Source organism: Nicotiana tabacum, chromosome 3 (genome assembly GCF_000715075.1).
Source record: "Nicotiana tabacum cultivar K326 chromosome 3, ASM71507v2, whole genome shotgun sequence".
Lineage (NCBI taxonomy): Eukaryota > Viridiplantae > Streptophyta > Magnoliopsida > Solanales > Solanaceae > Nicotiana > Nicotiana tabacum.
The window spans coordinates 12772836-12844924 of record NC_134082.1 but is presented as its reverse complement, the minus strand read 5'-3'; the positions used below and the strand labels follow the sequence as shown (position 1 = coordinate 12844924).

The window sequence follows — 72089 nt, the reverse complement described above, 5'->3', positions numbered from 1 at the left end:
GACCTACCTCGGGCACAAAGAGTTTCCCAAATTAGGACACGATTTACATTCCCGCACTATGTGTTTAAATATTGTAATACTTTTTATACTCCTCACTGACTCAATTACCTTTTGTTTTCATTTTGTTTTATTATTCCCCTCCCCAAAGGTTAGTTTGTGCACTCTGGCATCATCATCTTACTTCACAAGATCCAAGGGCCCTCCACCCACTCCTCCTCTCAGTCCTATTAAAGGCAAGAACAAAGGTAAAATGGAAGATTTAAACAACATCAGGAAGGAGAACACAGTTGAACGGGTAGATGCCACTGATAGCTAGGGTATTCGGGTTCCAAACGAGAATGTGTCACAACTTGAGCAAAAGCTGCTGAGATTCCAAGAAGAGCTCGATCAGGTTCGGAATCTGGCAAGCCTGTCATTTTCCCTCAGCACCCCAGTGTCAACTTTCCCAACACTCAAAACCCTACACCTCCTCAAAATATCCCAAAACAACAGAATCATCTCGCTCCTCATCATCACGTTGCTCCACTAAAGAACCAATGTAACACCTATCATGTCCCAAACAACACTCCACTACTCATCCCGGAACCTCAAAAATCCATTAACGACCATTTCCACACCCATACACCAGGCCACCATAACACTCCTATCTACGTGGAGACCATGCCACACTCCACCAACCTATCTCATGCATACATGAGTCTGATGAAAAGGATCTGCTTATCAGGAACTTGGCCGAGGAACTTAAGAAACTGACCAGGCAAATTCAAGGCGTTGAGGGAAGCAAAGGAATTAAGGGGCTGAACTATGAGGACCTTTGCATACAGCCTGATGTCGAACTACCTGAGGGGTACAAACCTCCTAAGTTCGAAATGTTTGATGGTATGGGTGATCCAAGGGTCCACCTGAGGACATATTGCGACAAACTGGTTAGAGTAGGGAAGGATGAAAGAATCCACATGAAGTTGTTCATGAGGAGTTTGAAAGGAGATGCATTATCTTGGTACATCAGCCAAGATCCCAAGAAGTGGTCAAGTTGGGTAGGCATGGAATCCGACTTTATAGATATATTCAGGTTAATACAGAGAATGCACTAGACGTGTTCTATATCCAGAATTTAAAGAAGAAGCCTACGGAAAAGTTTCGCGAATATGCTACTCATTGGAGGTCTGAAGCTGCTAAGGTCAGACCCGCCTTAAAAGAAGAGCAAATGGACAAGTTCTTTGTCCGAGCTCAGGACCCGCAATACTATGAACGATTGATGATGATTGAGAACCACAAGTTTTTTGACATTATCAAGTTGGGTGAAAGAATTGAAGAAGGTATTAAAAGCGGTATGGTTACAAACTTCGAGGACTTTCAAGCTATAAATAAGGCTTTACAGTCTGGTGGTGTGTCCAAGAAAAGGGACGTAGGGGCCGTGATGGTTGCACAAAGGACCAAATTTCCTCTTAAATACCAAACTTACCCAACACCTCCACTCACATACCAGCCAACCCCAAATTACCAAGCACCCTCACCTTCGTACCAAGCTCTGCCACCCACTTGTAAGTCATCTCCACCTCCTACATATCAACTTACTTCACCCAAATACTCCCAACTCGCTCATGTCTACCAAACTTATAATGCTCAACCATCCCACTATCAATCACCCCCTGTACGCCAAAACTTCCCTAGACCTCGACCTAATTTTGATCACAGACCTCCAAAATAATATATAGCCATCGCCAAACCCATCAACCAGTTGTATGAGAGGCTCAAAGCTGCTGGTTATGTCACCCCCATCCCTGTCGCAAACCCTGAGAATCTCTATCACTGGGTTAACCTGAACAAGTCCTGTGCATACCACTCCGGTATGAAAGGGCATACCATCGATGAATGCCGCTCCTTGAAGGACAATATACAGTCCTTGATCGATAACAAGATTATTGTGGCAAAGGAACCACTCCAAATTTCCGCAACAACCCTCTGCCAGATCATAAAGGTGGAGGTATCCACATGATTGAAATAGAAGATGACTGGGATCTCGAGGGATCAATTATGTTTATTACAGTAGGTGATGACCCAAAAAAACTAACAGTTACTCTAAATCCAATCATAGTCCAGATCCAACCGTCTGAGGACGTTGAGGTGAATATGTATGTACGACTTGAATTTGAAGCAACACCATCCGCAAAGACATCGACACCAATTGAGGTTGAATTCGCGTCTCTGGAAAATGCACCCGTACCATTTGAGGTTGCAGTTTTGCCACCCAAGGCATATGTTCAGTTCGGAGTAAGGATAGCCGTTCCGATCCCAGTGGTGATGTCAACCATGACACCATTCTATACAAATGATGTACCTTGGGACTATACAGCCGAGGCAAGAAGGAAATGCTAGGACAGGATTGAAGAAACTATCGCAACACAGAGTATGACAAGAACTGGTAGAGTCTATACCCCCAAACATCTAGCTGAATCAAGCAAGTAGGCCTTCAATCGGCCACCCCTCATTGAGACAGGTCTGGACGATCTTTGGAGGAAGATACAGGTCAAGGAATATTCGGTCATCGACTAGTTAAACAAGACGCTAACACAAATCTCCATTCTCTCTTTGCTGCAAAATTCTAAGGCACACAAGAATGCTCTGTTGAAGGTGCTAAATGAGGCATACGTACCAAGTAACATCACTGGTGGGGAAATGGATAACATGGTAGGACAAGTGCTGGAAAGCCATAAGATCACCTTTCATGAGGACAAGCTGCCACCTGAAAGGTTAGGGCACAACAAGGCATTGCACATCACTGTGCAATGCGAAGATTATTTCATCACCAGAATCTTGATCGAAGGAGGTTCCAGTCTCAACATTTGTACGCTGGTAACACTCAAGAAGTTGGGTAAAGGGTTGCACGAGATAAAAGATGGAGCAATCAATGTGAAAGCTTTCAATAGTTCTCAGAGGTCCACCATTGGTGAGATTATTCTATGCTTACAGATGGGACCAACCTGGTTCAAGGTCGATTTCCAGGTAATAGATATACCAACATCTTACAACTTATTGCTGGGACGACTATTGATTCATGCCGCTGGGGCCGTAGCATCAACGCTGCATCAGGCAGTAAAGTTTGAATGGAATCACTAGGAAATGATCATTCACGGCGACAGTAGCAACCCTATATACAGTCACCAGACCATTCTGGTAATCGAGGGAAGGACGTTAGGTGGAGAAACTTACCACCACATCGAACGGGTCAATACTGTCGACAAAAACAAATGGTAGGATAACAAAATCGAGAGTATACTGAATTGGAGTAGGTACGAACCTGACAAAGGGCTCGGCAAGAACCTTCAAGGAATCCTAAGCCCATAAAACTCAAGAAACATGGCACTACCTTTGGTTTGGGATATGAATACACCTGGGAAGAATTCAAAAACTGGTCGCCACCATGACGCGGTCCTTATTATCCACTAGAGCAACCAATACCGCATCTGGAGTAGACTTTCCAACAGGCTGACATTATTTATGGGTCACACGAAGAAGAATCACTTGCGGCGGTGAAGAACCTATTTCTGGAGGACAATAATATGGACTGTTGTGTTATTCTCGAGGAGGAGGGGGAGGAAGGCCCTTCCATATAGGCTGTGAGAAGAGGGGCACATCTCAATAATTGGACCATCAGGACAACCAAAGCCCGACGAGCCTCGGGGTAGCAATGCTAAAACAAGCATTATTCACTGTTTTTACTAAATGATTTTCTTTTCGCATTTTTCAACTCCCGCAATAAGATCTTCGATGTTCAAACTAGTATCCAGTTTATCAAAAGCTTTTTCGATTTTTCTTATGAATTAATATTTATGGCTATTGTTTTCTCTCATTACTTTACTTATACAATATTACTATTACTTGTCTTGACGAACTAATGACTGTGACATGCAATGAGACAACGCAACAAGCAGACATTGATTCAGAGGAAGATGACATATCTGACGAGATTGTCAAAAAAGTTGAGAACTTTGAGAACAAACCTAAGTCCAACCTGGATGAGACCGAAATTGTCAACTTGGGAGATGCAAAAAATGTCAAGGAAACACGAATCAGCATCCACCTATCGCCATCAGAGAAGAAAGAATACACAAAATTTCTAAAGGAGTATGATGACATATTCGCCTAGTCGTATGATAATATGACTGGTCTGAGTACGTCTATTGTGGCTCACAAACTGTCAATCGATCCAATGTGTCCACTGGTAAAGCAAAAGCTCAGAAAGTTCAAGCCTGATATGAGTTTGAAAATTAAGGAAGAAGTCAACAAGCAGATCAAAGCTAAGGTTCTCAGGGTAGTAGAATACCCGACATGGTTAGCCAACATTGTGCCAGTGCCAAAGAAGGATAGGAAGGTCAGAGTCTATGTCAACTACCAGGATGTCAACCGTTCTAGTCCGAAAGACGACTTCCCTTTGCCAAATATACACATCCTGATTGACAATTGCGCCAAGCATGAGCTCCAGTCATTCGTGGATTGCTTCGCTGGTTATCATCAAATCTGGATGGATGAGGAAGATGCCGAGAAAATGACTTTCATTACGTTGTGGGAGTGTATTATTACAAGATGATGCCATTCAGCCTGAAGAATGCAGGGGCCACCTACATAAGGGCTATGACTACCATTTTCCATGATACGATACACAAGGAGATAGAGGTATATATGGATGATGTTATTATCAAATCCAAGAAGGCCACTGACTACATGGACGATATAAGGAAGTTCTTCAATAGACTGCGAAGGTACAATCTGAAACTAAACCCCGCAAAGTGTGCATTTGGGGTTCCTGCTTGAAAATTGCTTGGGTTTATTGTAAGCCGACGAAGAATAGAACTAGATCCATCGAAAGTCAAAGCCATTCAAGAACTACCACCGCCAAAGAACAAGAAGGATGTGATGAGTTTCCTGGGAAGACTTAACTACATCAGCCGATTCATAGCACAGTCTACAGTTATCTGTGAGCCAATCTTTAAGATGTTAAAAAAGGATGCCGCTACCAAATGGACCGATGACTACCAAAAGGCCTTCAATAGAATCAAGGAGTACCTGTCAACACCACCGGTCTTAGTCCCGCCCGATCCAGGTAGACCCTTACTACTCTACCTTGCAGTGTTAGATGGAGCTTTCAGCTGCATTCTAGGACAACATGATGAAACGGGGAGGACGGAACAAGCCATTTATTATCTCAGTAAGAAGTTCACCCCGTACGAGGCTCGGTATTCTCTATTGGAATGCACCTGTTGTGCTTTGACTTGGGTAGCTCAGAAGCTGAGACATTACTTTTGTGCCTATACTACATATCTCATATCAAGGATGGATCCTTTGAAGTACATCTTTCAGAAGCCCATACCCACCGGCAAGCTAGCCAAGTGGCAAATCCTGTTGAGCGAGTTCGACATTGTTTACGTAACTCAGAAAGAGGTTAAGGGACAGGCACTAGCAAACCACTTTGCCGAAAACCCCATGGATAGAGGATACGAACCCCTGAAAACATATTTTCCTGATGAAGAGGTATCATTCATAGGAGAAGACATTGCAGAATCCTATGACGTTTGGAGAATGTTCTTTGATGGAGCAGAAAACTTCAAAGGAGTTGGCATAGGAGCAGTCCTAGTATCAGAAACCAGTTAGCATTACCCGGTGTCTGTCAAACTCAGATTTCCCCTGCACCAATAATATGGCCGAGTATAAAGCATGCATCTTAGGGCTCAAAATGGCCATTGACATGAAAGTTAAAGAGCTGCTAGTAATTGGGGATTCAGACTTACTTATACATCAGGTACGAGAAGAATGGGTGACCAAGAACTCCAAGATACTCCCGTATCTGCATCATGTACTGGAATTGAGAAAGAGGTTCACAAAGACGGAATTCCAACATGTTCCCAGAATCCAGAATGAGTTCGCTGATGTATTGGCTACCCTATCATCTGTGATACAACACCCAGACAAGAATTTCATTGATCTTATTCCAGTGAAAATCCATGATCAGCCAGCTTACTGTGTCCATGTTGAAGAGGAAGCAGATAGAAAGCCTTAGTTTCACGATATCAAGGATTATTTGGCAAAAGGAGAGTACCCAGAGCTTGCAAATCCTACTCAGAAACGCACACTTCGGAGATTGTCCAACAACTTCTTTCACAACAGAGGAATTCTGTATAGGAGGACTCCTGATTTGCGACTATTAAGATGTGTCAACGCAAAGGAAGCATCCACGCTACTAGAAGAAATTCATACTGGGACTGCGGTCTACATGAACGGTTTTGTCTTAGCAAAGAAGATACACCGGGCTAGTTACTTTTGGATAACTATGTAAACGGACTGCATCTAGTATGTCCGGAAATGCCACCGCTGTCAGATACATGCAAACATGATAAAGGTACCTCTAAGCGAGCTTAACACAACAAGCTCACCATGGCCGTTCGCCGCCTAGGGAATGGACGTTATTGGACCAATCGAGCCTGCTGCTTCCAATAGACACAAGTTTATTCTGGTAGCCATAGACTATTTCACCAAATGGGTCGAAGCAGCATCTTACAAAGCAGTAACTAAGAAAGTCATGGCAGATTTTGTCCGTGACCGCATTGTTTGTCGATTCGGAATTCCAGAGTCAATCATTACTAATAATGGCTCCAACCTCAACAGCGACTTAATGAAAGCTATGTGTGAAACTTTCAAGATCAGGCATAAGAATTCCACAACCTACAGGCCTCAGATGAACGGAGCTGTAGAAGCCACCAACAAGAATATCAAGAAGATATTGAGGAAAATGATAGAGAAGCATAAGTAGTGGCATGAGAAGTTATCATTTGCTCTACTGGGGTATCGCACCACAGTCCGCACATCAACTGGGGCAACCCCCTATATGATGGTTTACGCTACAGAGGCTGTCATTCCCGCTGAGGTAGAAATTCCTTCCCTAAGGATCATACAAAAAGCCGAGCTCGATGATGCATAGTGGATAAAAAGTCGTTATGAGCAACTAGGCCTTATAGACGAAAAGAGAATGAATGCAGTTTGCCATGGTCAACTCTATCAGAACAGAATGTCCAGAGCCTTCAACAAAAGAGTAAAGCCAAGACAGTTCGCACTAGGGCAGCTGGTGTTAAATAAAAAAAATTCCGCATCAAGATGAAGCCAAAGGGAAGTTCTCCCCCAACTGGCAGGGTCCATACATGGTTAATCGAGTTTTGACAGGAGGGGCCCTCATACTTGCAGAAATGGACAGATAAGTTTGGCCAAAGCCGATCAATTCAGATGTAGTCAAGCGCTACTATGTGTAATCTTTATGCTTTCCTTATATGATGTAAATTGAACTACGCCTGACCTGATTCCCGTTTAAAATGGGATACATAGGCAGCCCTATGGGTTCGGTCACAATTCAATAAGAATCTCATTTCCCCCCGCAATTGGAAACTGGGGCAGAATTTTGAAGACCCTCAAAATTTCGAAGTTATTTCAGCCAATCGTCGCACGAGCAATAGTCAGAAACGTCAACCTATCGAACTGGGGCAGAATTTTGAGGAGGACCCTCAAAATTCCGTAGCAAGAGAGGTTGCAATGTCCTGAACCACGTCACAGTCGTCGGCTTATCTAAAAGATATTTTAATTTATGTCATATTTTTACAAAATCATGCATGATTATTATTAAAACTGCTTTGTTTAGCAACGGTACCCCAATGATACAGACGGTATCACCAGATCACAGCCGAACAAGTCAAGCAAAAGCCAGCAGGGATGCGAACTAACCTTCCCCCTTACAAAACTCACGATTTTATTTGGATGCAGGCACTAGGGTTGCGAAATCATTAACCATACTATACGCCCATGGAACAAATATTGTTCAAGAATATGACCCTCCGAACCATTGCACTTGCCAACATTTGCTATCAGCACACACCAGTGATGTCCCGTATGTCACAATGATCCCAATAATCACGACACTGCAATCTGCTATCAACTAAGAAAACTCTATTATCATTTGTTATTTTATTTCTTGCATAAGGCTACCATTCTGCCTTCCGAGACTAAACGATGTCTCCATCTGCATCTACATAAGGCTACCATTCCGCCTTTCAAGACTAAACGTTGTCTCCATCTGCATCTACATAAGGATACCATTATGCCTTCCGAGACTAAACGTTGTCTCCATCTGCATCTGCATTGCATAAGGCTACCATTCTGCCTTCCGAGACTAAACGTTGTCTCCATCTGCATCTGTATTGTATAAGGCTACCATTCTGCCTTACGAGACTAAATGTTGTCTCCATCTGCATCTGCATTGCATAAGGCTGCCATTCTGCCTTTTGAGACTAAACGTTGTCTCTATCCGCATCTACATTACATAAGGCTACCATTCTACCTTCCGAGACTAAACGTTGTCTCCATCCGCATCTACATTGCATAAGGCTACCATTCTGCCTTCCAAGACTAAATGATGTCTCCATCCGCATTTGTATTACATAAGGATACCATTCTGCCTTCCGAGACTAAACGATGACTCCATCCACATCTGCATTGCATAAGGCTACCATTCTGCCTTCCGAGGTTAAGCCCTACCTCCATCTGTGTCTGCATTGCATAAGGCTACTATTCTACCTTCTGATCTGCATAAGGCTATCATTCTGCCTTCCGAGGTTAAGCTCTACCTCCATTTGCATTCGCATCTTTACATAAGGCCATCATTTTGCCTTTCGAGGCTAAGCTCTACCTCTAATTTTCTTCGAAACTAAGCACTATCCCAATCACTATTTATCTTGCTTCTCTTACAGGCTAAGCTTCTCTTACGGGCTAGCTCTGCATCATACTATTGTATCCTTCATAGGCTGAAATATCGCCAACTCATCCAAAGGCATCATTGTTCGTAGGCACCATCTTCATAGCCCAAGAATACCATGTCATGGCCTGAGGATCTCTTTCAATCTTTTGCATATCATTATTCAAAGGCGTCATGGTTCGGAGGCACCATCCTCATAGCCCGAGAACATCATTTCATGGCCTACCCCTTTATCATACGCTTCATGGCCCAGGACATCATGGTCAGAGGACGCCATTCCTAACCGTCCAAAGACAATATTCATGGTCCAACGGGAATTTGCATCATGTTTAGGCTTACGCACAGTATATGCTTGTATTGTTTCTATTTGCAGGTAAGCCGGTGAACAACGGCTATCCCACCAGGAGAAATCCCGCTCCACTTCCCCCAGCCAACAAACCTAACCATTCCCGTAAATCGTCCACTCACCCGGCCCTAGATATTGCATCCGTTCTTGAAATATCTTCATCGGTATACTCCGTCGATGGATCCTGAACTACATATGACCTGATTCCTGTAAAACCAGGGATATGTAGGCAGCTCAGAAGCCAGGGTGCGGCCGAACTTCTTCAAACCATTTCGTTCGGTCAAAATTTGTCATTATTTCTTTACCCGAAAACTCTTTCATTCTTCCCGGGTAAAGAGGGGCAGCTCTTGATACCCAATTTTTTCCTATATATTTTCAATATGCAAAATACCTTCAAAATAGCATATGTATGCATATATAAGCATGTCCAAGGGTTATATTATTTTTCCATAATTTTAAAGATTTTTTTTAATTGATTTATTTCTCCCTTTTTAGCCATAAAATCCCAATAATTATTTCAAAATTATTATTTTTGATAATTCATCTATTGAATTTTTATATTTATGCCAAAATGTGGCTAAATTAATTCTTACATATTTTTTACAATTTTCATTTAGTATTTTAAAGCTAATTGCACATAATTGCAACATTAGCCATTTTAAGGTTTAATTAGGTTTTATATTTATAAAATTGGGTCCTGTATTTTTAAATTATTAATTATGTATTATAAATAATTTTAGTACTTTAATTTATTTTTCAGAAATCATTTACTATTTGTTATAAATTAAAAAGGGAAAACTGGCTATTTAAATAACAACCCCTTTTGTATTTCAATTATAACCCAGATCGGACCCCAATTCCCTAGCCCAATTTTTAATTAAAACCGACCCTAACCTAGTTTTAACCCAAGCCCAAACCGGATCCCTACCTATCCCGTTCAATCTGGACCATTGATTATTTAGATCAACGGTCCCCATTCCACCTGCCATAATTAAACCCAAATGACCCCCTAACCTAATTCATTTTCCACCAACCCGCTGCCCTTAAATCCCCTTCCTCTTCAATTCTCTCTGCAACCTCACTCAAACCCTAGCCGTCGCCCACCAAACCAACCCTAATCCCCTTCGATCCTCGCTCAATCCATGGACTCCCATGGCTGTTTGAGGTATGTATCAGTCTCTTATATCTCCTGGTTAGCTGTTTTCGTGATTTTATGGTAAGATGTCGAAGAGATCTAGTCCAGGCCTTGCTCAACTTCTATCCATGGTCTTTTTTTGGCCATCTATGGCCGTTCGAATCAGATCCATGGCTTTTCCAGCTAGATCGGTAACTTTTCGAAGTTTTCTCACTTTTTTTGGATTCTCTGAAACCCTAGCTTTAAAAGCTTTCCGATTTTCTTTCAGATCTGTCTTAGATCTGTGCATGTTATGAACCTCTTGGTGTTTTCTCAAAAGTTTTTCCGATTTCTTTCAAAGTGACTCTTCGTCTTCAACGATTAGAGTTTTCTTAACCTCTTTTAAAAGACTTCTTCTCCGATTTTCAGTGATGTCTTATGATTTTACTATGTTTAAATGGCTTGTTTATGTTTTTCTTCTACCTGGTTCATCGTGTTGAAAACCCTAGGTATTTTTGGGGTTCTGAAATTGTCTTCGTTTATTTTGTATGTATGCTTGTTTCAATTGAAATGTTTATGGTTAGATCCTTTCCTTCGTTTGTCTTGACTGATTCTGAGTTCTTACCGTTTTAACCCAACTTTGTTAAAACCCTAATTTCTTAAAATTTTCCTCACTTGTTACTGTGAGCTTTTGAAGACTTCCTTTACTTATTTCCGTGTGTTGGTCTGGTCTCCTTTACCTGTTGCTATGTGTTAGACTGGTTTCTTCATTTTTGGTTCTATGTGACTACTTGACTTGTTGATTACCATGCTTCGAGTAGTCCTTAGCCTACTCATGTCACCTTGATATGTTTGTATTCATCTAGTTTGCTTCTTTTGTCAATATGTTTGACTCTGTATGTCAGAGATGCCTGTTCATTCTTTTCTATTTATATGTCGAAGTGCAGAATCATGATTCCCTCTTGATTGATCTTGATTTCCATAAGTTATGGTTTGATTGCAAGGTTTTATTATGAACCCTTAATTATACTCATTTATTTAAGTTGATTGATTCCCTTCCTTCATTTGCTGTGATGTTTCACCTCTGCTGAATCTTTTCCCCAAATTAAGTATATTATGTACCTAGACTCAATTGTATACTCTATATTTTTATTATCCCTTATATGGTCAAAAATCAATCTTTCTCAAATTGATTTTCTTTCCTTAATTATCCCTGTTAGTATCCGTTTGAGCAGTAATTCCTTGACTAAAGGAATACTTGTATTAATTGATTCTGATTGTGATTACTTCCATATTTGTGTTAAACCTTTACTTGTTACTTTATTTTTCTACTCGTTTTCAAAGCTATAAATACCCTACCCTCTCTTCTCTAAAGATACGAACACATAGTTCAGAACACACACATACACACTCAAACTCTCTCTTCTTTCTCTGTTACATGTGCTACTGCTTGTCTAGCCGGCTGAAAGCCTAGGCTAGACTGTGGAATTCTACTTGCTTTACTTTTCTGCACTTTGCTTCTTTGACTTGTATGTCCTAGTTTAATTTTAAAGCTTCAACAACAACATGCTTCTCTTATTGTTTTAGTTTCTCTCATTTTTGGTCTACTTCTGCTTGTGGTTCTATTGTGAAACCTGCAGTTAAGTTACATTACTAGCATGCTATAATGTCTCCCCTTCCCCTTTAGATCAATGCACTCCCCTATGTGTGTGTGTCAAGGCATGCTTTGGCAATCACTTATTATGTACTTACCATCTTGTGAATCCCAAAGTCCCTATCTCTTCAATGTGTTTATGTTCTTTCTGACTAGTTTGTGATTATACCAGTATCAGCTATTATTGCGCATGTCCAAACCAGTCTTAAGACCCTTGATGGGGTTATGTGTTTACAGTCAAATGTTTGTGTATCGTAAATCCCTTGACCTCCTTGTGTGACTACTAATTCTGTGTGTGATCCCCTCTTAAGGTGTTTGAGTTTTGTTTGCTACTACAACTGCATCTCTGATTACTGAATGCTTTCAAAATGGACTTGTCAGTCCAGTTTTTAAACAAACTCTTTTCAAACTATGTCAAGCACTCTCACATATATTCTTAGGCTACTAGGTTCTGCCCTTTTTGTGTGATCCTTGCTTTGGGACCCTTGAGCTCCCTCTGAACCTAGACACATAAGAGCTGGCCCTTCTACACTGAACTTATTCTTGCTTATGCAATCTGGGTTTAAGCACTGTCAGGGATCCCTTGAGGTCTTTAGAGAACTCTAACACACCCATATATGAGAAAGGCTATGGAACAATATTGGCATTTAAGGTGGTTTATTACATAACTTAGAGAGGAAGTCAGAATCAGGCTTCCCATAGTTGTAACTTCTTATTTTTGCATTTCTCATGTAATTCAATCACATGGTCTGTAATAATTTATACATAAGTAATGGGGGGCTAGTAAAAAGGGATAGGGTAAATATGCATGCCATAATTTGTTAAGGGTAGAAAATATGTTACTAGGTTTATGTCACTAATTGCGCAATAGAAACCATGCTTAGGGTTCATGCATGCATTAGAAATCATGCTCTTAGGTCCCATGTTTATTGTTTCAGCATGTGCACCTTTACAACATTATGTTTTAAAATTCGCTAATAATTAGCACTTTATTATTATCTACATTCCTGCCATGTGCACTTAAAAATCATGCTCTTAGGAAATTCTGTAATCTTGCCATACGCATTTAGAAATCGTGCTCTAGGAATTCTGCATTTTAGATACCATGTTTTAGGATCTTATTTGCACTTACACTTAGTGTAAATTGTTGGTTATAAAAAAAGTAAAAATAGTTTCACACTTGATTATCCTGTTTAAAATAACTAGTAACAACCTCTGCAATTGATTAAGAACAACATCTCCTAGGGTAAATAATTTTCAAACTGTCTTTTAATAATTCTGAATAACTACTGCATCTTGCTTTACGCCTAGGCGAGCCTTAGGTAATAACTTAAATAAAACTGGAACTGCCTTTGTTTAATTATCAACTGTTAAAATCAGTAGGCAAACTTGATTCGGACTTCTTTTCTGAGTCATGTAATAAATCTAGTTCTGATGTTACCACCCTGCTGTAGGATTTTAAACTCAGACCTTAACTGTGCATAAGTCATGCTGTCTACGTGCATTATTTGTGGAGGTCTAACTGATCCTTCTGCTTGTTTCTGTGTTTTTCCCTTTTAAATGCAGTCCTACTTGTTTTGTATGTCGCCTTAGTATTTTGCCTTTGAACCTAAGGGTCTGCCTAGAACCTTCTTCTTATAGGATAGGAGTTCTAAATTCCTCCGGGACTGATAGGAAGGGATGGGTAACAACATGCAATAGTGGTCAAGACCAACCCTCGCTTTAATTAACTTTACGGGGTGGGAAGGGGAAATATGGATATGATGATTAGTGCACTAATGCCACGCGTATCCCCTCTTTTGAGGAGTGTCATATCGGGAATTGCATTGATGTGATCTATAATACAAACAAACCTAGGACACCCCTTTACATTCATAAGCATATTTAGATTGTAACTCTTTTCAAAACCTTGCTTTCATTAATCGTTTTCAAACACTTGTATGTTTAAATTTAAATCCCCTGTTATTTGAGCCCTACTTATTTATTTGTTAATTGCACAAATTCACAAAAATTGTCTGGCCGGGAACCACACTAATGGATCCTGAGGGGTGCCTAACACCTTCCTCTTAGGATAATTTCAAGCTCTTGCCCTATCTCTGGTTATCAAACGTAGTTGTAGATGAACCTTATAGGTGCCCTGACGCACTTTAGAATCGTTAGGTGGAGACTCTTCAAAAATGAAAACCATGTTACCAAAAGGAATGAGTTGTCACATACCCAAAATATCATAAACCCGATTTCCGCGGAAGGGGAAAAAGTGGGCACGACAGTTCACACACTTGAATCACACAAAAATTACTTGCAAAATGCCTTGCTATTTTGCTGTTAACTCTCGTTTAACTTTAGCGTTTGTGCGCACCTGAAAAATGAGAACATCCTAAAATATATAGAGTTAGTAGTATAGGAAAAAACTAGAGTTCTAATGATATACTCTTCCTTAGTAGAAGAGTTCTAGAGGATAGAGATCTCTTCGAATAAGGAGTCCTGCTCCTTATCAAATATGCAACATTTTTGTTCAGGAGATATTAGATATAACAACTTAAGCTATCTCTTTCACGTACATGCCTTGTGCTTGAATCTGCCTGTTTCTGTGTATATTATGTATGGACCTGGTTCATGCTTGAGTTTCTTTGTCAATCATCAAAACAAACTTACTTAGGCCAACAAATTCTCCCTTTTTAATGATGATAAACTCTGTACTTTTCATAAGCATGAGACCTGTTTCAACTCAACTCAACATCAACACAATGTTAGAATACTTTCATGTTAAAGTGACAAATCATTAAGGACCAGGTTCATTATGTTATAAACATCACAGTCCAAAGTTAAAGCACAACATATCTTTCCCTTTTTGGCATCATTGAAAAGTTGTATAATTATGTTAGATAACCAAATTTTATTAGATCTTACTCATGGCCACTAGGGCTATTTCAAATGCAATCATGGATTCAATTTCTCTTTGTCAGTCTAAGGATATTAGTCATCTAAGAAACATCAACAAATAATTAAAGGAAAAGCAGTTGATTAGCATTGATAAGAGTCATCCACAAAGCATAGAAGGAAAAAACAGTACTGCACCATGAACAAAAAGAACAAAAAAATACCATTCGAGTCACTAGTTTTTCTAACTAGGCTAGTGTGATGACCCAAAAGGTCATCACTTGTTTTTAAAATGAATTCTGTGTTCCGAGGCCTTAAAAACCTCTTTCAGTATCACCTCGATTTGTGTGCGCAGTCCGGGCGCGTAGCCGGAAAGCTATTAAGTGAACATCTGTGAAAATATTGAAATTTTGACTTAAAATAAATTAAGTTGACTTCGATCAATATTTTGGGTAAACATATCTGGACCCGTGATTTGATGCTCCCGGAGGGTCCGTGGAAAAATATAGGACTTGGGCGTATGCCCGGAATAAAATTTCGAGGTCTTAAGCTTGAGAAATGAATTTTTTAAAGAAAATTGTTTTTTGGAAATTTCTATGAGTTTTGGAAATGAAATGCATTTAGAATTTGATGGTATCGGGTCCGTCTTCTGGTTCCGGAGCCCGGTACAAGACTTATATATGAAATAAGATGGGTCTGTGAAATTTGGTAAGAAACGGAAGTCGTTTGAGATGATTCGGACCCGTAGTTGTGAAAATTCATACTTTGAAATTTTGAAGATTTTTCTTAGATTTCTATGCTAAATTCATTGTGTAAGAGGTTATTTTGGCGATTTGATCACACGGATAAGTTCATATGATATTTTTGAGTTGGTACGTATGTTTGGTTTGGAGCCCCGAGGGCTCGGGTGAGTTTTGGATGGGTTTCGGGAAGTTTTGAACTCATAAAAAGTTATAGGTTTTTGGCTGTTCAGTGCCCAGGGATTTTGTTCTTCGCATTTGCGTGGTCCCACTCGTGAACACGTACGGCAAATATCCGAGGTGCCAGTTTTCTTCTTCGCGAACGCGAAGCTGAGGGGGGATTACCCTTCGCGAATGCGTCCAGGTACTCGCGAACGCGTAAGGCAATTGGCCTGGGGGAGGAGTTCTCATGTTGTTCTACGCGAACGCGGCCACTGGCTCGCGAACGCGAAGGCTCGAGGAGTCAAAGCTCCACGAACGCGAGCCTGGGATCGCGAATGCGAAGGTCACCTAAGCTAGACTCATCGCGAACGCGACATGCCTGTCCAGTGTTTTTAAAACAGAAGCCAAATCAAGATTTAATCAAAATTTCATAACTTCTTCTTCCAAACTCCAAATTGGCTGATTTTTGAATGGTGATTTCACCACCAATTCATAGGTATGTAATCTTTTTAATTTCCATTAACACCCATTAGATTTCTAGGCTTAAATAATGTTCTTAAGGGTAGAAAATTAGGGATTTGGGTAGAGTTAGGACTTTTTGTATAATTGTGATTTGGACCTCGTTTTAGGGTCGAATTTTGGAACTAATTATATATTCGGGCTCGTGGGCGAATGGGTGATCGGGTTTTGATCCGAACCTCGTATTTTGACCAAGCAGGCCGGGGGTCAATTTTTGACTTTTTGGGAAGAATGATGGGAAAGCTATAATTAAGCATTGGAATTGGATTGTTTAGCATTTATTGATGTTATTAAGTCGATTATGTCTAGATACAACTGATTTAGAGCCGAATTCAAAAGGAAAAGTGGCGTTTGAGGCTTGAGTTGACCGTGGATGTTCGAGGTAAGTGTTTGGTCTAACCTTAGCTTGAGGGATTAGGAGTTGTGTCCTATTTGCTACTTGTTTCTTGTTAAGTACGACGTATAGGCATGGTAACGAGTATCTATACGTTGGTATCAAGCATGACCGTGAGTCTTAAATTGTAACTTATTGTGTTCTTAAGTAATACTATGGATGCTTAAGTTGATGATTCTTTGTATTGAGCAAGGATTATGATTATTCTCGTGAAAATTACTTATGATTGAGTATTGGTGTTAGATGAGGTAGTTAGATGTTGGAACAAGTTTGGTTATAGTTGTTTCTCCCTTGTAGGGACGTATTTACTTATATTGTCGATTCCCTTACTGGGATAGTGATTGTTTCTTTATTGATCTCTTGCCGGGACTTTTGTTATGATTGGTGTTGAACTGAATATGTGGATCGGGTTGCACGCCGCAACAATAGTATATTTGGATCGAGTTGCACGCCGCAACAATATTATAGTTGGATTGGGTTGCATGCCGCAACAATGATAAATGATATGGATCGGGTTGCACGCCGCAATAGTGTTAATATGTTATTGGATCGGGTTGTGCACCACAACAATAGATAATACGAATTGCTCAGAGATTGGTGACGAGTTCCTTATTGTTTTGTCGTAAATTCTAGATTGTCCTTATGCTTTTCTCTGGGTTTACTGTTGGTATTGATAATCCCCCATAGCATGTACCCCCTCCCATCTTTACTTGTTTATTCCTGTTTTATTTTCCGCTACATATTATATAACTGCACAGGTTATTTGGTAGTCTGGTCCTAGCCTCGTTACTACTTCGCCTAGGTTAGGCTAGGCACTTACCAGCACATGGGGTCGGTTGTGTTGATGCTACACTCTGCACTATGTGTAGATTCCGGAGCATCTTTTGGACAGTAGCATTTAGGTGGATGCCTTTAGTCCAGCTAGAGATCTCGAGGTAGTCCTGCAGGCATCCGCAGGCCCGACGTTCTCTTCTATCTTATTATGTATTCTGTTTTTATTTGTTTCCGAGATAGATTGTACTTTTTTTCAGACACTTGTATGTAGTAATCATAGACAGTCTGTGATATTGTGACACCGGGTTCCGGGTAGAGACGTATGTTGGCATGGTCATGTTGGCTTGGGTTATTCTATCAGATTAAGTCTTCCGCTTGTTTTTATTTTACGTTAATGTTTTACTGTTGATTGCATGTTAGTTTAAATTGTTTAAAAGGCAAAATAAAAGAGTTAGGGATTCTATATTATGCGGCTTGCCTAGCTTTCACGAGTAGGCGCCATCATGACTCTCGAGGGTGGGAAATTCGGGTCGTGACAGCTAGGAATGGTTTAGGTTCTTGGTTTCTAGCCTGAAGCAGTTTCAACATGTCCTGAAGAATGCCTTCATTCTTCTCCTTTTTTCTTTGCTAGCTCATTCCTGAGAACATCCATCTCAGTTTCTACTTCAGCCAGCCTCTTATTCAGCCTCTCAATCTTAGAATTCTTAGCCCCATTCTCCTGCATCAAGGCTCTCACTTTGCTATTCACATGCACATTCATGGATGAACCAGGTTCTTTGGAAGCAGTATGGACCTCATAGTCATATGTAGTCAAAGTGTTAGCCCTAAAGTGATCTTTGCTTGTGCTAACATCCCATTTCTTAAGGGGTACCTTGAAGTGAGCAAGCACAATAGTGAAAATGAATCCATATGGTATGGCGTGAGTATTGGTGCAAGTTAGAACCCTATCAAGGAGATGGATGATAAATCCCGGTCAATTGAGCTGCCTCCCACTATCCAGGCACTTCATAAGGACCAGGTCTATGAAGGTGGCAATGTGCCTTCTTTTCTGCCTGGGCAACACAACTTTATTGAAAAATTCAAAAAACAACTTGTGGGCAGGCCTTATCTCACTTTTGTACACAACCTTGGGCTGTAGCTCTAACTCATTGTCAAAAATATTTCTTGTAATGGCAAAGGAGGTCGGTAGATTTTCTAGGCTTGGCCATTTCAGCTTTTTGTAATCATTGTATCATTCAGCAGGTACCCCTGAATCTCTCCCATATCCTTGTCGTCAAAGCGCACAGTCATCCCTTTCACCACACTGGTGACTCTTCCATTCTTGATTTAACAATTTGCCATGAACTCCACAATCTCAGTTATGGCAAGTCTTCCTTCCATATGAAGGAACATGTCCTTCCAACCTTGACATTCTAGCTTCTCCAGCAGCATCATCATTCATTCCTCCTTCAAGTCCCTGAGGAGTCTACTTTTCAAAATAGTTATTTTACCAATGTTGTCCTGCTCTTTATCGGTTTTCTCTTCTTCTTCACTTTCCTCTTCCTACACTACTTGTATTTTCCTAGATTTTCAAACCTAGTTTTTTTTGCCAAGGTAGAAGGCCCTGCATCAACAATTTTTGAAGGAAACTTATTTTTGAAAGTCTTTTTCTTTTCCTTAGAGTCATAACCTCCACCTCCTCTGCCTTGTCTTCGTCATGAAGAACCAGGTCAAGGTAGAAGGCCCTGCATCAACAATCTTTGAAGGAGACTTATTTTTGAAAGTCTTTTTATTTTCCTTAGAGTCACAACCTCCACCTCCTCTGCCTTGTCTTCGTCATGAAGAACCAGGTCAATATCCTCAATTTCAATTGCCTTAACAGGCTCACTCACTTTCTTATTCCCTTTGTAACAACTTTTTTTTACTCTCTTCTAAGGCTCTTTCCAGTTCAGCCTCAATCCACTTTTTCTGACTCCTTGTTGCTCTTCCTCTTGTATGAGGAGTCTCTACAGGGATAGAAGAGATAGTCTTTCTCTTCTTGTTTGCCCTAGCAGTTCCAAGGATTTTAACTCCTGAACTTTTCTTCTTTTTCGGATTGTAGCTTTCAGACACTCGTTTCAATAAGCCGTCGAGGGTTCCTACACAGATGGAACAGGTTCTTGGAACCTCTTCCTCAGCCTAACCAACCCATCAGCTGCACTTGTATTACCAGACCACTACCCCTTCTCTCCAACTTTCTTCCTCCTCAATATCTTCCTTACTCTATAACACTATAGCCCCTATTTCCTCAGTCGACCCAGCAAGAATATGTGAAGATTCAACCACTCCTTATTTTCCCTTTCCCCTCACATCACCTTGAGCACCCTCACTCTCTTTTTCTTTTTTCTTTTTATTTCTACCACCAATTTTTTCAGATTCAGTGGTCTCTACCCCAACAATAGTTCCAACTAAAACAAATTTGTTCTCCAAATTCCCAGCAACTCCAAAAATTATCTCAGACGCAATATTAGGACCATATGTTACCTGCTCTATTTCAGATAAAACAATTTCTTCCTCCTCAGTTGCAGACTTACATGATTCTTCAGATTTTTGGGGTTCTTCTGCCTGGCTTGCTTATTTATTTTCTTGATTCGTTCTCCTTCAGCGACTACTTTACGAGCAATCATCTTGAACCTTCCTTTCTTAGAGGTGGGTGTGGTAGAAGGTGTGATAGATGGTGTAGGTGATGATTCTTTGGGGTGGTGAAGAAGGAATTTCAGAAGGGCTTGTGTCACGACCCAAACCGATGGGCCGCAACAGGCACCCGGTACCTTACACAACCGAGTACCTACATAACGTATCTTTCGTATCATAATATCATAGGTAAGTGAGCCAGAGAGGCTGTCATGAGATAAGTATAATAAAACATGAGGAAATACTCGACATTGGATGACTCAACACGTAATCCAAACTTATACATATGACGTACAGGCCTATAAGGCCAGCATGATCCTTTATATACTCAAAACATAGGCCAACAAGGTCATACAAGTATCCGTATACATGATATATGTCTACAAGCCTCTAAGAATACGTAATATCATAAAGGTCGAGTCAGTGCCCCTCAATAAAAATCAATACATGTACTAATCATACTGACCAAATAGGCAACTCCGGAGCAAATGGAGCGCACAAACACCTTTCACTGAGTTGATAGCTTACTTGGAGGGCTCATAACCTGTCTATCGGGATCTGCGGTCATGAAACGCAGCGTCCCCAAGCAAAGGGACGTCAGTACAAATAATGTACCGAATATGTAAGGAATGAAAATTAGTAAATAATAGACATGAGAGAAACATGGAGTAAAAGACTCAACATGTATATCTGGATAATTTTGTAAATCATGAAATACTTATAGTGTCGTACATATACGTATGAATATCATGTCGTGCATAGGTACATGTGTTCATAACATCATCATGCCTCTGAGGGCATCCCATCATATCATCTCGGCCATTGTGAGCAAAATCATCAACGTATATCCCATATATATATATATATATATATATATATATATAGAGAGAGAGAGAGAGAGATAGATATATGTGTATATAATATCATCTGGTATAGATAGATAGATAGATATATATACGTGTATATAATATCATCTGGTTATAGGTCAATGTGCATGTATAAATGCATGAAATGCATATGAAAATACGTTAATAAAATCTCTCGGTACGTCATAAGACCATTATGCCTCTTATTAATATCATGAAGTAAACTTTACCAACTTATTACCCTAAATGTTCATGTTTAGTTAATTACTCGACATAAACAAATTTTGTTTACAAAATATATACATTTCACCTTAAAAGACTCTCAATTCATTAATTGTATCTTCAATCAAGGGATTTAGTTACACCATTTTCCTTTTTTATCTCCTCTCTCCCATCTTCTCTCCAGATGCAATTGAATGTGCACCAAACTGTTTAATACTGACACTTTGATTTATGCTTCGGAAACTTGAACATCCCTCATTGTTTTGTATTGCTACGAGAGAGTTCACCATAAGAAGCAACACTTTCTTTTTTTTTAAATAAGCAAAAGGGAATTCAAAGAAAAGAAAAATCATGTCACAATCCAACAATTGGCCCAACTGACAGAAAATCAGTTAACCATAAAATAGAAAAAAAATAGTCGGCATTGATATTAATCTATGCTTCCCTTGACACATCCATTGAATATCAGTAAAGCAATGCTCGCAACGCCTCGGAAAGCAATTCTCTAATCACTTTTTGCACAGAAAATTCATAAAGGAGACTCCAGTTAATAAATATTTTTTTCCGCCTTAATATACGGTAATCTTCCTATACGAAAATCAATAATTACCATCTTCTCAATGTCTAACATCTGTAATAGGAATAAAATATCGAATCAAATTATAATACCAATCACCAAATATCCACCAGTCTTAATTTCACACTTACATTTAGTCTGTTCTTCTATAAATAAACAAGCCAAAAATCTGTACCAATACATCCTTTTAAAGTTCACAAAAGAAGTTTCAATTTTATAAGAAAATAGATGAAAATGGCTTCAGATTCAGCCACTTCTCTGTTCTTGACCCTATTCCTTATTACACAAATATAATTTTTATACAAATGTTATACAATATGTGTTTTGTATACTTTGTATCTCATTTATACATTATAAAAGTAAATTTCATACAACTAATTATATATTATACAACGTATCTACAACTTATCTATATTATTTATACCCAGTTATATACAACTACAATATCTTACCACTTAGATACAATTTATACAAATTTTATACAATATGTCTTTTGTATATTTTGTACCTGATTTATACATAGTAAAAACAAATTTCATACAACTAATTATATATTATACAACTTATCTATAATTTTCACACATTATTTCTACTCAGTTATATACAACTACAATATCATACAACTTAAATATAATTTTTATACAATATTTTTCAACTTTCATACAATATTTCAATTAAAAATATATATATAAACAACATAATATAATTTTTCTACAATTTTCATTTTTCTACAACTTTACTACAATTTCTGCAGTATAATGTATGTCATTCCTTCTTCTTCTTCTTCGAGTTTCAATCTAAAATTCAGCCAAAATCAAGTCTAATCTTCACCAAAACACCCTTAAAATTGAGATATAAACTCCAAACAATATTCCCAATTGTTTGCAACAGCACCCAATCCAAACAAATAATGGTTTTTGAAAATCCAAATTCGAATTCAAAGTTTCAAAGTTTTTTAATGGCTGTCAATGGTGGAATTGCTGCTCTCTTTTCCTTTGCTTTACATTACTGGAATTAGGGATTGAGAGATAGAGAGAGACGTAGAGAGAATTCTCAATTGTTTGCAACAACACCCAATTCAAACAAATAATATTTTTTGAAAACCCAAATTCGAATTCAAAACTTCTTTGCTGCTCTCTTTTTCTTTGCTCTACATTACTGGAATTAGGGATTGAGAGAAATAGAGAGAGACAGAGAGAGCGCATGAGGGGGAGAGAATAAGGACGGGAAATAATTGATTCCTAATATAAAAAGAGACTCATTTAATTCCTAAAGTGTATATAATTGGTCAATTTGTATATATGAGGTAATTAAATTGAAACTTGAGTAGGGAGAGTAATAAAGTTTCCAATAGTGTATAGGTATGTAACATCCCTTTATTTAAATACTTTCTCTAAAATATTGCTAGAAACACTATTAGAAACAAATATAAGAAAAAACAAGTGACAGATGGTCAATTAAATAAAGTAATATTGCGGACACATTTGTCATTTTCCAAATCTTGTCAAGTTTGGGAAATTTTTTAAAACATTGTGTTTGTGGTTATTTCAACCGAAATCTCCTATTTGCTTGCTCCTTTCACACTTGCATCTCCTCAACAATGACCATAATGTAATAGCACAACCTTATGTATTGATGCTAGCTAATATATGTATCTGTTTTGGAACCAAAAAAAGTAGTAATAAGATGCAACACTGTAACAGCCACAATTAGTTGACATTTGCCACTAGATAAGAAGACAAGATTTGTTGGCATAGCCAATTTCATCCACAGCCTACTCACTCGGGTTCAAGCAATGTGGTGGCTAGTATGTACATATTACATATACAATCAACAGTAGATGTGATATAATCACACAATAGTCTATATGGCAATAACATCTCTTAGACCAAATCTCAATATAAGCAAATACACACACCATGATGATCGCGTCTCCTTCGCGTTTATAAGTTCACACTTTAAGCATAACCTTGGGATAGGGTTCTCTTCTGTTGAAAACATCATTTAGAACTGTTTTTGAGATTAAAGAAGCTTTCAGCAAATTCAAGGCCTGCAGAAGTTAATACCATCAACGACGATTCGATAAAATTATTAAATAAACCACGCATGTTAGGTCCATTGTACATTTGAATCTTTTTGGCAGTCTCCATAATGTATAAATGAATTTATGGTTTTCAACCTGCGTTCTTCTGCTTCTGCTCAAGTTATCATTACTTTCTACGTTATAGTCAGTTCAATTCTATCATTTGCTTGCAACTTTTATGATGTGCAGAAGCCTCTTAACTCTCTGCCGACTGATTTAACAAGTTTAGAAGATGCCAATTTTCCATAGAGGCCCTTCTTTTCTAGCTTCTCTTTCTTTCTTCTGTTTTCCAATTTGGGGGTTGCATTGGTGGATGAAGGGTGGCTTCCAAGGGTACCCCGCTTCAGATTCATTCTTATTCAGAGGACTATGAGAATCAAGCTTTTCTTTTCCCCTCCAGTAAGTGCATAGAGGGGAGTGGGCATTCAGCTATTGAGAGGACTCCTATTGTCTTTCTTTTGTTATAGTGGAGTCTCTGACCCCATTTTGTTGCACTACTGGAGATGACCCCCGGCCAACTACTTTCTCAAGCGAAAATGGAAACAAGCCTACTAAGTGATTCCATTTATCACTTACGTTATTTCTAAAGTCAGAAATAAATTTTTAGAATTTAAGCACGAAATGATTGTTAATCTCAAAATGTATTATGTTCACCCACCATAATAAGAGCAAACCCAAAAAGAATTCCAAATGTCTAGCAACAGATAATGAAAGGGATCAAGTAGAAGGCATACCTCATACTCTCCAATGAATACAGTGCGCTCCTCCAAGTCACTGGTTGACACCTTCATTTGATTAAGAAGAGTTATGATTGAGGTAGAGGAAAACTGAGTCACTAGAAGATTATCCAATATCATAAATGTTGCAGGTCCTTTCAAGTATCCTTCACCCTTTATAGTTTCTCCTGATGGAGATTTCGGGTCCAAAATGATCGCCAAACGTCTAGCTTCTTCCTCAGACTCTATTGATTCCAAAGTGACAGCTAAATTGCTTGCTTTTTCCTCATATTCTATCGATGATTCCTCGATTTTTTTAGCGTTCCTTACTAATTCTAAACCTCCATAGCGATCATATCTGTATTTTGGGCATTCCTCTTCCACCCGAAGAATATGACTGTCAAAACCAGAGTATGGGAACAATTTCGGAGAGAGTAGCCTAGTTTTGCACTCTTCTGATTTCATATAGTTTTCTGAACTCAAATTTTCAGCACCCTTGTACAAATTATCGATGCACCCAAGTCTTGAGTTGCCACCTAGAAGCTTTACCACAGCCCCTAAAGGGAAGGCAAGGAAACTGAAAAGGAAGTCTACAAGCTTGACCCCAGCTTCCGCATACAGAACTTTTTGCTTACTTTTGCTTACTATAAGCTTCAGGCTCACACTATTTGAGTTTTGAGACACGGCCTTCTTGTCTAACTTGGCAGTTAGGGAATCTTCAAACTTTGATGTATCTTTCACCCAATTCCCCTGGCTATTCAATACCATATTTGTCAAAGGTGTCTTGGAGAGCAATGAAACTTTCAGCAGTTGAAGCACCTACATTAGGTTATGCATCAAGTGATGAGGTAGGGAAGTTAACTAAACCAGAATAAAACAAGAAACAATGTGAATTCAAACAAAAAGAAGAGGCAAGTAAAAACGCCAAAGTTTTATTGTGGTAATGGATGATACAAATGGATACCTCAGATAACCAAGAAATTAGCAAATGAAAGCGTCTTAATTATAACCTTTCAATCTTGCCTATGTTCTTCTAATTGTTTTTTTAAGGGAAAAGGGTCCAAATATTGTTTACATTTAACCTCCGTTATACTTTCAGGACATATATACCCTCACCGTTAGTAAAGTATAAATCTACCCTAATATTTAAGGGAGGTCCACATGGCCTCACATTTCAATTAGGTGGACGCCATGTGAAATGACACCTCACTACCCTAACCCCATTTTACCGCCTCCCCCAATACTTTCTCTTCCCCTTCAATTTCTTATGCCGCCACCACTTGTCCCACTCAATTTAATCAACATAGGCCCTCTTTGTTTTCCAGGTTACTGCAACTTCATTACTTGGAAGCAATGATAAAATATACACTGTAACCTTACTTCTTTAATGGATCTATGATAAGGGTGGCAAGTGTGCCGGTCCGGGCCCAAGCCAGTGGGCTAAGTGTGCCGGGACCGGTAGGACCGCTAGAAGTGGGCTTGGGCCGGTTCTTGCCTAGGAACCGTTAGAACCGGGACCGGACCGGGACCTTGGCAGGCCCAACGGTAATTTTAAAATTTAGCTATTTCAAAAAGGAGCTGTTGGACTTTAAAACATAGTCGTTGGCTATTTAGAAAATAGCCATTTAGCCCCCCCAACTTTGTTTTAACCCTAAACTTTTTATAATTACACTTTTCCCCTATTTTCAACTATAGATACCCATCATTCTTTAATTTTTCTTACAAAATCAATATCATTCTATCACAATATCTCTCTAATTTTCTTCTATACTTGCTACTATTGCTTACTTTATTCCAAAAAACAGTAAAAAAAATATTGAGGTTGTTACAATTTGTGAAAAAATTGTGAAGTTGGTGAATTGAAGTCTTCAACGATAATCAATTTTCAACAAGTTGTTCGTCAATTTGGTAAACTCGTTCCAACTCTTAAGTCTTAATATTATAGTTTTGTTTGTTTTATTTATTTACTATCACTTGATTATTAAGATGTCTTCCTTAAGAAATATTTTTAGTAAAAATAAGAATAAGGGAAAATCCAAGACTGACGAATCTAGTGGTACTGTTGTTCCTCCTCCCCTGCCCCCGGCTCCAGAACCAAACCTCATATCTGTCATACACCTGCTATTCTTGATACCGATAATAGTTTATTACAATTTACCGAGAGTCAATTTTTTCATAATATTGCATCCGGTGAACAGTTAGACCATAAATTAATGAATGCTCTTTATTCTAATAATTATAATACTATTGATGAAAATGATGATGAGGAAATTGATCTTGATGAAACTCAACCGGATGATGATACACCCACTAGTCCAGCTCCTGATGTTAACCCAACTAGTGATACCGCTGCTAATCCAATTGAAGACCCATCTGATACTCCTGTTACTGCCCCTACTTTTTCTAGACAACCTACCAAACGACAGGAAACATCTCCTGTTTGGCCATTTTTTACTCAACTAGTTCCACAAAATAAGGCTAAATGTAAAACTTGTGGTATGGAGTTAGTTTTTAAATATTTTGGATTGCGGGGGAAATTTGACTAGACACATAAAAAAACACCCTAAAGATAAAGTCGGATATGAATGTCTGAAAGCTTTGGCCGAGGGGAAAAGTGTATCTAGTCCTAGTCAGGCTGACCGTAAAGAGCGATATTTATAAATATAAGCATGAATATGAACAATATTTGCACTATTATTTACCCATATAAATTATCGTGTGGCTATTACAACCGATATTGGTAGAAGTGGCAACGACTGTGATTACCTTACTGTTACCCGTCATTGGATTGATGAAGATTGGATAATACAAAAGGGCATAATTGCTTGTAGAATAATTGCTTCACGTCACACTGGGTAGTTTATTGCTAGCACAGTTACGGATATTTGCAGATATTTTTGCATTAGTGATAAAATAATGTCGTTTTAATAGATAATGCTACTAATAACACAAATGTTATAGACTTGCTTACCACTACGCTTAATCCTGCATTTAGTAACATTTTTCATGTTAGATGTATTTGTCATATTTACCATTAATTGTGGGTGATGGTATGAGAATTTTAAATATTCAAATTGAAAAGGTTAAAATGGCTCTTAACTGGCCTTTTCATTTAAACCGTAGAAGTCGACTTAGAGAATATTTTAAAAGATGTGATGAATGTGGCCTAAGAAAAAGAAAGGTTCCTAAACCTTGCCCAACTAGACGTTGCATATGAATATAGATATGAAAGTTTGGTTGTTGCATATGAATATAAAAACCCCGTAAACTCAACACTTAATGCACATGTAAGTGATGATGACGAGCACCTTACGAATGGGGATTGGGCTAATGTTAAAATGCTTGTTGATTTTTTAGAAAAAATTCATATTGCTACAAATGAATTTTCTGGGCAATATTATCCTACTATTTCTAACTGTTTAGTTTATTGCAAAACTTGCAAATTTGTTTGCTCATTTTTCAGATGGTGGGAAAATTTATAAACTTGCTATTGATTCTATGAGAAAAAAGTTTAAAAAATATTTTTCCCTATTCCCCCTATTTATGGTGTTGCTGCTTTATTAAATCCTTGTATGAAATTAGGAGGTCCTCAATTTTGGTATGAAACTGTTTATAATGGTTTAGCACTTGAAAATGATGAGTTGCCTAAACTTCCGGAAGCAATAACCTCAATAAAAATAAATGCTCAAACTATTTATAATGCTTATCAAGTTGCATTAAATCATGCTAGACCAAATGTTCCAACTCCTTCTTCTTCTGATTCTCAATCTTCTAACAGAACTGCGGGAGTAAGATGACTTAGTGCTTGGGCAGGGTTTAGGGGTTCTTTTGGTTCTAGTAGTAATGATTTTTCACAACTAAATGAGCTTGAAGTTTATTTGTCGCAGCAACTTGACGAAGTGAATCCTGACGGCTCCTTTAATATTTTGCAATGGTGGAAGGACAAAGAAAAATACTTTCTGGTTCTTTCAAGGATGGCCCGAGACATTTTAACTATTCAAGCTTCAACAGTGGCATCGGAGAGCGCTTTCAGTCAAGCAAGACTTCAAATAGGTGATTATAGAGCGTCTATGAGGGAGAGCTTGGAAAAATCAGTACTTTTCAGAGATTGGATCCGTTCAGAAAGAAGAAATTTTGGACTTGCTGAATCACAACCAGAGGAAGACGAATCATACGAAGAAATGCTGGCTGAACTTGCTAAGGATGCTGCTTCGCCCGACAATGGAAGCGGCGATGACCAAGCTACTTTTCCGCCACCACCAACGGAAATTCCTCCGAACGTTGAAGGATTATGAAGTTTTTAAGAGATAGCATGTAACTTGTATGACAAAAATTAGTATGTATTATGTAACTTGTATTTTAGCACATCTTGATTAGTTTCTTTTTCTTCTCAATGGTGGTATTAGCACCTTGTTGTGCTTATCCCATACGGGGAGGAAGACTAAGAAAAATATTGTCATGTTTTTTAATGTTATAATAAAATTACAAGGCATTGCTTTGAATATCTTTTTATAATATTTTTGTCTTTAAATTTGAATTAAAAAATTAGGTCACAATTCTATAATAAATTTACAAGGCATTGCCTTAGATATTTTTTTAACATCTTTTTGTCTCTAATTTCTATTTAATTTTTTTTTTAAATCACTATTTAGCCGTTGGTCTCACTTAGCCCGCGGGCCCGGCCCGTTTAGCATGGGACCATGAGTTCGTGGGCCCGGTCCTAGGCTGGCTCCTACAAAAAAAGCGTTTAGCCCGGGATTGCTAAGCCCTTTTATTTAAGGACCGGGACCGTGGCCCACGAGACCGGCCCACTTGCCACCCCTAATCTATAATTGTTGAAGTTGTGACAAAAAAGAAGTGCCCAATCATATTTATGTGCCTAAAACAAAAAACTTGGGTGATGCAGAAATTTGTATTTGTCATTCTGTTTATACCCTGCATTGACAGACATTTTTTAACCATAAGGAAGATAATGGAAATAATAGGGGTTTCTTTTCTCACAATTCTTTCTTTGTTTTGGGTGATTTCCTTACTATTTCAATCCCTCACACAACAGCAGAAGAAATACACACTAAAAAACTAAGAAAAATAATTGACTGATCTTTGTCACATGTTATCTATAACAGATTAGTATAAGTGGGCAACCAAACCATGATAACCCAAAGAAAGCTTTATTTCCTTTATTTTTTTTTCGGCTTAGGGACAAAAGAATCCCTTATCAATAATGTAAGTTAGCTCCAAAAAATTACGGCGAAGAAGTGTCAATGGTATTGGTATACTGCAGCATAAGTATAAGTTATCTCCAAGCAATTACTGCGAAGAAGTGTCAATGGTATTTGTATACTGCAGCATACGTATAAGTTAGCTCCAAGCAATTTAAAGTAAGGGGACAAGTGGTGGCGGTGTAAGAAATGGAAGGGGAAGAAATAGTAACACAGAAGGGGTAAAATGGGGTTAGGGTGCTGAGGTGGCATGCCACGTGGCGTCCACCTCATCGAAATGTCAGGCCATGTGGACCTCCATTAAAAATATGGGTACATTTGAATACTTTGCTAACGGTATGGGTATATATATCTCAAAAGTATGACAAAGGTTAAATGTAAACATTATCTGAAATTAGAGGGATAAATCTGGCCCTTTCCGCTTTCTTTAATGAGAAACTCTTAGTGATCAATATTATATATATTAATAGAGCAAAATGGTGCATTCAATGAGTACATGCATCACAAATCCTAACAGATCCCTACTCCAAGAGTTGGGGGAACAAGAAGAAACGCAATAGTTCTTCAATAGTTCATCAACTATTCAAGAACTGTGTGTTAGTTTCTCTCTAAACCTTAATTCTAAACAAGGGCTGAAGAAAAACCTATAGCAGCAGATGGTAAAATTTAACGTTTCAATAAAGTGATCTAAATTGTGCTTGCTTAAAATGAAAACCATAAGAAGAAAGCACGGACAATGTGTTAAAGGAAAGAGTTAAATGCAAACTAAGTTGACATTCCAATTTAAGCACTTCTGCCATGCAATTTTATTCTTCCTAGGCATTAATGACATGCTCAAATTGAGCAGTAATATGTCTTATATGAACAATAAGACAAAGTTCAGAGCATTTAGCCATTTAAGCCAACCAATTGGAGGAAAATATTTTTCCTCCTCCAATAAGTTCATCAGAAAAATATTTTCCAAAACATTTAAGCCAACTAAACATGGGAAAATTGAAAAACAGTTTCAGGAAATTGTTTTTGTTCATACCAAACACACCCAAATTAAAAGAGTTTAGCCATCGCTCCTCCCGTCGGTGCAACTCTTCTAGGCTGGACCTTACTGATTGTCTAACCTGCGACCATTCTAATACTTAAATTTTTATGTTTCTCTCAAGGCTGACTAATAGTACAGCCTGACCTTTCTAACCAAATGCGATGATAAACCAGATAATAGTTGGAAGGAGAATCAGTGATTTCAGAACTGCTCTTATGAAATTATCTTGTAGTACTAGTTAAGGACTTTAAAAATAACAACGGCATGCATAGTCCAACATATTAGGTAAAGACATTACCTCTTTAGTGCCAACTTCTACGGTCTTTGCCTCGATTTCGTTCTTGTCACTGACACCAAGCTTTTCAAACAAAGCAGTTAAGCTAGCAGTTGAGGCTGGCATTATCTGTAAATCATCAGTGATCATAAAGCTCGCTGCACCACTCTTCAGAAAAACTCCATCCCCACCTTCTCCCCCAGAACTTGTATCCTCTCCCTTCATGTTAACACTTCTTGGTGATCTCATTGGAGAACCACAACGGCAATGTGCATTCTCAAAGAGACTATAAAAGTCATCACAAGAGTATGAAGAACATGCAAACAACTTCCCTGCAATCTCTGAATGATCAACATTGAGCTTCAACTTTTCACATTGAACTTCTGATGCGTTTCGGGGCATGATCAACATGGATTTGCAATAGCTTGTACGCAAGAACCTAGGCTCAAGAGAATAAACACTGGCGTAGATGCGGCTAATGGACCCCAGTTGAACCATATCTTTATCAAGAAGTCTTAGGACTGCGCCTAAAGGGACTGTTAAGAATGAAAATAGTGTTTCAATGAACTCATGGTCCGACTCTGCAAAGATTACTCGGTTTCTAGTCTTGTCAATCATAACCTTAAGTTTGATAACCTGAAATTGAAGAATCCAAATAGTCATAACTTTAAGCATGCTTGCAGTAATTGCTATTTGCCACTTTCTCCAACCATTTTGTTCGGCATTATTTGACTAGACATGGAAGTCAGGAGTATAATTTTAACATATAAGTTAAATACACATAGAATATTTTTTTTGTTTTTTTTTTGATAAGTTAATGCATTTCATAGAAGGCATCAAGAAGATGCAAATTCAGAAATTACAGAGCAAAGGAATAGCGAAAAAAGAAGAAGACAATGTTAGCTCTATTACAAAAGGCCTAATCTAAAGTTAAGGAGCTAACAAAGTCCAAAAAAGATTCAGGTGAATTGACAGGGGAGAGATTACTCCAACTACAAAGACTTGTTAAACATCTAGCCTTAAGAACGTAATTTGGAGTAGTAATGCCTTCAAAGCATCTAGAGTTTCTTTCTGTCCAGACACACCAGAAAATGCAAGCAGGGATCATCTTCCAAACTTTCCTGATGGATTTCCCGACCTTCCATGAGCTCCAGCTAACCATGGCATCTTTAACACTCTCAGGCATAACCCATTTAAGACCAAAAGTTGAGATGAACATGTTCCATACATCTGCAACAACTGTACAGTGTAGAAAAAGATGTCTATTGGTCTCTAAGGCATGTTGACACATGTAGCATCTGTTGACTATGGGGATGCCTCTTCTGCTAAGATTGTCTTGAGTGAGCGATGCTTCATGGAGGGCTATCCAACTAAAGCAAATCACCTTTGGAGGTAGCTTAGTTTTCCAAATTAATTTCCATGGCCAATCGATTAACAATTCATTTTGAGTACATTGCATGTAGTAGCCTGCCTTCACAGAGTACTTGCCATTGGCTTTATTCCCCCAAATGAGTCTGTCCGATGCCTGTTCATTAATTAAGACTGTCCCTAGTCTTTCCAGTAGGTTGAGAAGATCCTGCATCTCCCAATCTTGTATGTTCCTCCTGAACAAAGGATTCCAGGAATAATCAGCTCTGTTTTGTGAAATGGTTGACTGTTTACTTGTGGATATTGAATAGAGGTTCGGAAAATCAGCTTGCAATGTTGAGTCCCCCAGCCATTTATCTTCCCAGAACCTTATTTTTGCTCCATTGCCTACCTTAAACTTGCATTGGTGATAAAACTCCACCCCTAGCTTGCTGATATACTTCCAAGGTCCTACTCCATATGGTGATCAAGCAACCTTGGTACTCCAATGATTTTTATTGCCATGTTTTGCAGTTACCACCTCCTTCCAAAGGGCGTGATCCTCTTGTGAATATCTTCACAGCCATTTCATAAGCATGCTCTTATTATGGACAATGAGATCTCTAATTCCCAGGCCACCTTGTGACTTTGGTAGAGTTACTTTTTTCCAATTAACCAAGTGGAATTTATGAGTTTTGCTGCCTCCTTCCCAAAGAAAATTCCTCCTGTATTTGTCTATCTGCTTCAGCACCTTTCCGGGGATGGGAAATAAAGACATAAGATAGGTGGGAAGGCTATCCAATACACTGTTGATGAGTGTGAGTCTCCCTCCCATAGAAAGGTATTGCATTTGCCAGTTAGCTAGTCTTCTTTCAATTTTTTCAGTGACTCCACTCCATATATCATATGACTTGAACTTTGCTCCCAGCGGAAGCCCCAGATACGTAGTTGGTAGTGGGCCAGTACTACAGCAAAGAATGTCAGCCAGGCCCTCCAGATTAAAAACATCATTGACAGGATAAATGACACTCTTCATCATATTAATGTGTAAACCTGAAAGAGCTTCAAAAATAAGCAAGGTCAGATTTAAATGCAGCACTTGAGATTCTTCAGCCCCACAAAAAATTAGGGTGTCACCTGCGTATAGCAGATGTGAGACAGTCACCCTATTGGCCTATTCCCAGACCTGTTACCAACTTCAAAGCCTTTGAACCATTGTAAATTCTTGGCTTTATTTAGCATGTTACTGAGACCTTCCATGGCAATGATGAAGAGAAAAGGTGATAGAGGATCCCCTTGCCTAAGACCCTTTTGAGGAGAGAAGAAGCCGGTTGGGCTTGAATTAACCAAGAGGGAGTACTTCACGGTGGTAGTGCAGAACTTAATCCATTTGTTTCCAAAACCCATTTTCCTCAGCATCATAAAGAGAAAATTCCAGTTTAGCTGGTCAAAGGCTTTCTCTATATCCAGTTTGCATAAGAGACCAGCTTCCCTTGATTTAAGTTTCCAATCCAGAATCTCATTAGCAACTAGAGATGCATCTGTAATCTGCCTTCCTTTAATGAAAGCATTTTGCTGCCCAGAAATAAGTTTCCAAATGACTTTCTTCAGTCTTCCAGCAAGCAGCTTTGCAACGATTTTATACACACTTCCTATTAGACTTATTGGTCTAAAATCTCTGAGTTCCATAGCCCCTTTCTTCTTTGGAATCAGAGCGATGAAGGATGCATTGCAATATCTCACCATCTGGCCATTATGATGGAAGTGATTCACGTTGCCAATAATGTCTGATTTGATGATCTCCCATGCACTTTGGAAGAAAGCCATTGTAAATCCATCTGGGCCAGGGGCCTTATCTGGGGCTCATGCTTTGATGGTTGCTAGAATTTCCTCTTCTGTGAAATCTTTTTCCAGCTCAATTCTCTCATCTTCTGTGATACTTGCTAGACCCTCAAAATTAGCAGTAGGCCTCCAAGGTTCATTCTCAGAATAGAGTGTTTGATAGAATCCCACAATTTCCTCCCTGATCTGATCCTTCTCCTCGATCAAGTCATTACCAACTTTGAGTTTGCCAATGTTGTTTTTTCCTCTGTGGGAGTTAGCTATCTTCTGAAAGTATTTGGTGTTCCTGTCCCCTTCTTTAAGCCAATGGCACCTGAATTTTTGTCTCCATGAAATCTCTTCTGCCTGAGCTAATTTTTGGATGTCAGACTTTAGTGTTACCATTCTGGAAAGTTCTGCTGTAGTGAGTGCCCTGATTTCTGCAGCCTGTTCCAATGCTAAAAGATCATTCAAATCATTGGCTCTTTGTACTTCCACCTTGCCAAAAACTTCTCTGTTCCAGGCAGAGATGTCTTTCTTGAGCAGCTTTAATTTTTGAGTCAGTACGAAGTCAGGATTGCCACTGACTGCATAGCTTTGCCACCACCCCCTTACTCTGTCAAGAAATCCCTCGATCTGTAACTACATGTTCTCAAATTTGAAGTATGAGGGGTTAACCTCCCAGTCTTCACTTTCCAGCATTATAGGCTTATGATCTGAAATAACATTAGGAAGCACCATCTGAGTTACCTTCCTGAAGGTGTCACTCCAGTCATTTGCTATGAGGAACCTATCAATTCTGGAAGCCTGGTGTATGTTTTCACCCCTGGTCCAAGTATAAGTAGCACCATGAAGGGGCAAATCAATAAGGCAAAGATCCTCAATTGTATCAGAGAAGTCTTTCATTGCCTTTGATCTTCTATTGCAATTGAGCCTTTCATGCTCGTATCTGCATACGTTAAAATCACCCTCAATCACCCAATGATCATTCCATAGCCCTCGGATTGCTGCAAGTTCATCCCAAAATACCTTTCTTTCAGGGTTTGTGTGTGGGCCATAGACCCAGTGTTGTCAAAGGCGCGCTTTAAGCGCGCTTAAGCCCTGAAGCGAGGCTCAAAACATGTTGAGCGCTTCGCCTCGCTTTGTGGGCGCTTTAGTGTGGCATCAATGCTTTAAGACATACTTTTCCTTGCCAATGAGTGTAATCCTAAAAAGACGACATTAAACAATTGATATTTCACTTTGTTATAATTTTTTTCAATTTCTTTGTCCATATATTTGTTAGTCATGCTTATAATTATTAGTCTTAGACTACTTATACATATTTTTACTTTTTCTCCAGTTGCGCCTTTTTTCATTAAAGTCCACGCTTTATTTGCGCTTTGCGCTTAAAGCCCCAAAGGACATTAGAGCTTTTTTACGCTTTTCGCCTTTGATAACACTGCATAGACCCCAGTAAAACACCATCTGAAGTCTTCATGGGCACTTTCTAACATACTGGATATTGTATAGGATCCCTGGTGAATGTCTATACAATTCCAGTTTCTTTTATCCCATAAAATTACCGCCCCGCCCCTGCTATCAATAGCTTGTAGCTCTGCCCATCCAGCCCATCTAGATCCCATCAAATGTTGTGAAAGACAATCTGACCATTCATTGATTTTGGTCTCCTGAATACATATAATATCAGCTCTCCAACTTTGAATTAAAGGCTTCAAAGTTCCCCTCTTTTCCCTTTCATTGAGCCCCCGTACATTCCAACTCAGAATTCGTAATTTCATTCTGAATGGAGTTTGTGAATCCTGCCCCTTTCAAAACTAGGGCTCTTTTCTGAACTTTCTCCACCCTCATAATTCACAAAAAAATTTAGCTTCTCTGATACAACCAAAAAGGAATAGTAAGCAAATCTCTAAGAAACCAATGAAGAGAATGCTTTCTGAACAAGTATTTGCAGAGGGTAAATTGAGAGTTCAGACAATAGAGAAGAGAGAAAGAAGATTGATTTTATTATCATAACCCCTAACTGGTACAACCCATCTCCTATATATCCTGTATCTAATAACAAACTAACAACAGACTGACCTTCCACTTAACCCACTAACTAGTCCGTTATTAGCAATATGGTAATTGACAACTATATCCCTTACTTATTACCGCAGTGACAAAAATACCCTCTTGTATAAAATGAATATAACATTCTCTAGTTCTGCCTCCTTTGACTTTTTCTTCTTTGTTGGTTTCTCTGATAATTTTTTCTGTTGTATTTGCAATTGTCGTCTTTCCTCCATACGTAGAATAATGTCCAAAAACTCATGTTCGAATCCAGCCATGTTAACCCCGACACCATTTTGGTCCATCTTGAAGTCTCAACCACAGAAGGGTTTTGTATAATTTGAGGAGTTGGCCCTTCCTCATGCCATGGAAGAGAGAGAAAATCAGAAGGGGAAGAGAAGTCAGAGTCGGGTTTACTTTCTCAGGTTGTTGGCCTACAGGATCCTTCACACAAATTCTAGCCCAGAGAAGGTGTGTTCTATATTTGGTGTCCAGGTCTGTATCGACAAACCCACCATAGAGATCTCCTATGGTGCGAAAAGTACTCGGCACCATGCATGAAGAGGAATACCGAAGGCTTTAACCCAGTGTGGCTGATCATTCGTTAATGTTGAACCAGTCGCCGGTGACCACCATTCCAGAGTTAAATGGCGACCGTTCCAGAACCAATCACCCGCTAGGATTCTCATTGCCTCCTGTCTTGAGGGGAACTCAAAGAGAAAGAGATTATGGTCCATTGGTGTAATTGTGAGTCCAGCCATTACTTTCCATCTAGAGGTGAACCATTTGTGAATAGTCTCCAATTTTGGGCTGAGATTAAAAGCATCATTGAATCTTCCAACTAGACTTCTGGAAAGAGGATGATTGCCATCTTTCCAAGATGAAGTTGGTGCAGAGTCTGGCCATTTCTGTATAGCTTCTGAGTAGGTTTTTGTTTGAGGTACTGGTGCAGGCACAGTACACACTCGATTCCCCAAATGTCTGAAGATTCTTTCTGCGATCTCCTCCCAACCAGCTCCATATTTTGGTTCAGGGATAATAATGGCAGACTTCCGAGCACCCAGCCAAGTTTCCACTCTCAGGAATCGTCCATGAATGTTGTAGTTTTGATACACCCTGTAAAGATACATTTGTTGTTTCCTCCCCCATCTTCTGTATAAATCCCCGGACCCCTTTGATGCTTGACGCAGTACTGAGCAAATCCACCAGAGGTTGCTCTCGTCCACCTTTATTGTGCTTGTAAAACGTCTGCTTCTTTCTGTGATGGAGAACCAACTGACTCGGTCATCATTAATAGCCGCTACTTCAAAAGATTTAACACTTGTAATAAGGATTAACTTATCACCCATGTTAAAGAGAAGCTATCTAAAAGGTTGAGCACGATTCCCTAGTCAGAGCATTTTGAATTCACATATGGTGAGTGAAATCCGGCCGGAAAAAGGCACCCCGTCGACGGAAAAAAGTAAAAGCTGTCGGAATCTAGAGCTTGATGGATGGGTGGGGTCGGAATAAGGCCGCGAAGAGGCTGTCCAAAGAGAAAAGGATGAAATCTGGCCTGGAATTGGCACACGCGCTGGCGCGTGGTGTCTTTGTTGCCAGAGCTCTGCCGCGCGTGGCGGCGCGTGGAAGGTCGTACACCGGAATTGTTTTCAGGGATAGGCTCGCGTCGCTGTTGTCTCTCGTACGGTGTTTGTAAAAACTCAGGATTCCGGGTTCTAGCATCTGTATGTAGAGAGAGAGTTGATCTTAACAGAACTGTTGTAAATACGCATAGAATATCAAAAGTATCCTTGTATCACAATAAGCCATGTTAGCGTTAAGAAAATGAACCTCACTCCTAACTCAACTCCAGATATTACCTCACGAGGTAAGAATTGCATAAAATCATAAAAGAAGATTACAATTAAAAACCCTCTCCCAACCAATGTCGGACATTTAACAGCTCCCAAACGCCCAAGTCTGGATATTTGAAGCGTGGACAAGATAACACGAGGGTCATATATTAGGTAAACCAAGCTTTAAAATGGATTTTGCTGTAATCCAAAGTTTAAAAAATGGACCTTGGACATAACTCAATCTACAAATTAGCTCATGAAGTGAGATTGCCTATTTATCAATGTGAGATATTTAACACCTGAGCAAGCTTAGGCCAGACCTTTGATACCATGTTAAGAAAATGAACATTTAGCCTAAATCAGCTCAAAAGCTAGCTCATCAGGTTAGGATTGCCCAGATCATATAAAATAACAATATTCCACTTCCCTAATCAATGTATAACACTTGACAGTTAACACAGAATAAGCATGTAAAATAAATAAAAGTATCAATTTTTTTAGCGGAGACAAAAAAATAAAAGAATGTCTAGGAAATTGGAAAAAGCGAATACAAGTTAAAGAGCAAAAATTAAAGAAAGTTGTGTTTAAAATACCGGAGGATCTTCATCAGATTGATGGCGTCTGGTAGACATGTCAACTCAGAATAAGAGAATTTGGGAGCAAAACGATGGTTTTCTGGACTGAGGAGTAAAGAATGTGAGTAAACAACAATGACTCAACTTTACTTATTTGTGATGAACAGGAAAAAGAAAGTCTTTTAATTTTTTTTTAAAAGTCAAGATTCCATTAACTAAACTATTAGGGGTCGTTTGGCTGGCACTCGCGTGTTACACACTAAAAGGGCGACTGAACTCAAAAAATAGAAAGAAAAAAAACGTAAAGCTTTAATTCGATTTTGAACTCATAAGAACTCAATAATGGAAGTTCAGAATTTCTCCTCATATCAGTCCGTTCAAATGTTCTTAATCAATTCCAAGCAGCAAACAATCGACATAAGTTTTAGATTTCAGATCCCATCAACCCAGCATCCAATAACTATTATTGCACTCTGGTTACCATTAAATCTTTGAAATCAGTAGTTGATTTCGAAACTCAACCCAAACAATTATTAACCAGTGATGTCAACTACAAATTCGAGTTAGACATTGAATTTTATCTGTGGCTTGAACAACGAAACCCAACCCTCAAGCCTATTACTTTAAAATAAATATTTTTTTAAAATCAACAATTTTTTTTAACAAAAATGTGGTGTTGTTAAGATCGAAAATTGAATTGTAATTACTGTTTGGGATGTGATTTGGGTGGAGTAATGCTCAAACCACCATTGCCGGAAAAGTTTCGAAGGTTGAAGTCGGAATTACATTTGAATATCGTAACAACCCAGCCGGTCGTTTCATGAGTTATAGCCTCGTTTCCCTCCATTTCTGCTTCTCTATGTGTTGTGTGGTTGTATTTCATCGAATCGTGTTGGTTGGTTCGGATTCGGAGTGGTCTTGGAGTGAAATGAGACACTTAGTCTCCTAGTTAGAAGTTTATGTTGGAAAAGTCAACCGGATGTTGAGTTATGTGTAGAAGATTTCGAATGTGAATTTTGATGGTTCGGATAGCTCCGTTAGGTGATCTCGGAATGTAATTTGGAGTGAAATGAGACACTTAGTCTCCTAGTTAGAAGCTTAAGTTAGAAAAGTCAACCGGATGTTGAGTTATGTGTAGAAGATTTCGAATTTGAATTTTGATGGTTCGGATAGCTCTGTTATGTGATTTCGGAATGTAATTTGGAGGTCCGTGGTAAAATTAGGCTTGAATTGGCGAAATTGGGAATTTGTCGTTTTCCAATCGTTAGTGGAAATCTTGATATCGGGATCGGAATGGAATTCCGGAAATTAGAGTTGATCCGCAGTGTCATTTGTGACGTGTGTGCAAAATGTCATTCGAAGGAGGTTTGGTAGGTTTCGACATCGTTTGCGAAATTCGGAAGTTTGGAAGTTCTTAGACTTAAATCCGAAGGTGATTTGGTGATTTGGTGTTTTGATGTTGTTTTGGGTGTTCCGAAGGTTTGAATAAGTTTGAGTAGTGATATGTGACTTCTTTGTATGTCTAGTTGAGGTCCCGAGGGCCTCGAGTTGATTTCAGGAGGTTGACGGATGAAGGATAGGATTTGAGGAAGTGCTGAAGATTTCCTTCAGCTGTCATAACCGCACATACGGAGTGGGGACCACAGGTGCGAGGCTCGCAGAAGCGACCAAGCCAAGGAAAGCGAGGAGTCGCGGGTGCGGAAGAAGGAGCGCACCTGCGTGACCGCAGGTGCGGGTATTGGACCGCAGATGCGGAAAAGGGCGAATAAGTGAAAACCGTAGGTACGGTTGATTTGACCGCAGAAGCGGTCCGTAGATGTGTGAAAGTGGGCCGCAGGTGCGAGATGCCTGGGCAGAAGGTATTTAAGGAGCCCTTCGCGGATTTTTGGGTGTTCTTCACCATTTCTATCCGGATTTTAGAGATTTTTGGAGAGTTTTGAAGAGGGAATCAAGGGGATACCCATTGAGGTAAGTTATTTGAACTGAATACTTGTGATTATGGTAAATTTCAGTGGTTTAAGCATGAAATTAGTGAAAATTTAGGATGAAATTGAGGGGTTACGGCTTGGAAATAGGAGAGTTTAATTTGAGGATTTGAGGGACCATTTGACGTCGGATTTTGATGGTTTTGGTATGTATAAACTCGTGAGTGAAAGGAATTTCTAGTTTTGTGATTTTTGTCAGATTCTGAGACGTGGGCTCAGGGGCAAGGTTTGGATGAATTTTGGGATTTTGGTATAAATTGATAGTTTTTCATTTGGAATTGATCCATTGGCCTATATAAATCATATTGTATTGCTTTTGGTTAGATTCGAGGCGTTTGGAGGTCGACTCCAGCAGCAAGGGCATCGCGAAGTAGGGATTTGACCCGTTCGAGGTAAGTAATGATTGTAAATCTTGTCCTGAGGGTATGAAGCTCCGGATTTCACATCGTTTCACTATTTTTAGGTGACACACATGTTAGGTGACGAGCGTGCGGGCGTGCACCATTGGAGATTGTGACTTGGTCCGTCCCGTAGCAACTATTAAGCTGTATAGTTGACTAAAAGCTATTTGATACTTATGTGCTTTAGAAAGAATTTCTATGAACTGGGTTGAATGCCATATTTGGGCCTCGTGCCAAGCTATTTGAACCCTTAGGGGCCTTTTACTATTATTTCCTCACTGTTTTGACTTAAGATCTATACTGAGTCATACTATGCTTTATTGATTTCATAACTCAGCCTTTATTACTCCGTTTTGATGCATAAAATGATATTTTGGGCTGAGCACCTTGTTTTACTGATAGCCCGAGTGGCTTGAGAGGTTTCTGACTCAGTGAGGTCGAGGGCCTGTGTTGTGAGGATATTATGGGATCGGGTTGCGCGCCACAGTATGTTGTTAATGATTTGTGATTATGAGAGGCCGATGGCCTGATTTATTATGCCACGAAGTGGCTTGTTATAGTGCTTGAGTTGTAGGAGCCCCTCCGGAGTCTGTACACCTCCAGTGAGCACGGGTACCCTAAGTGAGTTATATAATGTTGCCCGATGGGCTGTTCTTGATTCATGTTGTGTCCGAGAGGCTGATTACGAATGATTGTGAGGTTGCTAGAGGGGCTGATTCTGAGTGATGTTATGCCCGAGGGGCGGTTTATGATACATATTTTGCCCGAGGGGCTATTTATGATTTTATCACCTTTACTCTAAATTTAGTTGAACCTCTGTTGAAAAATATCTTCAAATTATTTTTATCGAAATTGGATTTAACACGAGATGACTTATATTATGATTTGAAAGCATGATGTACTTATTGAGATTTCATGACGTGGATTTATGTGTTTCTTACTGCTCAGTCTTTATTTACCTTTATTATTTACTGAGTTGGCGTACTCACATTATTTCATGCACCTTGTGTGCAGATCCAGGGGTTGCTGGACGTGATAGCGAGCATTGATCTTTCATCCGTCGCGGATATTCGGAGTCGCAAGGTAGCTGCATAAAGATCGTTGCCTTGCTCTTCTCTCTCTTATCTTCCTTAGACTATATTAGTGCTTTCCAGACTGTAATAGTCTTAGTTGTTATCGGATACTCCTTAGTAGATGTTCGTGACTTGTGACACCCCGATGTCAGGCTTTTGTTTCTTTCTGCACTTTGTTATTTAGACTTATGCTATGAAGTTTTATTAATTAATAGCTTAAAAATATATTTATTATGAAATGTCGAATTATTTTGGGATTGTGTCGGCTGGCCTAGTTCTATGATAGGCGCCATCACGATCGGGTTATTTTTGGGCTCCTGACAAATATGAAATTGCACTAAGCTTAATCTGATGTTTGGAATGAATTGAAATTGATTTAAAGGAGCAACTAAAAGAGAACCTGATTCCTTAAAAGGAAGAAGACGATGGTAGATTTGTAATTCTAAGTATTTTCTTTTTTAAAAAAAATTAAGGACGCGTGTCGCAAACCCATTGGTGTGTGACTAGACATGTGTTTGTGAAACTGGTCAACTACAAAAGTATTTTGCCATAAACACGATTTTTAAAAAGTTTAGTGTGTAAGGTAATTTTTTGGCGTCACAAAGTGTAGTACAGATTTGGTATGTATTTTGCCTTTTAAAATTAGTTATGTTGGGATTGTTATTTCACCCTCTCATAGAAATAAAAATAATACTACACCCCCGTGATAATTAATTTCGGAATTAGTTATATCGCAATTTTATTTCAATAAAACATGAGATAAATTCATCTCAAATTTAATTTTGAGATTAATTTACTGTTTTGATGCTGCGCACTGTTGTAGGGCCTCATCAAACTTGTTGCTAATGACATTTCCATTTAACAAGCTTTTTTAAATGTTTATTTAGATATTACTTTTAAAGACTTAACTTGTATAGATCAATTGTGTAAATTTACACCATTGGTATAAATTAATCTGCTATAACAAATCAGTTTTTTTTATGAGATTAAAGATTTGTTTTGTAATATCGTTATCATCGATTTGAATACCATGTAAATATGTTTTACTATGTCTGAACATAAACAATTTAAGGGGTTGTTTGGTTTGCAGATAGGGAGAATTAATCCTTGTATAAAACTATGTAAAATTTATTACATTAGTTGGTTATTATTGTAAGAAAAGTTAATATTGGTGTTGAATCCATCATAGATTATACAATGTTCGGTTATTTTTTTAACCATATTAGATAATATCTGTATAAATATACAATATTTGTATTATTTGTGCAGGGGTAGAATGTGATATAAGAATATATGTATTAAATACTACATGGGTTAAAATAAAAAAATGACAAAAACACCCTTTCACTTTAGGTAGAAATGGCGTGGGATAGCCACTTTTTAATGTGGTATTTTGTTTTTATTCAGCATTTTGAATGTTGAGCAAAACTAGCCACTGCTCTATTAAAATTAATGCAAAAAGACGGTTTTATCCTTTCTCATGAGTGCTGTGTAAATATTAATGTCATGGTGTGCTTAACTTCATGAGTGTCGTATAAATATTAAGGACATTTTTTACCCTTAATACTTACACATCACTCATGAAGTTAAGGACATGATGTCCTAAAGTTTAACAACAGAAGGTACAAATACATGACACTTTGTCATGAGTATTTACACAACATTCATGAAGTTAAGGACATTCTATCCTTAATATTTACACTGCACACATGAAGTTAAGGACACCATGTCCTTAACATTTACAGTGCACATATGAAGTTAAGGGCATGATGTCCTAAAGTTTAACAATAGAAGATGCAAATACATGACACTTTGTCCTTAATATTTACATAACACTCATAAAGTTAAGGAAATCATGTCCGTAATATTTACACAGCACTCATGAAGTTAAGGACACCATATCTTTAACATTTACAATGCACATATGAAGTTAAGGACAGGATGTCGTAATGTTTAAAATAGAAGGTGCTAATTCTGGACACCTTGTCCTTAATAATTACACAACACTCCTGAAGTTAAAGACACCATGTCTAGCACAGGAGTAGTTTTGTCTGGGCGGATAATAGTTTATTAAATCATTGGCTGAAGAGTAAATATATTTTAAATAGTGACTTAAGATTAAATACAACTCTAATTAGTGGCTAATTGTGCACTTCCCTCTCACTTTAGGCTTGAATCTCTGTATGCCGTAAAAATTGCATGGGGCACCATATTTGGTCTCCCCTTTTTAATTTATACCCATTTTATTTTTTGGTTTGCATCTGTACCCATTTTTTTGTTAAAAGCATTTTAAAAAGATGATTTTGCCCTTCTTTAATAAAAGGTAGACTGTAGGACAAAACTTTAGCATGTTTTGGTATGATGTTTTAACAAATAAAATAAATAACTTCAGCATGCATTAGAAAAAAACTCATCAGAAAATTACATGTTGCAAGACAAAAACTCATTAGAAAATTACGTACTGCAAGACAAAAACTTAAGCATGTTCAGTCTGAAGTTTTAGCAAATGAACTAAAAAACTTAAGCATGTTTAGTCTGAAGTTCGCAAATGAACTAAAAAACTTAAGCATGTTTAGTCTGAAGTTTTAGCAAATGAACTAAATAACTTTAGCATGTTTAGACTGAAGTTTTGGATAAAACTCATGACAAAACTGTAGATTGTAGGATAAATAACTTTAGCATGCATTAGCATGAAGATTTAGCTTCAATGTGAAACAACTTCATGCTATATTAGCATGAAGTTTTAGCTTCAACATGAAACAACTTCATGCTACATTAGCATGAAGTTTTAGCTTCAAGGTGAAACAACTTCATGCAAGTGTGATTGTGAAGATAAATCTGGACAAGTTTCTGGTTTTTTGATAAAGCTTGTGAGAGGAGAGGAGGAGATCTTTTTCACGAATGAGGTTGCAGATCACGCAATTAATGTGTGATGCAGGTTTTATATCTTTTGTCAGGGGTGTAATTGTCATATTATTACGGATTTTTTATCAGCTAGCTACCAAATCAATAATTTTTAAAAATAGGGTATATGTTAAAAGGTAGTACAAATATAGGGTACAGATGAAAAAAAACCCATGTATGCCTATGTAGTTCTATTAGCTTAAGCCCATCATATATATGAATGCACTTTTACACTCATTTTTCGTAGGAATGACATTAGGTAGCCACTTTAAAGGGCTGTTATTTAAAATTAACTAGTACATCCTGAATTTCAGTTTTTCAGTTTAATTTTCAGGACAAAATTGTCTTGAAGTTACGATTTATACTTTAAAATTTTAAGACAAAATAAGTACTAGCTAATCCCTAAATAGTATCCCTGAAAATGGTTATTTGTGCACTTGCCCGATTGCCCCTCACTTTAACAATTCGTGTTCATCTATATTCAATGCTTATATAGTTCACTAGTTTTAAGATACACACTTTGCGCGTGTACCCTATCTCAAATAAATATAGAACTTTAAAAAAATTATATAAATATTATTAAATTGTGTATACTAATGTGCAATTGTTAAATGTCATTTTGAAAGTATTTCTAAAATTTGATATTGAGTTAAAAAAAATATATAATAATTTTAAATAATGGGATAATTTATATATGATTATATTATTTATTAGATTATATGTCTTTACACAATTTTAGTACAAATTTGTATAGAAGGATAGTTTAAAAGGGTAATGTACAAACTATAGTATACCTATAGAATCAAACATAATTCTTGCAAAAAATATTTCTCTATTTTTTAACTATGATAATTAAATTATACGTAATTGCTTGATTTTAATTCTACGACCTATTATAAATCTATAATTAAGAATACGAAAAATTGAATGAGCGCCAACCGACATTATCTACTTTATTTAGTAGTTTTTTACTTAGACTTTTTTTTTTCTTCTACTAAGATAAGAATTAATTGGTTAGAATTCTATGATAAAGAATAATTCAAATAAGGAGAGATTTTGTCTTCAAAATTTTAGTTAATGTCAACGCTCTAAACATTAATTCGTTAGGATTCTATGATAAATAATAATTCAAATAAGGAGTATTTTAGTCTTGAAAATTTTAGTTAGTGTCAAAGTTATAAATGTTAAAAAAAAAGTAATTAAGGACTCAATTTAAAAGTGCAATTTCTTTTTTGAACTTTCAATGAACATGACTATAAAAAGAAAAAAAATCCAAAGAATTGTACATGAAGGTAAAATTTTGCATATGTTTTATAACCCAAGATTTTGTATACAATTTTACATTCTTGTCGTCTTTGAAAATTTAACGTGCTTTTATCAATTTATGTCAAATCTTTTAAACCTTTAATTACTGGCCAATTGCATTTAATAGTTCAAATAATAAAGAATTTATATAAGGTAAATTTTGACTAATTTTAAAGTCATAAATATTATGACTTCATATACAGTAGTTCAAATAAAGAAAGATTTAGTAAGCAAAATTTAGTTGATTTTAAATTCCTAAATATTATGTGTAACGACTCGGTCGGTCGTTTCGAGAGTTATAGCCTCGTTCCCCCATTTTCTGCTTCTTTTATATTCTTCAGCTGTATTTTGACTTAACGGGTTAATTGGTTCGGGTTCGGAGTAATTTTGGAGTGAATTGAGACACTTAGTCTCTTATGAGAAGGTTTAAGTTGGAAGAGTTGATCGGATGTTGACTTATGTGTAAATGACATCGGATTTGAATTTTGATTGTTCTGTTAGCTCCGTTAAGTGATTTTGGACTTAGAAGCGCATCTGAAATGTGATTTGGAGGTCCGTAGTAGAATTAGGCTTGACTTGGCGAATTGGAATTTTGGCGATTTTGGTCGGTAATGAAAATTTTGGTATCGGGGTCGGATTGAATTTCTGGATGTTGGAGTAGGTCTGTGGTGTCATTTCTAACTTGTGTGCAAAGTTTGAGGTCATTCAAACGTGTTTTGGTGGTTTTCGGCATCATTTGTGGAATTCGAAAGTTTAGAGGTTCTTAAGCTTGAAACCGAGGGTATTTTGGCGTTTCGATGTTGTTTTGAGTGGTCCGAAAATTCCACTAAGTTTGTATGATGTTGTTGGATATGTTGGTATGTTTGGTTGAGGTCCCAAGAGCCTCAGGGTGATTTCGGGTAGTGATCGAAGTGTTTGGAGTTGGAAAAATGCAGCTGAAGTTGTTGTTGCTGGTGTTTCCGCACCTGCAAAGTAGGAATTGCAGGTGCGAGGTCGCAGAAGCAGATTTTTATTCGCAGGTGCGCAGTTGGATCGCAGGTGTGGCTTGGTCTCCGCATCTGCGATGACCGCAAATGCGGTCAGGTGACCGTAAATGCTGTCAGGTGATCGCAGAAGTGGAGTCAGATTTTTAAATGAAATTCCGCATAAGCGGAGCCCTCTTTGCAGATGCGATTCCGCAGGTGCGGTTTTACTGGGTAGAAAAATCCCAGCTCGAGGTTTTGTTCTCCATTTTCAATTTTGTGCTTGAGGAACTCGAGAGAGGCGATTTTTCGAAAGGATTTCAAGGAGCAACGTTGGGGTAAGTGATTCTAACCTATAATGGTGTAAATTTTATGAATCCATGGCCTTATTCATCATCTAATTAGGGATTTGAGCTAGAAATTTGGGGATTTAGGGCTTGAAAATTGGAGAGTGGATTTTGAGGATTTGAGTGACCAAATGAGATCGGATTTTGATAAATTTGGTATGGTTAGACTCGTGAGTGAATGGGCTTTCGAGTTTTGTAACTTTTCTCGGATTTCGAGACGTGGATCTGAGGGTCGGGTTTGAGCCGATTTAAATTTTGGCTATGAATTTGGTGTTCTTCTTATGGAATTAATCCCTTTAGCCTATACTGAATGTATTGTATTGCTTATGGCTAGATTTGGGGCATTCGGTGACCGAGTCGAGAGGCAAGGGCATTGCGGAGTAGGATTTTTGCTCGGTTTGAGGTAAGTAACGCTTTCAAACTTGGTTATGAGGGTTCGAAACCCCGAACTACGTGTTACGTGGTTAGTATTGAGGTGACGCACATGACAAGTGACGGGCGTGTATCGTGAGAATCGTGACCTAGTTCATTCCATGGAACCGTTTAATCACTCCTTGTTGATATCCGTGTTTCCATTATGTGATAAAGTAATTGAGCTGCAAAACATGCTAGATATCATGTTAGGGTTTCACGCCGATATTAGGGACCCCTAGTGGTCGTTTCTTGCTGTCATTTCACTGATTTCACTGTTATTTTGTACTCAGTCATATTCATGCATTTCATATCATATCTCAGTCTCAGTTGTTATTATTGGCATAACATATCATTGTTTACGGGCTAATTTTTATAACATTGTGAGTTGTGGGTGAGACTTGAGAGTGATGACTAAGTGAGGCCGAGAGCCTGATTATGAGTGATAGTTATGGGATCGGGCTGCACGCCACAACAGTTATATTGATTAAGATAGAGCTTGGGTCGTAGGAGCCCCTCTGGAGTCTGCACACCCCCAGTGGGCGCGGATGATATTATTGAAGGATGGATTTCCTTGGGCATGGATTTGTCTGAAGTATTGATATTTGGAGATGGATTTCTCCACAAGGTTGGATTACCCTTTTTCCTCGGTACCGGATGACTTATAGTCAGTGATGAGTGCTCCGGGATGTATTTCCCTGGGTCGGATGGCCATATACAGTACCGAGTGGTTGAGTATTTATATATATACCTGGAGATGGATTTCTCCTCAGGGTTGGATTGCCTTTTTTCCCTCGGTACTGAGTGACTCACTGTCAGTGTTGTATATGTTCCAAGATTGATTTCCTTGGGCCGAATGGCCGTATTCACCAAGTGGTTGAGCACTTGAGAGTGGAAGTACATTGTGCATTTCATACGGTCGGTGCATTGGCATGTAGAGGTAGTTGAGTTATATATCTTAAATTGTTCAGATCTATATTTACCTTATTGCTTTGAGATGTCTATTTAACTGAAACTATGCCTACGTTTCTGTACGTTGTTTCTATTATATCTGTTGAGGTTGAGTTTGTCACTACCTTTCAGTCCATAATTTAGACTCATTACTTACTGAGTTGGTGTACTCACGTTACCCCCTGCACCTTGTGTGCAGATCCAGGCACTTTTGGTCCCAGTGGTAGTCGTTGATCGAGGCTACAGGCTTAGGAGACCATTGAGGTATCTACACGGCATTTGCAGGCCTTGACTCTCCCTCTTTATCTCTAGATGTATTTCAGTCTGTTTTCTTTAAACATTGTAATAAAATATGCTCTCCTCTAGACGCTCATGAACTTAGTGACACCCCGGTGTTGGGTAGTTGTATCGAAATTTGGATTTTATTTTGGTTTTCAAAAATGTTCCTTAATGAATTGTTGCTTCCGTGTTTCTTGTTTAAAAATACTTATGTGGTGTTGGATTCTTGAGTTGAGGCTGGCCTAGTTCCACAATAGGTGCCATCACGACGGGTCGGGTTTTGGGTCGTGACATTATGTAAATAATTTAGTTACGATTTTGTCCAAAGTAAAATCTATTTTTAAAGGATAAAACGAGGCGAACAATATTTTATTATTTCGTGCTTTTAATATAAAATAAAGTTGAAGTATACTTAAAGAAGAGAAAGACGACTTTAACTGGGATCGCCATTTTCACTGCATGTCAATTCTTTACTCGTTTGTAATTATAATGTCTGCTAGTATGTAACGACCTGACCGATCGTTTTGAGCATTTGCACTTCGCTCGATAGTTTACGGGCTTGAGTAGCTCCGTATGATGTATTATGACTTGTGTGAATTGTCGGTTTTTGTTTTCAGGTATTTCGGAGTTAGTTTGGAAGAACGGAATTCATGGTTTAAAGCTGAAGTTTAAAGGTTGACCGGATATTGACTTATGTATAAACGATCTCGGAATGAAATTTTGATGGTTCCAATAACTCTGTATAGTGATTTCGGACTTAGGAGGGTGTCCAGATATTTATTTCGAGGTCCATAGCTAAATTAAGCTTGAAATGGGGAAAATAAGAAGTTTAAGTTTGGAAGTTTGATCGGGGAGTTGACTTGTTGATATTGAGGTCAGAATCCAGTTCAAAATATTTTAATATCTTCGTTATATTATTTATGACTTGTGTACAAAATTTGAGGTCAATCAGACTTGAATTGATAAGTTTAGGCATCGAATATAGAAGTTGGAAGTTCTTAGTTTCATTATGCTTGAATTGAGGTGTGATTTGTGGTTTTAGCATTGTTTGATGTGATTTGAGGTTTCGACTAAGTCTGTATCATGTTTTAGGACTTATAGGTATATTTGGTTAAGGTTCTGAGGGCCTCAGGTGAGTTTCGGATGGTTAACGGATCAAAATTTGGACTTAAACAATTGCTGGAATTTTTCTGATGCTATATGGTTTCCTTCATCCGTCCAAGAGCAAGGTCAGGAAAGAGTTCAAGAACAAGGTCAGGAAAGAGTTCGAGAATGAGGCCAGGAAAGAGTTCAATGAACGAGGTCAGGAAAAAGGTGAGGATCGATGTCAGGAACGAGGGGCAGGATCGAGGGCAGCGAAGAAGAAATACCTGGATACAAACTTGAAGTTCTGAAAATAGTCCCATTTTCCATTTTTGACGAAGTGGAGCTTGGGGAGAGGCAATTTTGAGGGATTTTCAAGGAAAAACAACGGGGTAAGTGATTCTAAGTCGGATTTGGTTAATATACATGAATATATCATTGTTTTCATCATCCAATTAGTATTTTGAGATGGAAATTTGGGAAAGATTGTAGAAGATTCATAAAATGAACTTTTGAGTTTTGAACATCGATTTGGAGTTGGAATTGAGTGAAAGTAGTATGGTTGGACTCGTAATTGAATTGGTTGTCGAATTTTATGAGTTTTGTCGGATTCTGAGGCGTGGGCTCGGGTGTGATTTTTTGGCCGATTTTGGGTTTGATTAAGGATTCAATCATTATCACTGGAATTGTTTCCTTGGGATTTATTTGATGTATTTGAGTTTCTTTTGACTAGTTTTGAGCCGTTCGGAGGTCGCTACGCGCGTGATGGTATTTTTGGAGTCTTGCTTAGCTTGCTCGGTATTGGAATTGGCTTGTTCGAGGTAAGTAACTCTTCTAAACTTAGTGCTGAGAGTATGAAACCCTGAATTACGTGTTATGTGATTGATGATGAGGTGACACACATGCTAGGTGACGGGCGTGTGGGCGTGCACCGGTGAATTGTGACTCCGTTGTTTCCATGGCACTGTATAATGGCCCTATTTTGTTGATATCTGTGTTTTTTCCATGTGATAAAGTAACTGAGTTGTCAATCATGCTAGATATCATGTTTAGGATTTATGCTGATATTGTTAGGACCCATAGTGGTTGTTTCTTGCTCTCATCTCACCGATTTTATTGATATTTCATACTTAGTCATATTCATGCATTCATATCATATCTTACTCTCAGTTGTTGTTTATTGATACATTATATCATTGTTGTCGGTCTAGTTTCATGAAATTGTGAGCCTGTGAGTGAGACTAGAGAGATTGATGACTGAGTGAGGGCTGAGAGCCTGATTATGAGTGACAATTATGGGATTAGGCTGCACGCCGCAGCATGTTATATTGATTTATGCCTGGATCTGGCTTATGATAGAGCTTGGGCTGTAGGAGCCCATCCGGAGTCTGTACACACCCCTAGTGAGCGCGGTTGATTATATTGAGGGATGGATCTTCCGTGGACATGGATCTTGTCCGAAGCATTTATATACCTGGAGATGGATCTTCTCCATGGGGCCGGATTGGCCTTCCTCGGTACTGAGTGACTGATGGTTAGTGATGTATATATTCCGGGATGGATATTTCCTGGGTCGTATGGGCCATATACAGTACCGAGTGGGTGAGCATGATGAGTGGAAAGTGTGAGACAGGGAGATTGAGTACTCTGAGAGTGTGAGTACATGATTCATCTATGAGATACATAGCATTGGCATGCACACATGACATACAGGCATAGAGATGCATTTTTTCTCATGTTGTATGGTATCACGTCATTCATGACTTTTTTACACACATTGATATGTGGTTATAGAGAGGTATTTCACACTTTCTATCTGGAAAGAAAATGAAACATCTTATTTATTGTGGAAAGTATTTTGGAAAAATTACAGTTTCAAACTATCTCATATTTTTCGACAATTTCGGTAAAAGATTTGGGTTTTCACTGATATTCTTGAAAAGCGGAACTATTTTCGAAAAAACTGTGAAAAAGCTGAGCATTTTATCTCTGAGTTACTTCCTTATTTATATGCTCTACGTTGTTATGAACTGTTGTTGGTTATTGGTGTTGGATCCAACCTATATTCCAGCTCGTCACAACTTTTAACCTAAGGTTAGGTTTGTTGCTCATTGAGTACATGGATTCGGTTGTACTCATACTACACTTCTGCACATTGCATGCAGATGTTGGCTGTTGTTGTTGCTGTGTTCGATGGGACTGGATTTGAAGGTGTACCTGCGTCCCTGTTGTAGCTGTCTCTCGTTCATGGTAGCCTTAGATTTATAAAATTTTGTTTATGTACTTTTCAAATAGAAGACGTATTTACTTCATATCAGCTTTGTAAACTCTATTCTTAGAAGCTCATGATTTGTACTATCAGTCCTTGGAAAATGTATAAGATTCAAAAATTCCTTTTATTTAATTATTTTATTAATATTATTTGGAATTAGATAGTTATTAGTTGGCTTACCTAGCGGATTAGGTTAGGTGTCATCACGACTAGTGAATTTTGGGTCGTGACATAGTAATATTTTTCTAATATCTCATGCATTTTACCCGTCTTTTCTTCTCACTTGATATTCGACGAAAGTAGCTAATTAGGAGACGAGATACAAGTCAGTCGCACTCTACTATAACTTGGTTAACATAAATATATTAAAATACTCTGTCATTTTTTGCAGCTATAAGATAGCTAAATTATGCAAGGTGTTGAGTAATTTTTAATCCAAATATTCAAAGGAAATTAATTCTTGAATACTAATTCCTGCGTAACCAACCTAACATAACTAATATTAGTATTGTTTACCCTTAAAACGGATAATAACTAAATTTTTACGTGGTTTTAAGAATATGTGGATTGATTTAACACAAATGATCAAGAATATTAGATAAATGAGTTAAAGATAAAATGAACAATCAGACTAATCGTAATGTTACGGCCTAGCTTGAACTTACATTAGACAGTATTTTTGCTCTCGATCGGACCCTTAGCTCAAAGCCAATTATGAATGAAGAACAAACAGTAAAGTAAGAACTTTACAATGGCTAGAAAGCAAAAAAATAAATATGTATTGGTTCGCGTGTTACAATGTGTCCCCAAAGAAAGAAAAACCTTTCCTTTATATAGTAGGAGAGTTTCATCCCTAGTACAAGCCTAAAAAAGGTAAACAAATCTTCATTTCTTATTAATTACTGATCCGTAACCGCCATCGAACGAGATCCACGTTGTGATATCCGATTGGGATATCACAGCCCTCTATCCGTCGCGTACAGCCATTCATTGTACTTTTCAAAGTTTTAGGATTTGTCCTGAGTCCGAGGTGTGTCGTTTTATCAGTTTGATAGCGAGCACTTCGTTCACTTTTTACGGGCCCTGATACAAAGAGTTCATAGCTTTAATTTCAATCTCGTATGTTCATTCCCTCACTTGGTTTTATTCACTGGGAAATTGGGTTGTACGTTATCCCCGATTTCACCCGTATATAGATAGTCCTCTCATTTTCCGGAGAGTAGGTTTGCCGAAATGATGGAAAACGATGGACGAAACCCAGTTCCTTCCTTCGTACGTTACAACCGAGGTGGCAGATAAGCCAAAACATCACGTCAGTCGCATCGTTCTGACTCTGGCCATGTGTCAGCCAACGGCTACCGCGTTTGAATGTGAAACATCGCGCATTGATTGTTTCTCCCCTATAAAAGCTTCGCCCTTTTGGATTTCTTCCACTTTCCGATCCTAGCTTTTACCTTCAAATTTTCTAATGACTTTTAACTTTTTCAAATCTCCATACTCTGCTTCTTGAACCTTCATATCTTCATCCCAGACCTTCAAACATTCATATGTTATTTTCAATTTCCAACCCAGATTTGTATATCTTCATCTCTGACCTTCAAACATTCATACTCTTTCTTCAAATCTTCATATTTTTCCTTTGAATCCTCATATCCTCCTTCAAGTCTTCATATTTTCCTAGACTAAAGTGGCTAAAACTTCCAAGTATGTACATAAACAAGCGGGTCCCTCATATTCCCATCCGGCTACGGGCGCCAAGGTGGCTCACGAGCCTCCTATGAAGAGCTTTATACCCGGGGGTTGCTCTATCGGGGATGATTTTAAGGTCGAGAAGGCCTCTATTCAGAAAGACCGAGGTGAGGGAGCATAGAGATATATATGCTCCATTACTGAAGATACCCTTCCCATAGTTACGTGGTCATCCCCGGGCCTGATGATGATATTACTACCCATGTAGGAGGGTATTTAAGTGTTTATACTTACCCTTCACGCTGGGCCCGGTAGATTCCGTAATCCCAGCTTTACAAGCTCGGATTAAGGCAATTTTTGAGAGGGTTTCGCGTGATTTCTTGAGGTAAGCCACTTTTGATCATTTTATTCAATAATATTGATTACCCATTGAATTTCCCACCTAGTTTATGTGTTTTTAAGATGGAATTTTGGGAGTTTTGGGTTAGGGATTAGAGAGCTAAATTTAGGGATTTGAGTGACGATTTGGTGTTGGAATTTGGTAAATTTGACATGGTTGGACTCGTGGTTGAATGGATTTCAATTTTGTAACTTTTATTGAATTTCGAGATGTGGCCTCGGGGTTGACTTTTTGACTTTTGATTAAGAACTTAGCGTTTTCATGTGGAATTTATCCTATAGCTTTTGTTGATTGTATCGAGTTGTTTGTGGCTAGATTCGAGGTGTTCGGAGGCTAATTCGCAAGACAAGGTCTTCTGGAGTAGAGATTTGCATGGTTTGAGGTAAGTAACACTTCTAAACTTGGTTTTAAGGGTACGAATCCTTGAATTACTTGTTATGTGATTGGCGTTGAGAATGCACATGCTAGGTGACGGGCGTGTGGGCGTGCACCGTAGAAATTGTGATCCGGTTGATTTTCGTGGTATTGTGTAGCCATCCGACCATGTATCCATTCTTGTGATCTCTATGTGTTAGAGTAATTGAGATGCAGATTCATGTTAGAAATCATGTTAGGCTCTATGCTAATGTTGTTGAGACCCACTGCGGTCATTTCTGCTTTTAAATTATTTGCTTAGATGGCAATTTTGTACTCAGTCACATCCATCATTTGCATATCATACCTCAGTCTCTGTTACTATTATTGTTGTGTTATATATCATTGTTCGGGCTAGTTGGCATGAGATTTGTGAGCCCGAGAGACTGGAGAAATTAATGACTAAGTTGGGGCCCGAGAGCCATATTGTGTGAGATATGAATTGGGCTACACACTACAACAGGCCTTATGGCTATATGTGGATCGGGTTACATGCCGCAACAAGCCTTATGGTTATATGTGGATCGGGTTGCAAGCCGCAACAAGCTTTATGACTATATGTGGATCGAGCTGCATGCCATAGTAGGCACCGTACATTGCTAAGCCACTGAGTGTGGCTAGCGAGAAGTGAGACAGTCAGATTGAGTACTCTGAGAGTGTGAGTACATGAGGTTTTCACTGTGTTGCATCACATATGGTTTGCATATTGGCATATAGATATAGAGATGTCATATTCCTCATATCAGTCACAATTGGCTTATTTTATCTATTTTGAGCTTAACTGTTAAACCTAGAAGCATGTCTACATTTCTTGTACTATATAAGAACATATTATGAGTTTTCTTGGAGATATTGATAATAGGCTAGATTCATGTAATTTTGCGACTGCTTATGCCCCAGCTTGACTATAATTTACTATTATAGGATAGTTAAATGATGATAAATTGGCTCTAATTGTGAATTTCATGTTTTGCAGTAGCGAGTTGCGTGTATGAGGACTTAGAACTATAATTGGATCTAAATTGAAGCAAGGGAAGCCCCTCGGAGCTAAGTCCGTTGGATGAAGAGAGAAAGAAGGGCTGAAATGATGACCCAGACTGGCGCGTCCACTAGCGCGACCGCGCTAGCTCAAGAGTTCGAGGCAGAATGTTATGCCATATGCGCGGTTAGTAGCGCGCCAGCTAGTGTGACCGCGCTAGTCCAGTTCCAAAAAATAAAAGTTAGGGGGTAAACTTGGAAGTTCGGGGGAAATTCCACAAAACCTAAAAGAGGTTCAGCTCGCCCAAAGGTGGAGGAGGAAGGTTTGGATAGTTGAGTTCAAGGAGAGGGAAGCAAGGAGGAAACTTCAACATAGAGTTCTTCCTTTCTCCCTTTTGTATTTTACCATTTGTGATGAATTTGGCTTTTGTTATGATGAACACTAGTATGAGTAGTTAAATATTTAGTCTAAGGTTTTGATGGAACCTATTGAAGGATGAACTTCTTGTTTTGTTAATAAAGATTGTCCGGTTTAATCTCTATTTGTTCAACTACGTTCTTGTTGTAGTTAATTGATAGGATCCTCAATTAGTTGTGCCTATTTAGTATGTATTACTCGGTAGAGAGTGCATATTTAGGTAATTGTTAAACAACACCACTCCCAAAGTATATGAAGGATCAATAACCGAGGGTTTAAAGGCAAAATTAGGGATAACGAAGCTTTGGGTGCGATCTAAAGTGAGTTGTATTAAAAGCCAGCTAGCATAACTCGGGAGAGTGCGTCTAGTAAATTTTCATGATTACTCGGGAGAGATTTATGGTAATAAGAGTGCTCATGATCGATAGAGACAGTTAGGAAAATCTGTATGAAACATAACCGGAAGGGATTCCATCAATAGGGGAAATCACAACCTTAGATCCTTCTCTTAATTGTTTACAACTTAATCATAGTTAGTCTTTATTTAATTAATTACAGTATGTCATAGTTAGTAAGAATATCCTCAATTGTGATTCAAAACGTTTGGAAAGTTGATTACGTAGAATTTAGTGAGTCTGACAAGAGTAATTGATAGGTTAATTTCTTGTTGGTTCGACTCTGGGCGAAATACTCAGATTATATTTGCAATGTCCGTTTGTCCTTTTTATATTTCATAGTTGGGCGTGATCAAATTTTGGCATCGTTGTCGGGGACTTAATAGTGTTATCAATTACAATTGAAAGAAGTACAAAAATTCTTAGTGTAGTCAGTTTCTCTATATCCAATCTATACATTGAAATTTTAACGTTTGTTGACTTGGTTGTACATGTGCATGCCTAGAAACTCATCGAGAACTGGTGAAGTATTTGAAGCATTATCAGATCCCGAGAAAGTTTTCAAGGCCTTGAATCGGGCCAACCGGAAAAACAAACAACTGAACAATTCGAACCAAACATGGGGGATCACGTAGTAGACCCAGCTGCGTCGTTAACGCTAGTGGCACCTCTTGTGCCAGAGGCTGCGCTATATAACTGGGCACAACCCACATCAGAGAACTTAGCCACAACGATTTTAGTCCCACAAATACAGGCTGAATTATTTCAAATCACGAACAACATGTTGCACTTGTTGCAAAACAAGGGACTATTCTCGGGGTCACAAATCGAAGATCCTCAACAACATTTGAAGAATTTCCTGTCAATCTGCAAAACTCAAAGGCAGCCCAATATAACTCAGGAAGCAATAAAGCTATTGTTGTTTCCATTCTCAGTGACAGGAGCTGCTCAGACCTGGATAAATTCACTCCCCATTAATTCCATAATGACTTGGGAGGAGTTGGTCAAGCAATTTGTGAACAAGTTTCATCCACCCAACAAGACTGTTCAACAAATTGATGAAATTTTGAGTTTCAAACAGAGACCAATGGAGACACTGCAAGAAACATGGGAACGATTCAAAGGAATATTGGTTATATGTCTGTACCACGGTATTCCAAATCAGATGTTGGGGTAGCAATTTTACATGGGTTTGGCAGATGGCATGAAGGGTAATGTTGATGCTTCAGCTGGTGGAGCATTTTTTAGCAAAACATGGAGAGAAAGCCAGAGTTCTGCTTGACAAGATGACACAAAATTCGGGATGGACAACTAGGAATGCACCTATCACTCCAGTGGTTCACTCAGTGCCCTTAGATCCATCCAACACTCTTACCGAAAACATGGCCACATTAATGACACAAATGAGTATACTCACCAAAAAGGTGGAAGAGTCAGGGCAGAAGCAGTAGGTACACATTGTATATACTACCAATGGAGGCTTATGCACATCTTGCATTAGTCAGCCAATTGGTAACCAGTGGAATGCAGAAAGTGATCATCATCACTACCATGAGGACATGAATTATTAGTCAAAATATGGAGGCCAGAGATAGGGTGGCCAAAATTGGGGCCAACAAAATCTTCCGTACAGGCCAGTCCAGCCACAGCTCAACAATGAAAACATGAGAGGTATGAGACCTCACAATAATATGGCGCCTTACCAAAGTCCACAGGGATATAATAATCAAAATCAGCAGCAGAGGTATCATCCTCCTCAGCAGCAGCATGGTGGAAGGCAGAAAGATGGGTTTGCTAGACTCGAGGCAATGATGCAACAAGTTATTGGGTCAAATGCAAAAAATCAATGAGAGAGTAGATGCACATGAGTCGGCTATTAAGAATATTGAAGTGCAAATGGGCCAGATTTCGATGTCTTTGAATAATCGTCCCCATATGACACTACCTGCAGACACTCAGATAAATCCAAAAGATCAAGGCCTGAAGCAGCTGATGGCAGTGAGTCTACGTAATGGCAGAGACTTAGACTTGGAGCAAGAGAGGGTTCGAGAAAGCAGACAGGCTGAGACACTTGTACTAGTGCTCATTGAGCTAGATGAGTCAACGAGACTGACATAGGTGATAGTATAACCTGCCCAGGAAGAACATAACAACTAGATTGAGGCTGAGACAGCCCAGGAACCAGTAGTTAAGGTGGTAGCTGACAAAGAAAATACCCACATCATTGGGAAGAAGAGACCATCCGCACCATTCCCACAGAGGCTGGCCAAGTACCAAAAAGAGGAGCAATACAAGAAATTCTTAGAGATGCTGAAACAAATCCAGGTAAACATTCCATTGATTGATGCTTTGAAGGAGATGCCTGGTTATGAAAAAATGATGAAGGACTTGATGTCCCGAAAATTCGATTTCCAAGACTTGGCAACATTGACTCTTACTCAGACCTGCAATGCGGTGGTGACTAGATCAATTACTGAGAAGTTGTCTGACCCAGGGAGTTTCACAATTCCCTGCACCATTTGTAACTTTGCTTTCACTAAAACACTTTGTGATTTGGGGGCTAGCATAAATCTCATGCCCCTGGCGATTTATATGAGGTTGGGGATTAGAAGATCTAGACCCACTTCTATGTTGTTGTAGCTGGCTGACAGGACCGTGAAAAGACCCTCTGGTATCTTGGATGATGTGTTGATCTAGGTAGGGAAATTTGTGTTCCCTGCAGATTTTGTAATTCTAGATTGCAAGGTGGATGAAGAAATTCCCATAATTTTGGGAAGGCCGTTCTTGGCCACTAGGAGAGCTCTCATTGATTGTGAGACTGGGGAGCTCAAGATGAGGTTGAACGATGAGGAGATAACATTCAATGTGCATAAATCTATGAGGCGACCAAGTGAATTCGCCAATTGTTCTCTTATTGATGCCGTGGATGTAATCGTAGAAGTTGATGATGAGACGCTAACTATTGAGGACCCCCTTGCTGCATGTCTAGTAAATTTAGATAAGGTGAAGGGGGAAGAACTGGCAGAATGGGTGTTGGCTTTAGAGGGCAGAGGGTTTGGGACAGAACTCTTGAATTCGAGCCCCTGCATCTAGAAAATAGAGAAACTCCTCCAGCCAAGCCATCCATAGAAGAACCACCAAAGCTGGAATTGAAGCCACTACCCGTCCATCTCAGGTATGAGTTCCTAGGACCTAACTCCACATTACCTATTATTATCTCATCTAGTTTGTTAGATGTGCATGCACAACAACTTTTGCAGGTGCTCAAAGAGTGCAATACTATCATTGGGTGGACCATGGCAGACATTAAGGGAATCAACCCGGCATATTGTATGCATAAAATTCTGCTGGAAGAGGGACACAAACCTTCTAGGGAGCACCAAAGAAGGCTGAAACCCAACATGAAGGAAGTGGTGAAGAAAGAAGTGATTAAGTGGCTGGATGTGGAAATCATTTTCCCAATCTCTGATAGCAGCTGGGTTAGCCCGGTGCAATGTGTTCCTAAGAAGGGTGGCATGACTGTGGTAAAAAACGATAACAATGAGCTAATCTCTACAAGAATCGTCACTAGCTGGAGAATTTGCAGACTACAGAAAATTAAATTTGGCCACCCGAAAAGACCACTTCCCACTTCCCTTCATTGATCAGATGCTAGACAGATTGGCAAGGAGGTCTCACTTCTGTTTTCTGGACGGGTACTCAGGGTACAATCAAATCTCCATTGCACTAGAGGACAGAGAGAAGACCTTCTTCACTTGCCCATATGGCATTTATGCTTTTCGGAGGATGCCCTTTGGCCTATGCAATGCACCCTCCACATTCCAAAGGTGCATGATGACCATATTCAGTGACATGGTCGAAGACATAATGGAGGTGTTCATAGATGATTTCTTAGTGGTGGAAAACTCATTCGACGAGTGCCTTATAAATTTGACCCGTGTGCTGAAATGATGTATTGAGACTAACCTGGTTCTTAATTGGGAGAAGTGTCATTTCATGGTACAAGAGGGCATAGTCTTGGGACACCGGGTATCAAGTAAAGGAATCGAGGTGGATCGTGCTAAAGTTGACGTGATAGCAAAGCTTCCACCTCCCACTTCAGCCAAGGCAATCAGGAGCTTCCTCGGGCATGCTGGTTTCTACCGGAGATTCATAAGAGACTTCTCAAAAATTGCCAACCCTCTCTGTAAGTTGTTAGAAAAAGATCACCCCTTCTTGTTTTCTGATGATTGCAGGGTAGCATTCGAGGAGTTAAAAAAAAGCTAGTCATAGCACCCATCATTATTGCCCCCGACTGGGAGCAACCATTCGAACTCATGTGTGATGCCAGTGACTACGTAGTGGGGGCAGTACTGGGATAGCGAAAAGACAAGCTAATGCACCCGATCTACTATGCCAGTAGAACGCTGAGTGGAGCCCAACTTAACTACACTATGACTGAAAAGGAGATGCTAGCTGTGGTGTTTGCATTTGACAAGTTCAGATCATACCTGACTGGCTCTAAGGTAATTATATACACTGATCATACAGCTCTCAGGTACTTGATTGAGAAGAAGGAGTCTAAACCGCGCCTGATTTGTTGGGTGTTGTTACTGCAAGAGTTCGACCTCGAAATTCATGATCATAAGGGCACAGAAAACCAAGTCGTTGATCATCTATCACGACTTGAGGGAGCTGAAGACTCAGTTAAGGTTGAGAATATTCTAGAAACCTTTCCAGACGAGCAGTTGCTCGCTATGAGCCTTGAGGAAGTGCCATGGTATGCAGACTTTGTAAATTACCTGGCAAACAGTATATTGCCTTATGACCTTTCCTCTGTACAAAAGAAAAGTTTTTATCGTGACTGCCGCATGTATTATAGGGATGAACTGTATCTATTTCGAATATGTGTTGACAATATGATCCGGAGGTGTGTCCCCGAGATAGACCAATCTTCTGTTTTGCAGGCATGTCACGTATCGGCGTATGGAGGTGTGATGACCCAAAATGTCATCTTTAAATTAAATAATCATCTCGGTGTTTTAAGAACTTGAAAAGAGCTATTAATAATTTCTCAACTTGCGTGCGCAGTCCGTATAATTTTCTGGAAGGTTTTTGTATGAAAAATGGATTAAATTATGAATTAGAGCTTTAAAACTCAATTGAGTTGACTTCGGTCAATATTTTGAGCAAATGAACCCGGATCCAAGATTTGATGGTCCCAGGAGGTCCATAGGAAAATATGGAACTTGGGCATATGCCCGGAATTGAATTCCGAGGTCTCAGGCCCGAGAAATGAATTTTTGAGTAAAATTATTTTCTGAAAATATTTAAGGAAAATGGAAATGAAATTTGATTAGAAAGTGATGGTATCGTGCCCGTATTTTGGTTTCGGTGTTCGGTACAGGTTTTATATATGGTTTAAGCACTTTCTGTTAAGTTTGGTTGAAAACAGACGTCGTTTGACGTGTTTCGGACTCAAAATGGAAAATTTGATGTTTTATGAAATTTGAAAGAATTCTTGGATTTTAAAGCTTAATTTGTGGTATATGATGTTAGTTTGGCGATTTGATCGCACGGTTAAATTTGTAGAATGTTGTTGAGTTAGTGCATGTGTTTGGTTAGGAGCCCTGAGGGCTCGGGAGTGTTTCAGAGGTGTCTCAGAGTGATTTCGGACTTGGGAAAATAGCAGAAAATATGCAGAAATAGTACCCCGTGAACAGTACCAATGAACAGTACCCAGTGTACAGTACCCCGTGAACAGTATCCCATGAATAGTAAAAACGCATGAATAGTGCCCCCGAAAATTCTGGGCAGTTAAAGGACGAACAACACATCTTTTTTTCATTTTTTTGAGTTTCAAACTCGGATTTTGGGCGATTTTGAGGTGTTCTTCACGATTTCAACTCAAGTAAGTGTCCTATACTCGAAAGTGTTTATATTACATAAATCCATGGTTATTTTCATCGTTTAATTCGGATTTAAATGGAAGAAATCAAGATTTTTGCAAAATCTTCCAAAAATTAAAATTTTAGATTTGGAGGTCGAGTTGTTATCGGAATTTGATAAAATTTGTATGGGTGAACTCGTGGTTGAATAGGTTATCGGATTTTGTAAGTTTCGTCGGAATTCGAGATGTGGGCCCCACGAGCGATTATTTTGTTGGGAAATTAGTATTTTCATATGGAATTAATTCATACGATTTATATTGAGTATATTGAATTATTATGACCAGATTTGAAGCTTCGAACGAATTCGCGAGGCAAAGGCTTGTTGGAATTTTGAATTGGTTGCAAAGCGAGGTAAGTGTTTGGTCTAACCTTAGCTTGAGGGATTAGGAGTGGTGTCTTAATTGCTACATGATAATTGTAGAGTACGATGTATAGGCATGGTGACGAGTATCTATACGTTGGTATCAAGCATGTCCGCGAGTCTTGTATTATAATTGTTATGACTCTGTTGTTGTTTATTGCGCTTCATATGTTATTATCACCATTGTTCCCTTGCCAGGATGTTTGTTTGATATTATTGTTGCCTTGCCAGGATGATTGTTTGATATTATAGTTGCCTTGCTAGGATGTTTGTTTTGATAGTATTGTTCTCTTGCCGGGATGTTGTTGAAATATTATTGTTCCCTTGCCGGAAAGTTATTATATTACTCTTGTTCCCTTGCCGGGATTCCTAGTGATTATTGTTGGCTTGTAACTGGGAGCGGGTGGTACGCCTACCACAAGATATATAATGAAATGGGAGCGGGTGGCCACAAGATATATAATGAAATGGGAGCGGGTGGTACGCCTACCACAAGATATATAATGAAATGGGAGCGGGTGGTACGCCTACCACAAGATATATAATGAAATGGGAGCGGGTGGTACGCCTACCACAAGATATAATGAAATGGGAGCGGGTGGTACGCCTACCACAAGATATAATAAAATGGGAGCGGGTGGTACGCCTACCACGAGATACATGAAATGGGAGCGGGTGGCACGCCTGCCACAAGATACATGAAATGGGATCGGGTTGCACGCCTGCAACAAGATGTGAAAAGAAAGTGAAATATGCTTTTGTTTCCCTTATTCTTGTTAGTGATTGGATTTTGATTCCTTTATAATTCTCTTGATATTCTATTTTACTTTTTTTTTTATATATGTTCAATACTCCAAATTTCAACAATTGTTACATTTTTTTTAACTCAATTGATCTCTCAACTAAATTTTCCTTAAACCGTTTGAGGTTGTACTTTACAAAAAAAGGAATTTCTACTATGTTTTGATTTATTGATTTCTCGTATTAAAGGTGAAGGATCCATTCGATATTGTACTTTAATTGAAAAGGGTATCTTCTTCATCAAATGATTTCTAAAAATAACTTCATATTTTCTTGTTGATTTCCTAATTGGGTTGGAAGTTGTACTCTACTTATGGTAAGTGAATGAGGCGTCACAAGGTGACATTTACTCGAAAGAATTATATTCGAAAGATGCTTATTTGAAAGATATTTTATTTAAAGGAAATATATTCGATATATATTCATTGAAAAGCATATTATCTTGGAGATTATTACTTGAAGGATTTATAGGCGAAAGATTTATATTTGAAGGACTTGATGAATTGATTGCACTTGTATCTATTATTTGTTGAGAAACATTTATGGTGTTCTTGTGGCCTGCTATTTACATCACTGGTTGGTCATTGTTGCCATCATTGTTATCTGCTTCCTATTATTTTTGTACGCTATATTGCACAGGTTTATTTGGTAGTCTGGTCCTAGCCTCGTCACTACTTTGCCGAGGTTAGGCTAGGCACTTACCAGCACATGGGGTCGGTTGTGCTGATACTACACTATGCACTCTTTTGTGCAGATCCCAGTGTTGTAGACTTCGGACCGCAGTGAGATTGCTGTTTTCTTGTTCATCAGGCGATCAGAGGTAGTCCTGCAGGAGTCCGCAGGCCTTGCACGTCTCCTTCTATCTACTATTCCTGTTTCTTTCATGTATTTCCAAAAACAGTATTGTATTTATTTCTTTCACACTTTTATTTGTAGTACTCCTAGATAGTCTGTGAAGTTGTGACACCAGTCTTGGGTAGATTTGTTATGGTTTGGTATTAGCAGTATTATTAAATCTCTACAATGCAATCTTCCGCTTATTCAATTATGTTGTTATCTAATTGTTGGCTCTTAACCGTTATCGGATTAAAAATGGAAATAAGGTAGATAGTTCAGTTGGTTGGCTTGCGTAGCTTTCACTAGTAGGCGCCATCACGACTCCCGAGGGTGGGAAATTCGGGTCGTGACAGAAAGTTCGAGGTGAGTAATGTTTGTAAACGATGTTCTGAGGGAAACTTAGTAGAGTCTGAGGGATTGGTACGGAGACGTCTGTATTTATCCCCTAGAGGCTACAGAGTTAGGAAAAGTTTCACTCCCATTCTTCTCTGTCGTGCAATTTTGTTCTCTCATTACTAAATTGAAACCTCTACTCTTGTCCTTTCACAAATGGCGAGGTCACGTGCCGTTTGTTTAGCCAAACAATGTCACAGACCGGTGATAGATCAATTACGTCTTCGGAGACTTTGCGGAGGCTGGATAGGTCTCACCAAGCTCTTCGCTACCACTTTCAGCAGTGCATCTTTTGAGGACCCGCGGGATTTTCTTGACCGCTGCTATGAAGTATTGCAGAACGTGAAAATAGTCGAAAGCGATGGGGTTGATTTTGCTGTGTTGGAGATGACATGTAGAGGTAGTGGAAAGATAATGTATTTACAAGACCAGTTGTGGTTCCGACGGAAGATGTAGACGTATCAAAAGATCACCTAATGAATCATGTTGGGGTTCAACGTACCTTGACGTCTGGTTGATTTATTTGAGTTGTGAAGGTCAAATATTGTGGATTATCGGATGTTGTGACATATGGCTTTGTGCCAAGTGAGGGGAGTCCACTATCTACGATCAAATTGTAGGGTCGTGTGTTATACCGATTTTGGCCTGAGATGTATTTATGTGGTATTGAAAGGTTTTCCAAAACTTGTATATGATCAAGAGCTGAGATTTGAATGGGATGATGATGAGACTTGAGATATTCCCACGTCCTTAATAATTCTACATTTCAGTATCAACGGGGGTCATGAAAACATATTCAGTATACTCGTAGTGCTTAAGTTAATCACAGCACTCGCGTGGGGCAGTCATCTTTTAATGTACCAATGGCATGAAATTTCCTGCAATGATTATTTAAGTTATCCGGTACAGACCTAGTATGAGCAGCCAAACTACGGATGGGTTGTTATGAAAATGGACATACTAGGAACATCTTGAAAAATTATCCTAGACTTGGGAGAGACATATTTTGTCAAAGCACTCAGGCTACGTGCCCCATTGCAGTTACTACTCCACTTACATGACCAACCATAGGTAGGGGTCAGGATATTAGAGGTGGAGGTGAGACTCCTAGAGGTGGAGACCCAGTCCGTTGATATGTTTTATATGGTATGGCTGAGGTTGCTACACCAGACGGTATCGTTATAAGTACGATCTCGAATTATTATAAACTTAAAATTTCCTAAACTTGATTTGGTTTTGAGTATCGAGGAAAGTTCTCCTATTGTGCTCCACTTATGAGTGAGCTTCATAATTCTTAAACCTACATATGTGAATACTTCTGTTGGGAGATTATATGGAGATAGCCATGTCTATCATTATGTGTTGGTCATTAAAAATACTTGTGAGGCTAAAAGTGACTTTTGTGAATTAATTCGATGAGTTTGATTTAATTTCTAAATAATTGATTTCCATTGTAAATTATATGCCCTACCGGTAAGAGGGATCATTGTATGTTGTGATTTTGTTTAACCGAAATTATTTGAAAGAAGGAAGAAAGGAAATGGAAAATTTTAGTTGGCACAATGTGCAAAATACTTGTGATTCAGAGTTGAGGATGAGATCTTCACATTTTTATATGATATGAAATATTTAAATCGGGCTACAAGCTGCGGTGGATGTTATATAAGGACGAGGTCCTGGTGGTGAAAATTTTATGTGTTTAAATTCTCCTTTTGTGAAATTAAAATTTGTGTTGTAGCACTTTTAGGGAGTCATGTCTATTAGGCTTATTTGAAAATTCTTGTATGAATATTTCTGTGCATAATTTGCCAAAATTGTATTGTAACTATTGAGTTTTAGCCTATAAGGTGAGAGCCCAGGTGGTGTTAAATTGTGATTCGTTACTTCGGGTAAGTAATTATAAGATCCCCATGCCTTGTTGTTAGTAATCTGGAGGTTTGAAACAAAATTTTGTTAACATGAGGTTAATTGGCGATGTTGTAATCTATTATGAGCAACCATTAAGACCAGAGATGTGGTTATGGTCATACATATGGTGCGTTTTATGTCAAGATATCATTGTGATAATGTCGTGCTTGTAATGCGGAGATTAGTGTTATTGATATATACTTTGTGTTGCGTTGTTGGTTTGTGGACATGTTTTTAGGAGTTGTTTTGGTGTTACTCTGACAGGTGGATAGACTCAATTACAGGGGAGACTCTGCCGAAGTTTCTGAAAAATTTGGGAGTTAGAAAAATTTGGGATATTGAGATGTGCAAAGAAAGGGATAAGTTACATTATGTGTTTGAAGACGGACTCTACTTCTTATTTAAGGACGGATGACCCTAAGTGGGGGAGAATGTAATACCCTGTATTTGATGGGTGCGTAGGCATGAGTTGCTATAGCCAGTTGGGACTAATATCGTGTGTTGACGTAAAAATCGGACCTTTCTAGAAATGATTGGAGTGTAAGAAATTTGGTCTTGAAGTTTACGAATATGGATAAAGGAAATGATCTCGAAATGGTATTGTCGGACTTATGTCGAATGCGATAATGTGGGATCAACCGCGAATAATTGTGTAAAAGTAAAATCATCAATTTGGTAACTTGAGAATAATTCTTAATACGTTTGAGGACGAACGTTTGTTTTAGAGGTGGAGAATGTGATGACCCAAAATGTCATCTTTAAATTAAATAATCATCTCGGTGTTTTAAGAACTTGAAAAGAGATATCAATAATTTCTCAACTTGCGTGCGCATTCCGTATAATTTTCTGGAAGGTTTTTGTATGAAAAATGGATTAAATTATGAATTAGAGCTTTAAAACTCAACTGAGTTGACTTCGGTCAATATTTTGAGAAAACGAACCCGGATCCAAGATTTGACGGTCCCAGGAGGTCAGTAGGAAAATATGGTACTTGGGCGTATGCCCGGAATCGAATTCCGAGGTCTCAGGCCCGAGAAATGAATTTTTGAGTAAAATTGTTTTCTGAAAATATTTAAGGAAAATGGAAATGAAATTTGATTAGAAAGTGATGGTATCGTGCCCGTATTTTGGTTTCGGCATCCAGTACAGGTCTTATATATGGTTTAAGCACTTTCTGTAAAGTTTGGTTGAAAACGGACGTCGTTTGACGTGTTTCGGACTCAAAATGGAAAATTTGATGTTTTATGAAATTTGAAAGAATTCTTGGATTTTAAAGCTTAATTCGTGGTATATGATGTTAGTTTGGAAATTTGATCGCACGGTTAAGTTTGTAGGATGTTGTTGAGTTAGTGCATGTGTTTGGTTAGGAGCCCCGAGGGCTCGCGAGTGTTTCGGAGGTGTCTCGGAGTGATTTCGGACTTGGGAAAATAGCAGAAAATATGCAGAAATAGTACCCCGTGAACAGTACCAATGAACAGTACCCAGTGTACAGTACCCCGTGAACAGTATCCCGTGAATAGTAAAAACGCATAAATAGTGCCCCCGAAAATTCTGGGCAGTTAAAGGACGAACAACACATCTTTTTTTCATTTTTTTGAGTTTCAAACTCGGATTTTGGGCGATTTTGAGGTGTTCTTCACGATTTCAACTCAAGTAAGTGTCCTATACTCGAAAGTGTTTATATTACATAAATCCATGGTTATTTTCATCGTTTAATTCGGATTTAAATGGAAGAAATCAAGATTTTTGCAAAATCTTCCAAAAATTAAAATTTTAGATTTGGAGGTCGAGTTGTTATCGGAATTTGATAAAATTTGTATGGGTGAACTCGTGGTTGAATGGGTTATCGGATTTTGTAAGTTTCATCGGAATTCGAGACGTGGGCCCCACGAGCGATTATTTTGTTGGGAAATTAGTATTTTCATATGGAATTAATTCGTACGATTTATATTGAGTATATTGAATTATTATGACCAGATTTGAAGCTTCGAACAAATTCGCGAGGCAAAGGCTTGTTGGAATTTTGAATTGGTTGCAAAGCGAGATAAGTGTTTGGTCTAACCTTAGCTTGAGGGATTAGGAGTGGTGTCTTAATTGCTACATGTTAATTGTATAGTACGACGTACATGCATGGTGATGAGTATCTATACATTGGTGTCAAGCATGTCCGTGAGTCTTGTATTATAATTGTTATGACTCCGTTGTGGTTTATTGCGCTTCATATATTATTATCACCATTGTTCCCTTACCAGGATGTTATTTTGATATTATTGTTGCCTTGCCAGGATGTTTGTTTTGATAGTATTGTTCCCTTGTCGGGATGTTGTTGAAATATTATTGTTCCCTTGCCGGAAAGTTGTTATATTGATCTTGTTCCCTTGCTGGGATTCCTTGTGATTATTGTTGGCTTGTAACTGGGAGCGGGTGGTACGCCTACCACAAGATATATAATAAAATGGGAGCAGGTGGTAGGCCTACCACAAGATATATAATGAAATGGGAGCGGGTGGTACGCCTACCACAAAATATATAATGAAATGGGAGCGGGTGGTACGCCTACCACAAGATATATAATGAAATGGGAGCGGGTGGTACGCCTACCACAAGATATAATGAAATGGTTGCGGGTGGTACACCTACCACAAGATATAATGAAATGGGAGCGGGTGGTACGCCTACCACAAGATATAATGAAATGGGAGAGGGTGGTACGCCTACCACAAGACATAATGAAATGGGAGCGGGTGGTACGCCTACCACGAGATACATGAAATGGGAGCGGGTGGCACGCCTGCCACGAGATACATGAAATGGGATCGGGTTGCACGCCTGCCACAAGATGTGAAAAGAAAGTGAAATATGTTTTTGTTTCCCTTATTCTTGTTAGTGATTGGATTTTGATTCCTTTATAATTCTCTTGATATTCTATTTTTACTTTTTTTTTATATATGTTCAATACTCCAAATTTCAACAATTGTTACATTTTTTTTAACTCAATTGATTTCTCAACTAAATTTTCCTTAAACCGTTTGAGGTTGTACTTTACAAAAAAAGGAATTTCTACTATGTTTTGATTTATTGATTTCTCGTATTAAAGGTGAAGGATCCATTCGATATTGTACTTTAATTGAAAAGGGCATCTTCTTCATCAAATGATTTCTAAAAATAACTTCATATTTTCTTGTTGATTTCCTAATTGAGTTGAAAGTTGTACTTTACTTTATGTTAAGTGAATGAGGCGTCACAAGGTGACATTTACTCGAAAGAATTATATTCGAAAGATGCTTATTTGAAAGATATTTTATTTAAAGGAAATATATTCGATATATATTCATTGAAAAGCATATTATCTTGGAGATTATTACTTGAAGGATTTATAGGCGAAAGATTTATATTTGAAGGACTTGATGAATTGATTGCACTTGTATCTATTATTTGTTGAGAAACATTTATGGTGTTCTTGTGGCCTGCTATTTACATCACTGGTTGGTCATTGTTGCCATCATTGTTATATGCTTCCTATTATTTTTGTACGCTATATTGCACAGGTTTATTTGGTAGTCTGGTCCTAGCCTCGTCACTACTTCGCCGAGGTTAGGCTAGGCACTTACCAGCACATGGGGTCGGTTGTGCTGATACTACACTCTGCACACTTTTGTGCAGATCCCAGTGTTGTAGACTTCGGACCGCAGTGAGATTATTGTTTTCTTGTTCATCAGGCGATCAGAGGTAGTCCTGCAGGCGTCCGCAGGCCTTGGCGCGTCTCCTTCTATCTACTATTCCTGTTTCTTTCATGTATTTCCAGAAACAGTATTGTATTTATTTCTTTCAGACCTTTATTTGTAGTACTCCTAGATAGTCTGTGAAGTTGTGACACCAGTCTTGGGTAGATTTGTTATGGTTTGGTATTAGCAGTATTATTAAATCTCTACAATGCAATCTTCCGCTTATTCAATTATGTTGTTATCTAATTGTTGGCTCTTAACCGTTATCAGATTAAAAATGGAAATAAGGTAGATAGTTCAGTTGGTTGGCTTGCGTAGCTTTCACTAGTAGGCGCCATCACGACTCCCGAGAGTGGGAAATTCGGGTCATGACAGGAGGGCATTTTGGAGGAGTCAGGACGGCCACGAAAGTGCTAGAGGCTGGGTTCTACTGGCGAACAGTGTTTAAGGATGCATATCAATAAGTGAAGGGCTGTAATGAATGTCAGCGAACCGGGAACATTTCCCGTTATCATGAGATGCACATGAACCCAATTCAAGAGGTTGAAGTGTTCGATGTTTGGGGGATTGACTTCACGAGCCCATTCGTCAGCTCCTTTGGCAATAAGTACATACTGGTGGCTGTAAATTACGTGTTCAAATGGGTGGAAGCTGCAGCATTTCCCACCAATGATGCAAGAGTGGTGGTGGGGTTTTTGAAGAAGAACATATTCACCCGTTTTGGGACCCCGAGAGCTATTATCAGTGAGGGAGGTACTCACTTCTATAATCGAGCTTTCGAGAAGTTGCTGGCAAAGTACGACGTGCGCCACAAAATGGCAACACCATATCATCCTCAGACCAGTAGACAGGTCGAAATGTCTAATAGAGAGATAAAGAGTGTATTGACCAAGACTGTAAACGCCACAAGAACTGATTGGGCGAAAAAGCTAGATGATGCACTCTGGGTGTACAGAAATGCTTTTAAAACACCGATTAGTATGTCACCATATAAGTTGGTATTCGGGAAGGCCTTCCACTTTCCAGTGGAACTTGAACATAGAGCTTGGTGGACACTAAATAGTTGAATCTAGACATTGAGGTTGCGGGCACAACAAGAATCACAGAATTGCATGAGCTCGACGAGTTTCGATATCTGGTTTTTGAGAGCACATGGTTGTACAAGGAAAGAATGAAGAGGTTGCACGACCAGAACATTGTTGAGCGACATTT

The 72089-nt window shown here is 38.7% G+C and overlaps 1 protein-coding gene and 1 non-coding gene across 3 annotated transcripts; both read right to left on the bottom strand.

Annotated features, from left to right (window-relative positions):
- Positions 1 to 21309: 21309 nt before the first annotated feature.
- Positions 21310 to 21417, bottom strand: LOC142179709 (small nucleolar RNA snoR137). The gene has a single exon (XR_012708252.1). It is a non-coding gene; the product is annotated as a small nucleolar RNA snoR137 (small nucleolar RNA).
- A 1953-nt stretch (positions 21418 to 23370) lies between these two features.
- On the bottom strand, positions 23371 to 39245 carry LOC107790812 (uncharacterized). 2 transcript variants are annotated; one of them, XM_016612777.2, is made up of 4 exons: positions 38674 to 39245; positions 31050 to 31661; positions 24512 to 25312; positions 23371 to 23744 (listed from the first exon to the last, which is right to left on the bottom strand). In XM_016612777.2, the coding sequence occupies exons 1-4, from the start codon at positions 38710 to 38712 to the stop codon at positions 23646 to 23648; spliced, it is 1551 nt and encodes a 516-aa protein (XP_016468263.1). In that variant the 5' UTR covers positions 38713 to 39245; the 3' UTR covers positions 23371 to 23645. The 2 variants fall into 2 exon arrangements, with proteins under 2 accessions (XP_016468263.1, XP_016468264.1); XM_016612778.2 differs by having other exon boundaries at positions 31050 to 31561; positions 38674 to 39198.
- Positions 39246 to 72089: the final 32844 nt, after the last annotated feature.

Coding starts and splice junctions, on each gene's coding strand:
- LOC107790812 (XM_016612777.2), bottom strand. CDS start 38,712: ATGTCTACCAGACGCCATCAATCTGATGAAGATCCTCCG. Junction 31,662..38,673: donor AATCTGATGAAGATCCTCCG/GTATTTTAAACA, acceptor CTTCAATTTCAG/GTTATCAAACTTAAGGTTAT. Junction 23,745..24,511: donor TATTCATTGGAGAGTATGAG/GTATGCCTTCTA, acceptor TAACTTCTGCAG/GCCTTGAATTTGCTGAAAGC.